Source organism: Eleutherodactylus coqui, chromosome 8 (assembly GCF_035609145.1).
Source record: "Eleutherodactylus coqui strain aEleCoq1 chromosome 8, aEleCoq1.hap1, whole genome shotgun sequence".
Classification (NCBI taxonomy): domain Eukaryota; kingdom Metazoa; phylum Chordata; class Amphibia; order Anura; family Eleutherodactylidae; genus Eleutherodactylus; species Eleutherodactylus coqui.
In genome coordinates, this window is record NC_089844.1 from 26,195,040 (window position 1) to 26,267,128 (window position 72,089).

Consider the following 72,089-nt stretch of genomic DNA (forward strand, 5'->3'; position numbering starts at 1 on the left):
TGACTGCCTGTTTACTGTGAATGGAGGTGGGTGGCCGCAGTGATCTCCGGCCCACTAATTTTTGCTGAAGTGCCTGACAGTCGTTGCATGTAAAAGGACCCTAGGGGTTCCCATACACATTAGGCTTTAGTTGTCCGAAACTGTGGGGCCGGGTGACTTTCCACTGATAGATGATGTCCAGGGAAAGAAGTAAGGATTGGGTACATTGAATTTAATGCCCGATTCCTTTGTTCCTAGGGAGATAAGCCACTGCCAGAGTCATCCACAATACAGAGAAATCAGGTATCAGAGAGACTGGCCAGGCTCAAAGACGGAATCCGACCCGCCGGTGTGAGCCCGGCCTAAGCCTAATAATAAACTCAGCCGTCATATCATTATCATCACAGGTAGGATTACAATGAAAAGTGATACCTTCACAGTAGTTTATGGTCACAGCTCACCTCCTCACCAAAACCTGCACACATCACACAGCATGCCTACAACAGTCTCCCATTGAAGTCTATAGGTTATAGTCACCATTCATCCCCTCCCCTTCCCTTCGCAGGTCACAAAGCATACCTGAAACACTTTCCTAAAGAAGTCTATAGTTTACAGTCACAGCTCATCTCCTTCACTCTCTGCACGGGTGACAGAGCATGCTCAGTACACTCTCCCATAGAATACCATAGGTGATCATCACAGCTCCCCTCCTTCCACTTCCTGCACAGGCCCCAGATCATACCCAACACTCTTTCATAGAAGTCAATGAGTCCCTTCCTGTCCATTGTGTCTATGGCCCAGGAGGCTGCTGTAAAGCATATCTATAAATGCTGTAAAAAGCAGCTCAGGCAAGATAGCTGCCCCCATAGTCATGTATAGACCATAGAATTTAAAAAAAACTACAATTAGAAAATGAAACCTTAAGAACGTGGAAAATGTTTCACTGATTGGTTCTAGTTAGTGATACATTCCCGTTAAAGGGAATCTGTCACCTACTTTTAGCCCTACAGCTAAGTGTATGGGCTGAAGCCCGGGGACCTCCTTCTAAATTTTTTAATGGGTGCCGACACTGGGGGGGGGGGGGGGGGGGGGAACTATGGGGGAGGTAAGTGTAACACATCTCTGGACATAGAGGGACACCTACTTTCAGCCCATAAGCTTCGCTTATAGGTCTAAATACCTTTTTACACTGGCCGATTAATCGTTCAATGTAAAGGCATGCCCCGACTGAATGATGAATGAGAATTCATTTGCTTTTCATTCGTTGTTCGCAGTTTCTGCATGAATAAAACAATGACAGAGGACGTCGCTTGGCTGCTGGGCTGAATGGCTGCGTAGTGTGGAGCTGCCGCGCCAGTAGGGCCCAAAAGCAGCAATACAGCATAAGAAACTGCTAATTGGGTCTCACCTATTTGCTAACAACCTCAGGATGCTTCGGAGGGGGAAGAAGTTGACCAATAATTCAGACAAACCCGTCAGTCTGTTCTTTTCCCGTTCGCCGCCACGGGACCAAGATGGCACCAGGGAAGCTGGCAGGGCAGCTCTGCCACTTCAGAGACCACATATGAAGGGACGTTGTAACCCACATCCACTTTTTCCATATAGAGCAAACCCTTTATCGGCGCCGTACCAATCCTTGTCGCTACACACAGATTTGTCTGCAGCAACTTTGGCTCCAAGTAGACAACTAGTCCCCATCGCCAAAGCGCTCAGACATCGCAACATGCTGTACAGATGGACGTCTTCTGATCACAGAGGAGAATACCAACTTTATTGTCAAATCACTGGAATTAACCTTTCAAAGCCATGGAACTTGGAGGTCTCTGTATCGGCCATGGATCCTAATTAGATTCCTCATCACCTATCAGAAAAATGGCGCACTGCGAAATCACGCAAGCAGTCCTACTGTTTTGTTTGCCCTGTTGGTGTGTTAATATGGATAAGCAAATCAGAAAGCACCTAAGAACTTGAAACCCCAAACAAGCTTTAGGCCATGCTCAATGGGACGGATACGCTGCAGAATGTCCGCTAGGAATGTCCAGCATACAATCCGCAGCGTTTGAAATTCCAGCTAAAGGAATGAGTTTTAGCGATTTTTCGTCTACATGAAGCGGATAATATCCTCTGCGTAATTGTGTGTGTGGAGCGAATTTTAATGTTGCGGAAAAGCAGCGTATAAGCGGATTTATCTGCACATTCCCGCAGCTGAAATTTAACATAGAGGTAATCCAGAGGAACACAGTAACAAAGGAACGGAGATCAAAACCCCACTAAAAGCTGCACGAAAAAAACACGAAATCCACAACAAGCAGCAACTTTATGTCCTGCGGATTTCAGGACGGTTTATCAACTGCCACAATGAGAGCCATGCCTGCAGTTACAAGCGCCGGCCACTACACAGAGGTCGGCGCAGAGACTTCTGCTGCTTGCACTCCAACCTCTGTGTATTTACAGCGCTGACAGCTTGCGCCCGCTCAGCTGATCGGTCAGGGTCCCGAGCGACAGACCTGGTCGATCAGCTATTGATGACCTACCCTGGGGATAGTCATCAGTAGTATTCTCCCTGGAAAACCCCTTTGTGGCTCTTTTACACGGGAGCTGTCCGCCCGCAGTGTTGCAGAGTGCATAGCTCGCGGCTACACTGCTCTAAAGATCACGTGAACGGGCTAATTGAATCTACTTGAAGTAGCCCGTTCCCATGATCCGAGGTGCGGGCTGCATGCTTTCCGGCTCCTATAGGAGTTGACATGCATATCCTATCTTTGCTAGATGCACGGATTTTGCGCGTCTAACAATCGTGTATGTGAACGCTTCTATAGGAACCTGTTGGTTCCTATAGAAGAGCTTTCTGTGGCACCTCTCATGCGTGCTCACAGCGCCCGTGTGAAAGCGCCCATAATGTGGAATATTTTTGCTTTCAGTTCTTCTTCCTTCCCATTATTTCCCAGGTTCACTCGTTGGACCCGATGGTGATTAAGGTTGTATCGTTAAAGGGGTTGTCCCGCGCCGAAACGGGTTTTTTTTTTTTTCAACCCCCCCCCCGTTCGGCGCGAGACAACCCCGATGCAGGGAGGTAAAGAAAGCTCACCGGAGCGCTTACCTGAATCCCCGCGCTCCGGTGACTTCTCTACTCACCGCTGAAGATGGCCTCTTCCTCCGTGGACCGCAGCTCTTCTGTGCGGTCCACTGCCGATTCCAGCCTCCTGATTGGCTGGAATCGGCACGTGACGGGGCGGAGCTACACGGAGCTACACGGAGCCCCATAGAAGACTGCAGAAGACCCGGACTGCGCAAGCGCGGCTAATTTGGCCATCGGAGGGCGAAAATTAGTCGGCACCATGGAGACGAGGACGCCAGCAACGGAACAGGTAAGTATAAAACTTTTTATAACTTCTGCATGGCTCATAATTAATGCACAATGTACATTACAAAGTGCATTATTATGGCCATGCAGAAGTGTACAGACCCACTTGCTGCCTCGGGACAACCCCTTTAAATGTTAAAAGATTGAATAACTCTCAAAAAAGGGCGTACATGCGGGAAAATGTAACATCCTTGTCTCCAGATCTGCACACAAGAGACACACATAGTCCCAAAGGATGCCTTTTGTATAAAACCCCCGCTACCCCAATATTTCAATCTCATTATAAATCCAAATTTATGGTGTACCAATTGCGATAAAACATTCTGTTGTATTCCAACTCATTAAGGAGGATATGGACCCCCGGGGCAGATATATTACACTAGTCTGCTCCCTAGATAATGTCATCTACACACCAAGCAAAAAACAAAGGAGCTCTACTCCAAACATTTGGCGCACTCTCTCCAAATTGAAAGAAGTCCTTGCGGAGATTTTAATGCAATTTCAGATGTCAGTACGGATACAACCTCTAAACTACAGACGCATCCAGTCTGTAGGAGGCATATGGTGGAATGAGGAGCTCTTTGATGCTTGGCGAGAAGGACTACTTCTTTTCCTCACGCTGACAATAGCTATCCGTGGGTTGACATGTTTATAACTTACTATCGTTATCACGGAAATCAACAATCGAGACCATCATGGGGTCTGACCATGCTGCGATATCTTGGAACAGCACAACCAAAACGCCAACATATTTGTGGCAAAGTAATGATTTTTTTTACTATCTCAACCAGGACATAAAATAAGTCTTAAAAGGGATTTCCAGGAATATTTCAATCTCAAGGCAGCACATGAGATAAACCCCCATGTCGTATATTAGGGGCTCGTTTATAATAGGGCATTACGCTGAAAAAGAAAGCAACACTTAACAAAATTAAAGTCTGTGAAACACAAAATGCATCAATACAAACAACACAAGAAGAGGAAGAACTATTTCAATGTAGAAAACTCTTCAGAACATGTTGCTTCAGAGTTACGAAAGGAAATTAAAAGGAACCAAAACCCAAGATTATTCACAAAACAATAAATCTGGGAAATTATTAGCTTCTCGCCTCTAGACCCAACATCTTAACCTTTTCCAATCCACTGTCTGATGTCTTCCTACATTCTGATTGAAGGCTGTACAGCTTTGATGTCGGAAGATGTCCGGCAGGGTATTTTTACCATATATTGCCGCTCTGTTCTCGGGGGCCTCTCCAGCATGTCACATATTGCAGTACTGGCTCTAACCAGCAGATGGCGCCATTGTATAATGGCAGAAAGAGAAAGCCCCCTAGGAAACCCTGAATCCAAAATTAGATTGCAAAGGGTTAAATCCCGGATCCTGTACATGCTAAGCCCCAATTACATAGGAAAATTAACAAATCCAGCAGACATAGCAAATAGTTTTCACAACTATTATTCAGCTTTATATAACCTTAAGGACAATCATTTCCCGTTCCCGAGTAGTACAGCCTGTCATGTTCTTACAAGAGATTAATCTACCCACCATCTTCCCAGCTGAGAACGATTGTCTTGACTCTCCCATCACAGTAGCAGAAGTACTTAATTATAAAAATTCCTTACCGGCAGGTGAATCCCCGGGCCAAGACGGACCGACTTTTTGAGCTATTTTATCTCCACATTTGGGCAAAACTTTCCAGCCAGGAGTTATAGAAGGTTCTTGCCCAAAGAAAAAGCAACAAGCTTTATTAGGGCGGTTTCACACCGGCGTTGGGGTTCTGATTTGTTCAGGGAGCAAGAAAGGGGAATCCCCATGGCTGAACAGCTCTGTCTTAGGGCAGAACCGAACGGACCCCCCATTGACTACAATGGGATCTGTTCACTTTCTGCCCAACTTTTAGCCGGAAGTAAAATCGCCTTTTTTCCGTTTTTTTGTGCCTGATCTGCGACAGAACCTTCGATTGGAGCTTTCAACGCAAATGTGAAAACGGCCCCAACCGGGAAAACCCATATGTCCCCCAGAACTTTGGAATCTCATTATTGAACGCGGACATAAAATCTATGCACATATATTAGCCTCCAGATTGGCCCTATTCCACCAACATTAATTGGGGAAGATCAAGTGGGATTTGTGAGGCCGTCGGACACCGGCTAATACGAGAATACTAAAAATGACGCACTTTATAGACTCTAGGAAGCTCCCTGCAATGAGGTCATCTTTGGATGCAAAAAAAGCATTCGGCCGCATTAATAAGCGTTTGCGGTGTCTTTAGAAATGGCGCTCTATCAACAGAATGTAACATTACAAACGGCACTAGACAAGGCGGGACACGATTGCATGTTTTATTTGCGTGTGCAAAAACGCAAGGCATGTGGATGCAAAAAATACTGTAAAATACTCAGACATGCGCAGAAATGCAATGCCCATTGCGCCAATGTGTGTGTAAATACGCTTCCATCCGTGTGAAGCCGGCCTTATGCGTCCCCAATTCCATCATACATGGAGGATGGGGTCCCCGAGAAGCTCTGATGACTGAAGTTGTCGCTGCACAGAATACTAAAGGGTTAAGTTAGTAAATCTGCTAACCTTATATATTAGATATTCTTACACGCTTTCTTCTTGTTTCACTTCCTTAGCTCTCAGCCGTTGGATGTCGCACGCGGCATGATATGTGGCCATAGGTTTTCTTGCACAAGAAGGATATAGATTTCATTTCTTGTTTTAAAAAATTCAATAAAAACCATCGAAACAAGAAACATGTTGGAGACAGTGCGGCCTCCCGGGCAACATATACCACATATTTTGGAGCTGCCCAAAATTAGCGCTGTTCTGGGAAGATGTCTTCTCACTCCTAAGGAAAATCACAAAATCATCCCCAACTAAATCCCCAAGTTTAGCAATTCTATTACTAGATAGCAATCGCCTCCCTTCCCAATCGAGAAAGATCGCATGTCATATTCTCCTCACAGCCAAACTCCTAATATCAAGAAGATGGAAGACGGAGGTGTCCCCGACTATATCAGATCATAACATATATGAAAAACTATATGCCCCGAAAAATGGAGGATTTACGGCCTATCTAAATAAGTGGAGCCCATGGATCCAGCAGTTCCCTAGCTAACCACTTCCCCCCCCCCCCATCTCCCTTCCACCCTCTATAATCATCTATGTGTTTCCTTTCTTCTTGTTTTTCCTTTTCTTTCTCTCTATATACATGCAAAAAATGTACATATGTATGTGTTTATATATATACATATATAAGGCTTCGTTACTGTATTTACTACTCGCAGAGGTTAAGTTCATCTATTTTGTTATAAGTAATGCGTCACTGTTATGATCGACTTCAAGAACTGCGACTTATCTCCCAGATATAAGTACAGAAGATATATTTCTTTAGCTCCACTTTGACAAGTATGTACAATGTTATCATATTTATGATATTTGCTGTATATTTACCAAAGATAAAACCAATAAAAAACTAATGAATAATAAAAAAAACAAAAACATTGAAACAAAAACTCAACGCCCGATCGTCCCGTGTAAACAGGCAGTTATCACTTATAAATGACGGCCTGTTCACTGTGAATGGAGGCGGAAGGGTCGGAACAATCCCGGCACGCTCCACCTCCATTCACTGGGATAACCTATCAGGCATCGGCGCCCCACCGGTCCTCCTAAAAGCAGATGGCGGGCTCTTTAAAGGGGTTGTCTCGCTAAATCAAGTGGGGTTATACACTTCCGTATGGCCATATTAATGCACTTTGTAATGTACATTGTGCATTAATTATGAGCCATACAGAAGTTATTCACTTACCTGCTCCGTTGCTAGCGTCCTCGTCTCCATGGTGCCGTCTAATTTCGCTGGCGGCTTGCTTTTTTAGACGCGCTTGCGCAGTCCGGTCTTCTCCTTCCAGCACGAGCCGCTTCAGTGTGCTCGCCGCTACAGCTCTTCTGCGCATGCGCAGACGAGCTGTCACTTCTCGGGAGCGCGCTGGAGCGGCCATTCTGTACCATCCTCTTTTAGAGGAAGGTGCAGAAACTTGAGCCGCCTAGCTGTCCCGAGAAGCCGCCCAGCTGTCCTGCCGTCCTGCCGCCCAGGTAAGTGATGGGCCGGGGGGGGGGCTGCCGCTGTGCCGCTGTTCCGGGGGAGGGCTGCCGCTGTGCCGGGGGGGGGGGGCTGCCACTGTGCCGCTGTGCCGGGGGAGGGCTGCCGCTCTGCCGGGGGGTCTGCCGCTGGGCCGGGGGGGCTGCCGCTCTGCCGGGGGGTCTGCCGCTGGGCCGGGGGGGCTGCCGCTCTGCCGGGGGGTCTGCCGCTGTGCCAGGGGGGACTGCCGCTCTGCCGGGGGGTCTGCCGCTGGGCCGGGGGGGCTGCCGCTGTGCCAGGGGGTCTGCCGCTGCGCCGGGGGGTCTGCCGCTGTGCCGGGGGGGCTGCCACTGGGCCGGGGGGGCCTTCGTCTGTTGTCAGGGGTCTAGCGCCGGTTACCTGCTGCCTGGCGGTGGGTGACTGTGTGCCGTGGTCGGCGGCTGCGGTGGGTCCGGTCGGCGGCTGCGGGGCGTCTAGTTGTCAGGGAGACACAGCTGGTAGCATCTCGGGAGCGCGCACGTCGGGCTACAGCAAGCGACGGGAAAAAAGCCGGCGGCCATCTTGGGAAAGTTTTTATAAGTTGCTGAAACGCTGGAACTGTAAGTACAAACCAGCTAGAAAAGTTATTTACAGGGGGGCTTAGTAATGTATGCTTAATTAGGGGGACTGGGCAAAAAAAAAATTCACTGCTTCCTCGAGACAACCCCTTTAAGGCTGTGGACACGTGTGCGTATATTATATATACTCGTATAGAACGTATGCACACATATAACTTAGATTTAAAGCCAGGTCACATGATCGGGGCCCATTCAGACTGCAGCAGGCGCAGCTACGCTCGGCGGCACGGAGTGTAGATGCGCCCGAATGAGGGGAATCCGTTCACCTTCATCCTCAGTTCAGACTCCGTACCAGAGCGCAGGAGTTTGAAGAAAACAGCGGGAAGATAGGAGCCGCTCGATCTTCCCGCACGTAGCTCCTCCGAATCCGCCCTCAACCGCGTTGGGACAACGTTTTTCTTCTTGATCTCAGATCAAAACTTTGTAGTTGCACGTGGCACGCAAGTGCGATGCAATTTTTGCGTCTCATATAAAGAAATTGGCGCTTTTGCAGAAAAATAAGACGCGCTGCACTTTCACCCATGTAAACTGACCCGTAGGGTAATATGCCGCGTAAGACCGGTCTTGCACTATCATTGGCCGTGTTATGCAGAAAACTCCCATAGACTTCTATGGCAGCTGAAAAAAGGGAGGGGGAGGGAGTTACCTGGTGAACAATGTAAGAAAAAGCAGAGCGCTCGCTGTAACTAGGCATTAATTGCCGTTTTGAGCATTTCTTCCGATCGCTGCTTACCATCACTTCTGCGTGGTTTTCGTACATTCGCGCTGCAGCGCCCGGTGGGAATGGCTTTAAAAAGACAATTTAGATGGGAGTCGAGCTTGTTAGAAAATCATTCGTGCGAATATACATTCCGTACTGGCGAACGTGTATTCGTATACGCTGAATCAGCCCTACTGGTGGATGCCTTAAACTCTAACGCATGTAATATGCGGTACAATAGAACATGCTGCGTTCTTTTTTATGCACTTAACATATGCAATAAACATACACAAGTGTGGGTGCAACTATGAAAACCAATGCACGTTCATTGACGCCATTTACCGCGTATTAGGTGCGCATAATACATAATGCAAATACGTTCAGCCAGACGCAGAGAGCGGTTTTAAAACAACCTCCGTTTTTCTTGTACCTGCCTCAATGCTTCTTCTGTGCCATCCAGCCATGATGAAGGAGCGCCCCCCAGTGGTTACATAGAATTCTCTGTCATTCACACCTGCACACGAGGAATTTGCATGTTGAAGTTTATATTCCGGTGATCCGGACGGAACCGCATATAAAACTGCATTGAAAAGTCCCGTGTAATCTTACTAGTCCTTGGCTGCTGTAGGAAACGGCGGCGGTGTGGAGATTTATGCAAATATTCCGTTCATCAGGATGGGGTTTGCAGGAAATCTGCTGCAGAAACAACCTCATCCGGGTGAAGAGAACGGATGCTCAGCTGCGCAAGTTTCTACAAGCTGTACAACAACTCTGCCGCATGTGAGGGTCAGCCGCACTGTCTTCTACACCGTCTGTGTCATGAATGGCGCGCAGCAGTGTGTCCCGGCCTGACCGTGGGTCTGCAGACCCGAATGTGGGGCAGAAGGCAGGGTGGCCCTAAAAGTCCCCGAGGCGCCCTGCAAGGACACAGTTGTGGCTTGTCTGATTCTGTGCATTACGAGATCTTCCCCGATAAGGCCTCATTCACACGGGCGGATGCAGCTTTTGGTCTGTGACTACGCATCGACTCCCCGCACATCTGGTCCTACTAGGATTGTTTTGGGCACTTGTGTTAACTGTCTTTTAGTCCTGTTTTGCGGTCTTGATAATCACAGACACAAAACGGGACAAAACTAAATAGATTTCAGTAGGAGTTCAGCGGGTTCATATTTACTATCGGGATTCTTGCCCATTAATTGTACAGCCGAGAACAGATAGTACCTCCCTGGTGAATACTATGTGAGGAAAGAGCGGCAGCCGCTATCTTCCCGCGGTTATTTTCAAACTCCTACGCTCTGGTATTAGATACAGTAGCTCAGCAGACAGTATCACACATGATGGGATTAGATACAGTAGCTCAGCAGACAGTATCACACATGATGGGATCAGATACACGGCTCAGCAGGCAGTATCACACATGATGGGATTAGATACAGTAGCTCAGCAGACAGTATCACACATGATGGGATCAGATACACGGCTCAGCAGGCAGTATCACACATGATGGGATTAGATACGTGAATAAGCAGGCAGTATCACACATGGTGGGATCAGATACACGGTTCAGCAGGCAGTATCACACATGATGGGATTAGATACAGCAGCTCAGCAGACAGAACCACACATGATGGAATCAGATACATGACTCAGCAGGCACTATCACACATGATGGGATTAGATACAGTAGCTCAGCAGACAGTATCACACATGATGGGATTACATACACGGCTCAGCAGACAGTATCACATATGATGAGATCAGATACATGACTCAGCAGGCAGTATCACACATGATGGGATTAGATACAGTAGCTCAGCAGACAGTATCACACATGATGGGATCAGATACATGACTCAGCAGGCAGTACCACACATGATGGGATCAGATACACGGTTCAGCAGGCAGTATCACACATGATGGGATTAGATACAGCAGCTCAGCAGACAGTATCACACGTGATGGGATCAGATACACGGTTCAGCAGGCAGTATCACACATGATGGGATTAGATACAGCAGCTCAGCAGACAGTATCACACATGATGGGATCAGATACGTGACTCAGCAGGCAGTATCACACATGATGGGATCAGATACACGGTTCAGCAGGCAGTATCACACATGATGGGATTAGATACAGCAGCTCAGCAGACAGTATCACACATGATGGGATTAGATACAGTAGCGCAGCAGGCAGTATAACACATGATGGGATTAGATACAGCAGCTCAGCAGGCAGTATAACACATGATGGGATTAGATACAGCAGCTCAGCAGGCAGTATCACACATGATGGGATTAGATACACAGCTCAGCAGACAGTATCACACATGATGGGATTAGATACAGCAGTTTAGCAGGCAGTATCACACATGATGGGATTAGATACAGCAGTTTAGCAGGCAGTATCACACAGGATAGGCTTAGATACAGCATTTTATTTATTTTTTTTAAACCAAGGCTATAGTCAGGTGGCCATATTAGCTGTACCTGGGAGAGTTGCGTGTAACTCGCATCGGGTAGCACACCGACACCCCCCCCCCCCCCCCCCATGCACCTATGTCTAATATCCATGGACCTCGAACATTGTATGTGCTGATCTCATCCGTGAAGAGTCGTCGGTCCATGTGATTCGCCTCATCAGCTATAATGGGGCCGTGTGCCGTCTGTTGGAATACACAACCAACTGAAGGGGGCGCTGCATGTGATGCCCACAAGTCTATACTGAAAGAACAATGGTGTACCTCAATAAGGCATAAAGGCACTATACGATGGTATGGAGCACCGGCCCTTGGGGTCCCGGAACATGGATTTCAGTTTTTTATTGTGTCCCCTGTAAGAGAAAAACCCAAATGCAAAGTTGAAGAGTAGCATGTGAGAAGCAGAAATCCGCTGTCCGGTCAGACCGCTGTATAACTGAAGTGAGGGAAGGGTACTGGAAGTCTCCTTCACAAGTCTCTGCCCTAGGCCCAGCGTTGTTCAACATTTTTATAAATGATCTGATGGAGGGAATTGATGGGAAACTGATCAAATTTGCTGATGACACAAAGCTGGGAGGGATAACTAACACTAGGGAAGAGAGGGAGAGTATTCAAAAAGAGCTAGAAAAGCTGGAACAGTGGGCGGCCACTAACAGAATGGTATTTAACAAGGAGAGATGCAAAGTCCCTACATATGGGCAAGTAAAATGAAGAAAGCACATACAGAATGGGAGGAATTGGGCTAAACAGCAGCACATGTGAAAAAGATTTGGGTATACTAATAGATCATAGACTGAACATGAGTCAACAGTGTGATGCAGCAGCCAAAAAGGCAAACACAATTCTGGGATGTATTAAGAGAAGCATAGAGTCTAGATCACATGAGGTCATTATCCCCCTCTACTCTTCCTTAGTCAGACCTCATCTGGAATACTGTGTCCAGTTCTGGACACCCCACTTTAAAAAAGACAGACAAACTGGAGCAAGTTCAGAGAAGAGTTACCAAGATGGTGAGCGGTCTGCAAATCATGTCCTATGACGAACAGTTAAAGGATCTGGGAATGTTTAGCAGAAGAGAAGGCTGAGAGGAGACTTAATAGCGGTCCACAAATATCTGAAGGGCTGTCACAGTATAGAGGGATCAGCTCTATTCTCATCTGCACAAGGAAAGACTGGAAGCAATGGCATGAAACTGAAAGGGAGGAGACAGATTAGATATTAGGCAGTGAGGGGGATCAATGAGTGGAACAGGCTGCCCCGGGAGGTGGTGAGTTCTCCTTCAATAGAAGTCATCAGAGGCTGGACAGGCATCCGTCTGGGATGATTTAGTGATCCTGCATTGAGCAGGGGGTCGGACCTGATGACCCTCGGGGTCCCTTCCAACTCTACCATTCTAGGATTCCTGCTGCTACAATAGGGGCAGATCCCCCAGGAAGTTGTCCACCGTTGTCTGCAGGAGATTCAGGTACCGATCCACGTTGAGAGCCCCTGTATAGAAAACAGGGCTAACGAGGTGAACGTGCCAAATTCCAATCCGTGTATTTATGCTGAACATTGCACTGTCTTCGGATTGTGTTGTGTTCTGACTAGTAATCTGCATTACATCTGCACTGAATTGGCGCTCGATAAAACGGTCCACAATGATAGCGTCAGTCCTGGACCACACTGTCCAATAACTCCATGCATGTATCGTAGGAGGAGGCGGTCACTTCCAGTAAACTTCACGTCAGTCATAGCGGCGGTCCCGCGGGACTTAGAGTATGTTTACACGTAGCAGAAATGCTGTGGCATTTCAGAAGATATGGCGCTCATCTTGCCTTCAAAGTCTTTGCGCTGTATCTTCTGATACGGATTCGCAGCACCAATCACGCAGATTTTTACTTGGTTTTGAATGTCGAAATGCTGTGGAGTTCCCCGCCAAAATTATGTAGCATTTCCGCTATGTGTAAACATACCCTTAGAGGGGCACCGAAAGCGGATTTCTGCTTCTCACATGCTACTCAACGTTGTAGTTTTACTCTCTTGCAGAGGCCACAACACAAAATTGAAATCCATGTTCCGGGCCCCCAGGGGCCCGTGCGCCATACCATCATGTAGCACATCCATGCCTTCCTATGCAAGTACGCCATTGTATAGGCACAAGTGCAGAGATATTCCGTTTTCGGAAAATGTACCGATTTTATCCAGGATCGGACGGTTCCGGCACCTCATCCCACCGGGTGCTTTTTAAGAGATTTGCAATAATTCTGCAAAGAGACACAAACAGCCAGCTTCACACGGGAACCGCACATAACACGGCAGCTGTGCCAATCAGAGGCGTGTGAAACAACGTGCCCCTCACTGTGATACATTGTAGCGCAGCGGGCATATCTGCGCTGTGAACGGAGTGACGTCTCTTACATACCTGCCTCTGTTGGACTATTTGGTGCTGCAATAAATACAAAGTATCATCAGCCGTCACAGACGGAAATATTCTCAGGGGATTCGGCTGAAACCGATGTGAAAACAAAAATGTCCACGTGCGGCAAAACCATGGCGGCCATCTGCAATGTCACAACATCGTCACGAAAGGACGGCCACTTCTTGTGTCAACATCAGGGGGAAACAGGCGAGACTCGGGCAGCTGGAATGCAGTAAGACGGACATCCGAGGGGGTGATGCGTCGCTCCCCCTTTTACGATGCGAGTCTAAATGGATTTTTTTTTTTTTAATGCTACGGTTTTTGTTTTTACGCAATTGTCAATGGGACTTTCTAATGTTAAAAACACAACACAAGTTGGTGCTTTGTGATTCTTGTGCGATGCGTCTTTAACATTCGAAAGTCCCAATGACATTTGAGTAAAAAAAAAAACGTAGCGTTAACGCAGCGTTAAAAAAACAAAAAAAACACAAGTGTGTGGGAGCCCTTATAGGCATCAACAAAGAGTTTTTGTTTATGGGCTTTTATAATCAATCAATGATGTTGCATTACTTTATTATATACAACCATTTTTTGGCATTCTTACCTTCTGGTTCACCGGGTGATTGACCGCTGCGCTGCACGGCGCTTTAAGCGCAGGGAATGGTTATTAAAGACTGGGTTTCAAAAAGATTTTATGAATAGAGGTCCAGGAGTATACAAAGGGGGCCACAAAAAAAGAGCCGAGCGCCACACTGTTATGGAAGCTGCCCCCCCAAAAATCTGTGTTGCCTGTAACAACCAATCACAGCGCAGCTTTCATTTTACCTCAGCAAACATTACAGGGGAAGTCAGTGAATTTTTGCTTTTTAATTCCGCCAGTATTCGTCGCCGGTGATGAAGAACGTTCGTGCAGAAGTACACTCAAATTGGACCAAAACCGTGGCTTCGTAGACGACGCAAACAGATTGTGCGTTTTATATACAAGATACTTCAGATTTGCACTGGCTCTCGCCTTCCGCCCGGCCCGCCTTGTTATATCCGCCATTGCCGTGTGATACTGCTGCATTTATTCAATCATTTATTTTTTTCAATTAAGATTTTTAAAGTTTTTTTTCTTTAAATCTTAACTATTTTTTGTTTGTTTGTTACTAACTGAAATTTTTGCTTTTTTTTGATTCTATGGAATTATTTTATTTCTTCCATCTGTCCTCAGTGTTCATACCAATATTGGATTCCATTTGTGTAATGGGGTGATTCTGTCTTATACGGCTATATCTCTTGTGAGGATGCATTCCCCTTAGGTACTCGTGGTGGAGGGGCAGCCTGTCCAGGGTTGACTCCCCCCTCCCCCTGCTGGATCCATAGTTATTTGTTACAGGCAGTACTTGAGTTTCTTTACCGAATATTTATTATGTATTATTGTATTGGTGTTTTCTCACTGTTCCATCCGCTTGTTTACACCATTTTCCTTCATCACTTTGACAGCCTCCCTATCTTTGGTCTCCCTTCATGTCATTTACCCACCACTCCATCCGCTTAGCTTGTTTCTGTCCCCCCGTGTGTCGCACTTTTTGTGCCCTTCCTGGCTCTTCATCATTTCTAAGCAACGTACCTCTTAGCGGACGTCATCTAACTGCGCCCGGCCCGAACTCCTATGTGATTGGGTTATTATTCTTAAGGCCAACGGCACACGGGCGAGTGCGATAGGGTTGTAAAGGAAATGCTACAAAACGATGACCGCACTTCAAAGCTGTCCACTGAATCTTGGAAACGCCGGTCTTTAAGGTCTATCGAATGTACCTGCCTTTAGCTTCTCCAGGCTTATCGCAGGAAATTTTCTACATTTTGGCCCAATGCCCACAGATGGAAATTCTGCAGTGAGATTCTGCGCTGAATCTCCGCCGCTGCGCACTGCCATAGGCCTGCATGCGTACGCGCAATCCTACACGGACGGACGAGATTTTGATCGCAGGAAATCGATGCAGTAGCAAAATTGCGGCATGTCCTATTTCTGCGCGAATCTCGCATTCTGAATCCGACCCGGCCGTGGGCATGAGGCCTTTTAGTTGAAACACATTTTGTCATCAACCCAAGTTTGCTGCCCCGGGGTGGCGGTATGTATCACATGGACTAATAGTCCGCAAATGCTGGAGGGAAGAGAAATCTAACAAAAATAGAGAATGACAGCAGGAACATCTCAAAAACTACAAGATCTCCGAGAACAAGATGGATCGGATTTTTGGAATCAGTGGCACAAAAATACCCAGAATAAGGTCTAAAAAAAAATATTTTTTGCCGCCCCAGTGTTCGCTGTGCAGCCGGCAGTGATTCATTTTTGGGATTTAAATGGTTTTAAGATGTTTGGTCCTTTTGGAATTCATCGCGCTAAGCTTTTGCCTGATGTATCTCATATTCGCCTACAACCTCTTTCCTTTTGGGTGACACTGGACCAAAACCGCAGTGCAGTGCAGCAACATCGCATTGCCGCTGCTCTCAATGGAGTCAGAGAGCGAGTCAAAGGTAACTGCAGCCATGACAGCGCAATTGTAAAAAATCCAAGCTGGCTATAATGGGTGTAGCTCTAGCCTCTGTATTATAGAAAGGGCAGACGCTGCTGAGGTTGCGCCAATTTACCAGCTCGAATTATGGGGAAATTGTGTAAGGCTGCCAGTACACACGAGTTTCTACCCTGCAGGCGGAAAAATGAGATTACATTGACAAGGCTATTGTGAGCCGGTCATAAACAGATTCGCGCTCGTGCACTTAGGCCGAGGCTGTAGTCACACGGCTGATTTTATCACAGGAGTTTTGTTTGTTGCGAGACTCTTAATACTCGCGTGAGAGAAGAACCCATTATTTTCAATGATCAATCACTGAGAACGGCCATATACTTACTGTCAGGAGAGCAAAACATGTGCACCACCTCAGCATGGAGGCAGCCATACTGCCAGATGAGGGAGCCAGTTAGACCTGTGGAGGACACCGATGAGCCAGCCACTCACACAACCTCCTATATAGAGGGGGGTGGCTGCTTGGTGTATACTCCTGCACAGAGTAGATACAAAGTGCCAGACCATCCTGATACATGTAGTGCACCATGCAGATCAGCAACCTATAAATGACGCCATAATAGTTTGGCGGGTTGCCCTGCACCTCAAAAAGTTAACTACATTGGCATTGGCACTGCCACCCTGGGCTCCCCCAGCGTTTAAAAGCACTTTGTATCCACTCTGTGAAGGACACAGCAAAATCATGAGGGGGCGATCATGTCAAACCAATCTGACCAGCCTCTACGATGAAGTAAGCTCTAGGCTGGACCTGGGAGAGTCTATTGATCTCGTATATCTGGACTTCTCTAAAGCCTTTGACACCGTGCCACATAATAGGTTGATATATAAAATGAGGCAGCTCGGATTGGGTGAAAACGTGTGTATCTGGGTAAAGAATTGGCTCAATGATAGAAAGCAGAGGGTGGTAATAAATGGTTCGTACTCTGATTGGGCCACAGTCACTAGTGGGGTGCTACAGGGTTCAGTATTAGGCCCCACTCTGTTCAATACGAGCTGCGCCGCTTGTCCTAACTGTTAACACTTTAAATAACACTTTAAATACCGCTGTCAGAGCGGTATTTAAAGTGTTAACAGTTCTGACGAGCGGCGCAGCTCGTCGGAACTGCTGCCGCTGGGTGCCCGCTGTAAGAAACAGCCTGCACCCGACATTCAGGGGGCCCGTACAGCGTCCCACGATGAGATCGCGGGACGCTGTGTGGTTGCTAGGCAGCCGGGGACCTCCTGAAAGGCCCCAGGGCTGCCTATGCAGAGTGCCTATTAAGCGCACGGACTGATAGGCGCTCTGCATAGACAGCCCTAGTGCCCTTCAGGAGGTCCCCGGCTGCCCAGCAACCGCGATGTGACCGGACAGGCTTCTATCAGGCTTGATAGAAGCCTCTCCGCTCCCTGCACAGCATGATGTAATGCCATAGCATCACATCATACTGTGCAGGACAGATAGTTCGTATCTAGCGAAATTCGTAACTCGAATGTTCGCAAGTCGGGGACTATCTGTATAAGACAATTAATACAATGGAGGACAATGTACAGCTAGAAACGGACCGAGATAAGCTGGGGGCTTGGGCAGAATGGCAAATGAAGTTCAATGTGGATAAATGTAAGACTATGCACATGGGCAGGGGAAACGGATGTCACCAATATACACTAAATGGGGTACTGCTAGGGAAAAGTGATATGGAAAAGGATCTGGGGGTATTAGTGGATAGTAGACTAAACTGGAGTAACCAATGCCCGTCAGCTGCTGCAAAAGCTAATAAAGTCTTGGGGTGCATTAAAAGAGGTATAGGGGCGAGGGACGAGAACATTATCCTCCCACTATATAAGGCACTTGTCAGGCCTCACATGGAATACTGCGTACAGTTCTGGTCACCGGTGCTCAGGAAAGATATTACAGTACTGGAGGGGGTTCAAAGAAGAGCAACTAAACTAATACATGGAATGATGGGACTGGAATACCCAGAGAGGCACCAAAACTGGGATTATTCACCCTGCAAAAAAAGACGGCTAAGGGGCGATCAAATAACTCTGTATAAATACATGAGGGGACAAAACAAGGATCTCTGCCATGATCTGTTTACACCCAGGACCACGACGGTAACAAGAGGGCATCCGCTACGTCTAGAGGAAAGCAGGTTTCATCACCAACATAGAAAAGGGTTCTTTACGGTAAGAGCAGTGAGACTGTGGAACTCTCTGCCTGAGGATGTGGTGATGGCAAAATCCACAGAGGCGTTTAAAGGGGGACTTGATGTCTTTCTGGAGAAGAAGGATATTACAGGATATAAATCTTAGGTTAATTGTTAATCCGGGTATACAGGCAGGTAGGAACTATTAGGGGTTGATCCAGGGAACAGTCTGATTGCCATTAGGGAGTCGGGAAGGAATTTTTCCCCAAAAGGGCTAATTGGCTCCTGCCTATTGAGGTTTTTTTGCTTCCTCTGGATCAACAACATAGGAGGATAAACAGGCTGAACTAGATGGGCATTGTCTTCATTCGGCCCTACAAACTATGTTACTGCGTTTGCTCATGGCGATACTGTGATTTTGGGGTAGGTCTTATTTTCCTGTTGCTGTGATTGGTTCTCGATCGCTGCAGCTCAGCCGATCCAGAGCCATCAGTTCCTGGAGGCGGGGTTTATGAGCTCCACAACCAGGAAATGCTGTGCTAAGAACTACAATAAAGTGTGCCGGAGCAAAGGTAATGTATTGCTTTTTTAATATATAATGCAGCTAGGGGTTATTTTCGGGGTAGGGCTTATATTTCTACCTCCCTGCAAAATACTGAAAAATTAGGGTAGGACTTTCTAATGTTGTTAAGTCGCATCACACGGCAGCCGCAATTTTGTGCGAGCCAATGCAACACAATCGAAAGCACCATAAGCAAGATATGGGCTACGGAAAAAAAATAAAAAATTCCCTCGCAACATCGCATTGGAGAAATCATCGCAAATGTGAAGGAAACCATTGAAAAGCATGGGCTTCACATATGTAGCGCTGTCGCATCGTGAGAAAATCACGTGATTTTGTCGCCCATGTGAAAACAGCCTAACATTGACAATAAGAGCGAGGTTAGACACTGAAGATGATGATGTAGCATTTACAGGCCAGGAAAGTTTGTGGTATACAAACTTTCCTGGCCAGCCATGTGATTGGTTCAGGTCCTGATGACATAATCACTGACAGCCAATCAGATCCTGATGGCATCTGAACAGGATCTTCGTAACGGCACGTTTCAGGCGGTTTACCCATTCCGGGAAGGCTGTAGCTAACAAATTTACATCGCTGCTGCACATAGCCCAGGCAGCAGCGATGTCAAATTTACCATTCGTGGTCACAAAGAGATTAAGCTATTGTGCTAACTAAATACAACTGTAACAAGTCTCCAGCTGTATGAAGTATATGGATGTAAACACAAATGTTATACTCACAGGCAGCAAGCAGAGATCTTGAAAACGTTGAACAATTAAAACAAAGTATATTACAAAGTTGCAGAACTCCTTCCGTGGCTCCGCTTCTTGCTATCCTCTCGTCTTCGTCTGTCTAGGCAGGTCTACACCATCCTGCCCGCTATCAGCGCGTTATATGACCAGGAGCCAGAACGCAAAATGTACCAATTTATTATTATACAGTAGAAATACAAATCAGTGCGATTAGCATGGAAGAGAAAAAAACAGAAGTGGAATATCCCCCCCCCCCCCCCCCCCAAAGACACATAGAAAATCCCAGGCCGCCATGTAATAGGATGGACACAGAAGCATTCACGTTAGGGAGGGATCGGCGCCGTGACGGCAGCCATCATTCAGGGCCCACATGAGGGGCTTCGTTGCACTCTCTGTACGACGCCCGCCTGTCACATGACCACGGCGCCGCTCAATAGAACTCATCTCTATCAAAAATACGCTGAGAAGCTCGGCTACATCATATGCTGATCAGCGCTCTAGCGATTGGCACAATGTCCGCGGCGCAGGCGGACCCAATACTCTACATAATACTAGTACAATGGCACGTGTCGCCCCTCCCGCATTACACGGAGCCCATCAGTAGGATTACCGGTACTATTAGTGTTCTGTTACAGTTCTCGGGGTGAGGGGCAAAGTTGTGGCTCTGTATTACCCCGATTGCTTATCTCTATGTGGAGTTTCAACAGCAGCAATTACAGCCCTTGACTAGTTACGGTCCCAGACAATCCAAGATGGCCACACTGCGCCTGACTACTGGATGTGTATTGATCGGCTAAGACATTGCAGTCCAATAGGCCAGTGCTGCCCCCTGGAGTAGCATGCAGTGCCTTACCCTACCAATGAACAGTACGCATCAGGTAGTCAGCGGGGCAGAGCAGCCATCTTGGATTGTCCAGGATCAGAGGGCGATGGAGGGGCGCTCCACAAGCCCCTCATCTTACTGGTCTCTTACGGCTGGGAGCTGCTGCATCACAAGGCATCCCCCAAAATTTACTGGTGTTCATTTTTAAGAGTGAGCAAAGATTTTCCAATATCACCGCTTGCTGTCAGTGTGCTAAAACCCCAACCTGACCCAATATTTCTTCCAGAGGTGGGTTTTTTACAATTGCACCCTGGACTCCAGGCAACGTATCAGCAGAGGAAGGAGATTTGTGCTGCTGCGTTCCTCTCACAGACGACTGTCCAGACTGGATACAATTGTAACGAACCTCCAGCTGTGTGAATTATCAGGTCTGTGGAATTTTTAAGGGCCCTTTTAAAGCGGCCCCAAGGTCGTCCCAGCAATGATTGCACAGCAAATAGAGGTGGAGATCGTTCTGTCCGCCTCCCTTCACAGTAAACAGGCCGTCGTCCTGATGAATGGCTTCCCGTTGACACGGACCGGTCGGAACTCAGTTTTTATGCCTGCCTTACCTGAACGCTAAGCGAATGAGCGTTGCTCAGTCACTGCAGTGTTTCCACCGAGCGATCATCAGTCCGTGTAGCAGGGCCTCCGACTAGAGATAAAAGATTCCCTTATTCAGTGACAGCAAGCAGAAGCCTGGGGCGTTTCACCCATTTCTGAAGAATAAGGCGTTTTCTTGCATTTCCCAATCTCCTCGCCCCTCTGTGTGACTCTGGGAACCTCAGTGACCTCGGATATCAATCTCTGAGCTCTCAGGGGACTCGGGCTAGGTGCGATGTCTCCCCCTTGAAAACAATGGGAGACACTCGCGATCCTCCGCCGTGGCGGCGGCTCACTACAGCCCCGAAGTGATGCAAGGCGGTTTTGATATAAAGACGCCTTGCATCCACAGGAAAATCGTATGCCGGCGAGCGCAAGATCAGGCCGTATACTCATGGTCCGATATGGCGCTCGCCCGTGTGAAGTTAGCCTTAAGCAGTGATTGTCATACTGACCTCGCACAGAAGCGGCTTGCTCTTTCTACAGATTGCGGAGCACACTACAGAGAATCTGTCACACATCGCCCTCTGCACTGACTGCGGCACTACTGGTCCCAGCAGGACCCTGCATTGTCAAGGGATGTGGCTGTGCACCGCCCTGTGCTTGTGCTGATCTCACTAGACCCGATGGCAGCCACTCATCTCCGGATCTACACTTTCAGAGACATGTCAAAACTATTGATTAGTGGGGAGCTCCTGATAATCACTAGAATGAGGGGCTGCAGTGCCCACTCAAGCTATCTTCGCTCGTTTCCGCCAGCTTTCAGCAGCTTAAGACAGCCTCTAGTTCTACAGCGCTTTCTATACACCGAGGCGGGACCCCCCTTAAAGCTGAAGGAAGACGACTACTGAGAACGCGGGAGAATGAAGACTGAAATGGGGAATTCTGCAAATAGTTTTTTTCTCCCTCCTGATTTTCTACAGTTGGATGTGACTGGAGTATAAGACACAAGTAAGAATCAGCACAAGTATTAAAGGGGCTGCCAAGGAGTAGAAAAACACGAGTCCTTGTTTTTTCAAGAAACAGTGCCACACCTGGCTGCAGGTTGTGTGCGGTATTACAGCTAAGCTTCATTGAAATGAATGGGGCTGAGCTGCAATATCAGGCACAGTCCATGGACGGGTGTGGCACAGTTTGTGGCTGAAGCCATGTTTTACTAATCCGGGACAACCCCTTTTAACGAGGTTACCCACCATTAGATTTAACTTGCAAAGTGCTTTCCCCGGAAGCATCGCCCGGGGCAACATTTCCCCAGACGTCAAAGTTTGAAAAACTTTTATTCATTGCAAAACTTTTAGTGGCTTCTGAGAAGTGCGGGGAGAATTGCACCAAGAGGAAATCTGGCAACAAATGAAGACTACAAGTAAATGACGTGTTTATGAGGGAGGGGTGCAGAGGAGCCGCCCTCGTACACCTGGGGGATAACAGGCAGTGGATGAAAGGGGTCATCGTACACATCACCTCCCGTCATCCTCATTCACGTCACCTCACTGCTCCCTACATGAAATCTCAACCCATTCTCAGACACATGAAGGAACATGGCGCTCTGTGACGCCGCACCCGCATATACTGCGGTTCTCTGTGGAAGAGGCCCGTTTTTGTTTTAGTGAAATGTTCACCTTCTGTAAGAAAGAAAAAATAATTTGTTCTTTCGGCAAAAAAAAAGAAAGTAAAACCATGAAGTTATATATGGAGGAGATGAAGCGAGGCCGCCCATGGCACGGTGGGGTCCGGCGCTGCGCTCGCTGCTTAGTCTTTATAGCACTGAATTAATTAAATACTAAAATGTGGCATTAGAAAACAAAAAACAAAAACAAAAAAAATATCAGAATGGGGTTTGGAGCAGGAAGTGTCGCTCACTGCAGCCCTTCACAGGTGGCGTCCGCGGCGGCACGGTCACAGTAGACAGCATCGTTGTTTGAAGCTCTTCTTACTTTTGCCACTTTTCTTCCCGTTCTTGTCCTTGTTCTCAGACATCTTCTTAGCTCGGATTTCTCGCATGAGGTCAAAGAATACCTGAAATAGAGAAATAGACTTCAGTAAGGGGAAAGAGTTGCAAGTTGGGCCTGTAGGAAGCCCCCCTTAGAGTCTAAGCGCAATAAAGTCCAGGGATGCGGTGGCAGCGCTCACCTTGTCTACGTTGGCTCTGGTTTTGGCGCTGGTCTCCACATACTGCACACCCCACTCCTCGGCTTTGCTCCGGGCGATCTCCACAGCGACTTGTCTCCGGTCCTCCAGGTCAGACTTGTTCCCCACGACCAGAAGAGGGATCTTGTCTTCTTCGGCCTTCACACGCAGGATCTGCTCCCTGCAGGGACAGAAAGCAGCTGCCGTTACCCAGAAATTGGGATCTACGTATCTGAGAGGAGCCGACTGCAGACCAAGTCAGCCCGTAATACCCGCCCTTTACAGAGGAGGAGCGAGTCAAGTGTCTTGTCGGCAAAGATATCCAGAAGTCATACAGTTAATGTATATGAAAAAAACAAAACGACAGCGCAAAAAAATGTATCTACCGCAAGACAATACTATAAGGACAGACTAGAGGGACCGCAGGGGAGTTTCCTATAAGGAGTGAGACAGAAGCCAGCATGCGATTGGTTACTTATAGTCATCATGAACGCTCGCCTTCCCTACGTTTTATGAGCAAAGACCCCCCAAGACCAAATCTATGGCTGCGATCAGCAGGTCATGAAGAATTCTGCAATCTTCTAAAACTAATTTATAATTCAGTTCCGTGCCAATTTCAGGTTCTCTGCTTGCTGTCAATGAGCAGTGCAGGGTGAACAAGGGGCGGATTTAAAGTTTTTACTGCGGCTAGAAATGATTTTCAGGGAAGGGCTTATATTTAAAGCCCATCCCCGAAAATCACTGCAGGGGTTGCCGGCAGCAGTGGCGGCGGCCCCAGTGAAAGCAATGCTGCAATGGGGAAGCAGGTTCGTAACCTGAGTTTTTGCTCTTAGAGCAAAAAAAAAAAATTCAGGACAGAGCCTACTCACAAGTCAAGAAGCTCACAAGCTGAGGCAGTCCTAACCCAAGGTATCACTGTATAATGGAAAATAACAGAACTTGTGCATATATACAGACACCACTAGAGGGAGCTCCCTGCATACAGATCTACATACAGCCACCACTAGAGGGAGCTCCCTGCATACAGATCTATAAACAGTCACCACTAGAGGTACAGGAGCTCCCTGCATATAGATCTATCTACAGCCACCACTAGAGGGAGCTCCCTGCATACAGATCTACATACAGCCACCATTAGAGGTACAGGAGCTCCCTGCATACAGATCTATATACAGCCACCACTAGAGGTACAGTATCTCCCTGCATTCAGATCTATATACAGACACCACTAGAGGGAGCTCCCTGCATACAGATCTACATACAGCCACTACTAGAGGGAGCTCCCTGCATACAGATCTACATACAGCCACTACTAGAGGGAGCTCCCTGCATACAGATCTATAAACAGTCACCACTAGAGGTACAGGAGCTCTCTGCATACAGATCTACATACAGCCACCACTAGAGGTACAGCAGTTCCATGCATACAGATCTATATACAGCCGCCACTAGAGGGAGCTCCCTGCATACAGATCTACATACAGCCACCACTAGAGGTACAGCAGTTCCATGCATACAGATCTATATACAGCCGCCACTAGAGGGAGCTCCCTGCATACAGATCTACATACAGCCACCACTAGAGGTACAGCAGTTCCATGAATACAGATCTATATACAGCCGCCACTAGAGGGAGCTCCCTGCATACAGATCTACATACAGCCACCCCTAGAGGTACAGCAGTTCCATGCATACAGATCTATATACAGCCACCACTAGAGGGAGCTCTCTGCATACAGAATTATAAACAGTCACCACTAGAGGGAGCTCCCTGCATACAAATCTATAAACAGTCGTCACTAGAGGTACAGTAGCTCCATGCATACAGATCTATATACAGCCACCACTAGAGGGAGCTCCCTGCATACAGATCTATATACAGCCACCACTAGTAGTGGCTGCATAACTCTGTATCCAGGGAGCTCCCACTAGTGGTTGTTGCAGGCAGATTTTCTTTTTTACAGCACAATATTTCCTACTGTATGAACCTCTCTATGTAATCCGCAGAATTAGAAAAAAAAATATATTGAACTCATGTCTCAGGGTGGCTCACTGTCCCCAAACCTATAGCTAAAACCTCTGAGGTATATACAAAATACAGAGAATACAAGACACAAGATCCCCCCACACTGATGCCGCCCCCTGCAGGTTGTGCCTTTCACCTATTTCTGCCCTTTTGCCAGCAGTCAGATCGTGTCACATTTTATTAATTGATCTTTCAGGATGCTACAGGACTCTTAATATGGGGAAAAGCCCCGACGCTGCAGGCTGCGGCACGTCAGAGGATTACGGCTCCGGATCTCGCACGCCTGTCTGTTCTTGTCTTCAAAAAAATACCACAAACACGGATTCCTGAACTGTAGGAAAATCAGCGGAGCCGAGAGAAACACCGTCAAAATACCAGGTACAAGACTCCCCGAACGTCACATCCACCGTGTGCCGCCACACCTGCTCAGACAATACAGATCACCATAAAGCCATATACTGTAGAGCCACATTGCAGACACTGCAGAAGAGCTTAGGGCATTGCTTACTCAGCAGTGACCTAATACGATATTCTGGACCTGCTCCACCCCCATTCACCAAGTCTGTACAGGAACGACCTGTAAGACATCTGCGCATAACAGGTCGTCCTATGTAAGAAGGGGCCTTATCCTGCACTGTTCCAGAGCTGCACTCACTATTCTGCTGGCGGAGTCACTGTGTACATATATTACTTATCCTGTACTGATCCTGAGTTACATCCTGTATTATACTCCAGAGCTGCACTCACTATTCTGCTGCTGGAGTCACTGTGTACATACATTACTTATCCTGTACTGATCCTGAGTTACATCCAGTATTATACTCCAGAGCTGCACTCACTATTCTGCTGGTGGAGTCACTGAGTACATATACATGTTACTTATCCTCTACAGACTGCATATGTACAGTGACCATTTATGTAGATATATATGATTATATATGATAAGGCTGCTGTGTGTGTGCTGGGATTTGTAGTTCCATGGCAGGATCGGTGGGTATGTAGAGTCTCCACACTGACCTGAATTCGCTGGTAGCTGTGAAGGACTCCTGCTCTGTGATAGAGAACACCAGCAGGAATCCCTCTCCGCTGCGGAAGTAGTTGTCACGAATGGCTGCGTAATCCTCCTGACCGGCGGTGTCCAAAATGTCTATCTGCACCTCCTCCCCGTCCAGCACCACCTTCTTCCTGTAGCTGTCGGCCTTCGTGGGCTCATAATCCTCCACAAACTGAGGAAGACACAGAAAGGAGAGAAAGTGTTACATCAACTAGGAAAACTCAGACGACTTGTATCCCATCCCACAAGCAGCAGATCGCAGCGATTACTTCTACCAGCCAGCAACGGCTCTGTACTCCTACTGCTCCACCAGCAGAGGGCAGGCGTGATGGCCAGACAAGTACACAGAGACAAGTTGGTTCAACTCACAGGAGGAGAAAGGGATTAGCAGACTATTTAATGCAAACTTTAAAATCCAAGTATATCCAAAGACGTCCGAGGAGGAGAACCAGCGGGGCCCGTCTACCGGTCACAGCGCGAAGACCAGGCGGTCATCACTGAATAATGAATCTGACCAACGTTCAGACTGTCTGTTCGAAGTGTAGATCACCTATTAATTGGCTTTGGTTACTTAAAAAAAAAAAAAAAAAAAAGTTCCAAAATTTTATCACAGTTCGTGGCTAATGGGTGCCATTTAGGCCACACCTCTTTGGGACAAGTCATAAAAAACGGTCCGAATGGGTCTAAACATACGTGAAACGAGTATGTAAGACGGGACCCAGAAAACTCGTACCTTGAATAGTAAATAAGCCCCAGCCACTCCAGCGCCTTTCTGTTGTCTTACAGCAGGCGTGCGGCGAGATCGCTGCCGATTCCTCTCAGATTTAAAGGGAAAGTATCAGAAAGTGGATTATATAAAGTCACATTTTTGTGTTAAATAGTTAATAAATTTTGGTGATTTTTTGGTCACCATATAGATTTTAAAAAAATCCTAAAATCCTGCATTCTTCGCCCAGCCGGATACTTCCTGATCCTGAAGCTTTGTAGCGTCACTAACATGACAGGCCGGATGACACTGATTTAGATAACAGGATCCACCAATCACAAGAGGCACAAGCTGCGACCATCTACCCCCCTCCCTGCCGATCACAGATGTCTGGAAGAGTCTCCCAAACAAGTCAATGAGGCCCCTCTGAACGGCCCATGAAGCTGCTGTTAAACCCAGTTCAGACAAGATGCTTTGCTGCAAATGAAAAAGTGACAACAGGAGTGCCGGAGAGGCGACAGCAAGACCCCCCAAAAGGGACTGGAGGCGATTTTTTTCTAGTTCTCCTGGTGTCCTTGTCACTCCGGGTACAGGAGGCGCTGCCTGCAGCCCCATCCAGATTGTACCGGTAGTCCTGCTCCTCCGGGATGCCCCATCCATACATGCCGGAGCAAGAAGGTTTGAGTCTCCCGGCACAAGAGCCTGAAGCGGATGCCAGGATACCAGGACCTCACATACTTGAGCAGTGGTAGCAGAGCAAGTCAGTACTGGAATAAGTTCAGTAACCACAAAGTGGTTGTTTACGGTACCAGAACCACGATGAATCCTGAAGACCACAACAAGTCATTATCAAACTGCCAACGACCACTTGTCCGTCCGTGTGATGTGTGACTTACATGTCAGTTATTGGCCCTTAGCTCCGCCCCCTGATCACATGACAGTGAGGTCACCACAGGTTTTGTATCCTACATGTGCACTGAATGAGGGATTATGGGAGGACTACATCCCCCACAACACCCTGCGGCCTCAGTTGCTATGGATACAGCAGTACTCAGTCCGCAGTTTGTATGTTGGGAGACTGCTGCACACCTGTGTGGAGACTGCAACAAATGACACCTCACAAATGTCCACATACAGGGCTGGCGGTGCATGCTGACCAACATCGAAGCATGGTCCTTCACCACTATCTTCACATCTCCTGAATGTAACATGCCATCTCAAGTGCTAATACCGCCAACACCAGTGGAGCCTTCATCTAATCGCCAACCGTTGTCCAGTGTTGGAACAAACCATCACTGTCATACAAACATGTCACCACAGAGGGTTCAATGCCGCCGTGCAGCTCACATGACACGGCGACAAGCCACGATGTCACCTTAGCCACCAGCTGACGTTCGTAAATCTCGTGCAGCAGATATGCAAAAGCAACGTAGCAGAGCGGTGCGTGTGCGCGACATGCATGTAGCAGAGCGGTGCGTGACATGCATGTAGCAGAGCTTCCCAGTTGTGACACCAGGTGATGCAGAGAGAGAAGGGGCCAGCATAGCTAAAGGGTTGGACCAGAATACAATTATCGGCTATCCATACAACAGGTAAAAATGCTTGATGTGCGTTTGTGTGTCTATGGGTGGGGTGGGGGAGTTGAGGGTCTCACTGCCAGACCATCACTGATCCCGAAAACGGGGGTCCCGTGTCCCCCTCTCTTCCTCACTGCAGGATTGCTGCACCAAAGCGAGGAGGAGAATGAACGGTGTGATGGTCTCACAGGCGCAGGGTCTTTCCATTCATTTCAAGAGGACTGCTGGAGAGGGGCGCCCATTCAGTTTTTCGTGACGTCTCCAGCTCCGCCCACTGATGTCACGCGTTGCAGTGTGACCGAGCATGCACCATCATCAGGCCGGTAAGAAGAGTCACAGGGCACGAGCCCGCTTGCTCGCTGCGGCACGAGCGTGGTGACCCTGGAACGCATGACGTCTCCAGCAGGCAGACTGTGTAAACCCCAACGTGTCAGCGCTAGCACAGTATGGCGCTCCATCACTCACCTCATCATACATGAACTGTAGGGTGAGCGCAGACTTGCCCACTCCTCCACTACCGACCATGATCACTTTGTGTAGGACCAGGGAACTCTGGGTCTTGTTCTTGTTGGCTGCCATCTTGGATGGGTCTGGCAGCTGCAGTCATGCACCAACTGGCGGCTTGTTTGTTCCCAGCAACTGCAAGACATAAAGAAACATCTCTTACAATCAGGAGGCCAAGATGGCGACCGCTGCAGCAATCCGCCAGACGAGAGACGGCTACCGCAGCGCAACACAGCAGGAATGTTTTAGGTGGAGTCACCTTTAATTTAACTCTCTGGCCACTTAATAATGTGATCAGGATGTTCCATTATTCGCAGTCCAACATAACTACACGTGCGAGAGGTAGTCACAGCCCCGCCCACTTGCAACCCAAAACAGTAATATGAAAAAACGCCTGATTAAAAGAGAATTACACCCAAAAAAAATTTGAACAGTCAGGAACGGCACGGACAAAACGAATGTACACAGTGACTCCACCAGCAGACTAGTGAGTGCAGCTCTGGAGTATAATACAGAATGTAACTGAGGATCAGTACAGGATAAGTAATGTATGTACACAGTGACTCCACCAGCAGAATAATGAGTGCAGCTCTGGAGTATAATACAGAATGTAACTGAGGATCAGTACAGGATAAGTAATGTATGTACATAGTGACTCCACCAGCAGTAAACAGGTAAACAGGCAGCTGCTCATAGATGGACGACTGCCTGTTTACACGGCCGATAGTCACTTGGTTTCAGCTCACTAAAAAACAGCAATTTTTCGCTCAGCGCCCTGTCGGTGGCCGCGTGTCCACGGGACGAGAATCGCCTGAATTTACAGTTTCCAGAGATTTTGGCAATAAAGGTACTTTTAGTAAATAACCCAATAATGAGAAAGATTAGAAAACTGCTGCACAGACTAAAGAGGCGGGGCCCTTAATAAGGAGGAGGAGCTTCAGACCCCCCAATAAACGTATGGACGAGAGTCGTCCTCTGTCACGAGGCGGAAAAAAACTATTCAGCCGTCATATTGTTTTTCTGTTTTGTTTTTCTATATAAGTTGATGACCAATGTGGCTGCCGCATGACAGGCGACCGCGCGGCAATGTGGCGAACAGTCACCCACCCTTTCCCCCACGGAAGCTTTGTGGTGACACCATCTCCTTTTATTTGTTGTGAAACTACGAAATGGGGAGAAAGTAAAACCAAAACCAGCAGGGAGGGTTAAAAGGTTCGCTTACTCCCTGTTATCAGCCACTTCCTCCTGGGTTTGCCCCAACTGTAGAACAGGAGAATATAATCTATTGTTCCCTGTTATCATCCATTTCAGAGCAGAGAGAGGCCCCACACATCATGTGTGACTGGTATCAGCATGCCCTATTATAAGGCTCCAGTACTGATATACGCAGATCCCTTGAGGATTCCTGTCCCTTTAATATCCTGGCGGAGGGGCCGCGCTTCCTGTTATTGCTCCACTTTCATGGACACACAGAGTAAACTTCCCTTCCTTGTATCCGGCCAGATGAGTACGCAGAACTCGGCACGCAGACCGCCGCCACGTGAGAGCCCCCAACCAGTCCTGGAAGAGGGACTGAGCGCTGATATACAGACCGCGCTGGGGGGGGGGGGGGGGGGCTCACTCATATTGCTCCTCACCATAGAAAGGAGTAATCCCCCCCGAAACCCCCAACAAGACTTGAGTCACAAAACAAGAAGGGACATTACAGTGAGTATCAGACTAATAAGCCAAACAGCCGACCGGCATGTGGACTACAAGTAGTAAGAAAAAGCAGAACAAGCGGGCAGGAGTCACCGGCCGACACTTCCCCAAACACGGTGACCAGAGGAAAATCTACGTGTGGCGATAGCGTGGCGGCGTTGTGTCATTATAGGACTCTTACAGAAGACTTAACCCTTTGCTACAAGTAGTTTCTGCTGGTTCTGTAATCAGTCCGTAAGTGAGAAGAGAGCAGAGACTTCAGTGTGAGCGACATGCGGACGGGCGAGCGCGGTAGTCGGCTGAGAATCTCGTCCAGATCTCGCGCTTGGCAATGCACGTTTTTCAAACAGATTATTGAAAAATCCCTCGCATCAATTCGGGAAATTTGCGATCCTCCGGTGCGTTTCAGGCGCGTCAGAGGAGGGCAAGCATCTCTCATTGCTTTCAAGGGAAAGCATCGCACTGGCAAGCACATCACACGGCGGGCAAGTGCCATGCGAGGTCTTTTAAAGTCCCGTTGAAAAGATACAAACCGCAGCATGTTCTATCCTCGCAGCATCTCTGTCGGGGGAAGAAACACTTGTGAATACATCCGTTCATCTCGCAACGCACAAAACGCGCGCCAGATTCTTGCCGGTGTGAACAAGCCCGTACCGCGCCACCCAGACCAAAAGTCAGCCAAGGAGACGAGCCGGCAACGACCAGAAGATGCCGGGGCAAGATCAAATATGCAGATTGGGAATGAAGGGCTCACTGCAGGCTCTGCCATGACAGCTGCCCAGCTGGTAAGTATAGTACACTGCCAAAATCATGGGCATCGGGCAAGACCTAGCCATGCCCCAGAGAGCAGGTGGAGCAACACAAGTGTCCTATGAAGTAATGGCAAGCCAACAGATGCAGTTGCCCCAGCAAAGCCCCCACAAGCAGCACCCCTCCAGTCCAGCAGATGCCCCAGCAGCACCCCCATATACAGCCGCTCCAGCAGCAAACCCTCCTACCCAACAGATGCAGCCGCCCCCATCCAGCAGATGCCCCAGTAGCACCCCCATATCCAGCTGCTCCAGCAGCACACCCTCCTACCCAACAGATGCAGCGGCCCCATTCATTAACACTTTACGGCATCTCAATACTACTTGCTTTTGCCCCTAATGTCCCTTTAAATCCCCTTTGAAAGAAGACTTGCCCAGAGAAGTGCTGTGCCCGTCTTACCCTCCACAAGATGCTCTCAGCACGGCGTATTTCATTGATACTGGAGCCAGGCTGGGCAGAACTTGTAAGAACAGTTACCTCCTGGCACCGCGCCACAGCAAGAAACATTAACTTCACTGGATACAAGTAGCTGGAATGATAAACTAACAGGATCCGCTGACGTCACTGCGAAGAGAGCAGGAGGGAATGTGCACCCAGCGGGTACAGCGGGGCAGGAGGGAATGTGCACCCAGCGGGTACAGGGGGGCAGGAGGGAATGTGCACCCAGCGGGTACAGGGGGCAGGAGGGAATGTGCACCCAGCGGGTACAGGGGGGCAGGAGGGAATGTGCACCCAGCGACCAATACATGCTGCATGTAACGGGTATACAAGATCATACATGAAGCTGGAGCGCGGGCTCTAGGAATAGTGTGTCATTTCCCCCTCCAGATGTAGAACATCAATCAGCAGCAGCAAGTCCGACATCGGCGCCTGCTACACCTCCACATAATCCAACACGGCTGCAAGTACAAGAACACTTCCTGCACTAATCACATCAGCAACGAACACAGAGGCCATAATATCATTCAGACCTACGAGAACTGGTGCCAGGGAGGAGATGGCACCACACCACAGCCAATGAAGACCTATGGACACTGATGCCAGGGAGGAGATGGCACCACACCACAGCCAATGAAGACCTATGGACACTGATGCCAGGGAGGAGATGGCACCACACCACAGCCAATGAAGACCTATGGACACTGATGCCAGGGAGGAGATGGCACCACACCACAGCCAATGAAGACCTATGGACACTGATGCCAGGGAGGAGATGGCACCACACCACAGCCAATGAAGACCTATGGACACTGATGCCAGGGAGGAGATGGCACCACACCACAGCCAATGAATACCTATGGACACTGATGCCAGGGAGGAGATGGCACCACACCACAGCCAATGAATACCTATGGACACTGATGCCAGGGAGGAGATGGCACCACACCACAGCCAATGAAGACCTATGGACACTGATGCCAGGGAGGAGATGGCACCACACCACAGCCAATGAATACCTATGGACACTGATGCCAGGGAGGAGATGGCACCGCACCACACCACAGCCAATGAAGACCTATGGACACTGATGCCAGGGAGGAGATGGCACCACACCACAGCCAATGAAGACCTATGGACACTGATGCCAGGGAGGAGATGGCACCACACCACAGCCAATGAAGACCTATGGACACTGATGCCAGGGAGGAGATGGCACCACACCACAGCCAATGAATACCTATGGACACTGATGCCAGGGAGGAGATGGCACCACACCACAGCCAATGAATACCTATGGACACTGATGCCAGGGAGGAGATGGCACCACACCACAGCCAATGAATACCTATGGACACTGATGCCAGGGAGGAGATGGCACCACACCACAGCCAATGAAGACCTATGGACACTGGTGCCAGGGAGGAGATGGCATCACACCACAGCCAATGAAGACCTATGGACACTGGTGCCAGGGATGGCATCACACCGCAGCCAATGAAGACTTATGGACAGTGGTGCCAGGGAAAGGATGGCATCAGACCACAGCCAATGAAGACCTATGTACACTGATGCCAGGAAGGACATTCCATCAGACCACAGCCAATGAAGACCTATGGACACTGGTGCCAGGGAGGAGATGGCACCACACCACACCACAGCCAATGAAGACCTATGGACACTGGTGCCAGGGAGGAGATGGCATCACACCACAGCCAATGAAGACCTATGGACACTGGTGCCAGGGAGGAGATGGCATCACACCACAGCCAATGAAGACCTATGGACACTGGTGCCAGGGATGGCATCACACCGCAGCCAATGAAGACTTATGGACAGTGGTGCCAGGGAAAGGATGGCATCAGACCACAGCCAATGAAGACCTATGTACACTGATGCCAGGAAGGAGATGGCACCACACCACACCACAGCCAATGAAGACCTATGGACACTGGTGCCAGGGAGGAGATGGCATCACACCGCAGCCAATGAAGACCTATGGACAGTAGTGCCAGGGAAGGGATGGCATCACACCACAGCCAATGAAGACCTATGGACACTGATGCCAGGAAGGAGATTGCATTAGACCGCAGCCAATGAAGACCTATGGACACTGGTGCCAGGGAGGAGTTGGCATCACACCACAGCCAATGAAGATCTGCTGCCATTTATACTGCACTTCTTAGTCACGGACGTCTCTGACTAATGGACGACACCTTTCAATTACTTTGCAACAGTTTCTATAAATATCGCGGGAAGACCGATCATTATACTATTCCTGACTAATTACTTTGGAGGAAAACACAACATATTGCTCCCTGTTATCAGCCATTAGAAGCCGACTGCTGTAAGGTTTGGTTGAAAGACAGAAAATATAGACCCCCCAAATCACTGCTTTATATCCTATAACTCCAGTGCGGAGACCCTTCTATATGAGATTCATATCAGCCGTTTCTTTATAACGCTCCAATACTGATATAATCACCAGATATCGGCATCATACAATATATGTGACCGATATCAGCTGCTCCTCTTACAACGCTGCATATCAGTTATATAAAACACTAGTTTCGGGGTCACTTTCATTGTCGCGTCAGTCAGTATATAAAGCAAAACTATTTTAAAGGGGTTGTCCCGCGGCAGCAAGTGGGGTTATGCACTTCCGTATGGCCATATTAATGCACTTTGTAATATACATCGTGCATTAAATATGAGCCATACAGAAGTTATTCCACTTACCTTCCCTGCACTGGCGTCCCCGTCTCCATGGCTCCGTCTAATTTCAGCGTCTAATCACCCGATTAGACGCGCTTGCGCAGAAGGGTCTTCTGCCTTGTGTTCGGTCTGGCTCCGCCCCCTTCTACGCGTCATCGCGTAGCTCCGCCCCATTACGTGTGCCGATTCCAGCCTATCAGGAGGCCGAAATTAGACGGAGCCATGGAGACAGGGACGCCAGCAACAGAGTGGGTAAGTGAATAACTTCTGTATGGCTCATATTTAATGCACGATGTATATTACAAAGTGCATTAATATGGCCATACAGAAGTGCTTAACCCCACTTGCTTTCGCGAGACAACCCCTGTAAGTATATCTCATATACTTTGCATTTCCTCTTCCTGTCAATGAGTGGAAACATTCTTACTTCCACAACGAGAACATGTGGTGTTTTTGAATGGCTGTGGCTCAGTGGTTAGCACTCTGGTCTTGATGAGGGTCCTCGGTTCAAGTCTCAACCAAGGGTGACACAAACTTTGAAAAACTCCATTAAAGCCAGAATTGAACCTACAACGCCAGCACCTCAAGGCAGCAGCGCCAACCACCGAGCCACCGTGCTTGAGGAGAAGAATAAACACAAGAACATACAACCTCCTAGATCCCGATGTTACAAGGTGCGGTGGCTCAGTCATTACTGCGGCAACCTTGCAGTGCTGGAATTGTAGGTTCAAATCTGAGCAGGGATGATGTCTCTAGAGGGTTTTTCAAAGTTGATGTTGCCCTTGCCGAGACTTAAACCTCAGAGCCGAACACAGCAAGGTAACAGTGCTAACCACCGAGCCACATTCATCAAAGAGCCACCACCGTGCAGAAGACGGACCCAAAAAAGGGAAAAATTAGTTGTTTTCCAGTTCCATCCGCCTCCCATTGACTGCAATTAAAAAAAAAAAAAAATTATCCATCTGTTTTCCGTTTCTGAAACTAGAAACAATATTGCAACAGTCGGCACTTCTGATATAATGTAACAACGTAAAAACCAGGGAGGAGACGGACTGAAACTGGAGATCTTCCACTTCAATGCATTTCTTTGGGCTGGAAAGGTTTTCTCTCGCGACGGATCGGCACGCTGGGGGTCGCCGACACAACCGGGCGTCACGCAGTCTCCCTCCTTTCCTGGCCTCCTGCACACGGGCAGAGTGGGATTCTGCAGCAAATCCAGCCCATAGCATGCTATGGAAAAATGTGATTTCCTGCCCACGAGCGAAGTAGATTGCGATTTTCCATTCGCGGGAAAGAAATCGCAGCATTCTGCGATTTGCCGCAGGATATGCATGGCGGGCTTTCATTGAAGTCATTGAAAGCCGCCCATGCCGCGGGCATTCTGCAATCATCATTGTGGAATGGCCGCAGGAGCCGCGTCATCGCTAAGGCAATGGCGCAGTGTCTTCTCAACTGTCCATGCGCCGGCCAGCACATTCGCAGCACAGGAGAAGACGCCGGACAGGTAAGCAGTCCGGGCACCAGATCGACCCGCTGGTCGTAAACTGCACTGACACATTGTAACAAATCCCCAGAACAGATGTTGCTGCTGCGTTAGAGGGGTTGTGCCAAGTTATACAGCTATGCCCTATCCTGTGGACAACGTTATGATCAGTGAGGGTCCAACCATTGGGACCCCAAGCGACCCCGAGAAAAGGGGGTCTGGTCAGTCCCTGAGTGCAGACTATTTAATATACTTCCCATTTTAAATCATCACCATCTTCTAAACCTCTGCTTGCTGTCAGTGAATGGGAATATGAATCTTCCAACCTATTCACAGCTGAGGTTTAGTTGCAACCTTCCCACTACAGACAATTCTCTAAGCGAAACACACCAGCCGCACAAATCTCTACCCTACGCTGAGGGTTTGCTACAGTGTATCAGTGCAGGTCGGACTTTATAACACACTAGACTCTATTAAGAGCTCCCAAATACAAACGCTACAGATGTGAGGTCAGATCCCCCTCCCCTGTGAGCGTTACCGCTGGAGGGTCGGAGAGGCGCCCCGTGTCGTGGCGTCCTTCCCAGAGCCGTAGTAGGGGGCTTGTCCTCGGAGTTTCACAGGACCCTGCTGTGGCTTCTGCGACAGAACCTGCGTCACCGAGGAGAGGTCTGATCTATGGCAGGAGGGGTGGGCTTTATTACGAGACCCCAGGTCAAGGCAGATGTGATTCATGTATCATCACTGCAGTGCGATGATGTGTCATGTGACCGCGGCGATCATATAAATATCCCCTAGGAGGACCACCATGTAAGGATGTAGTCACGCTGGGTGGTTAAAGGGGTTCTCCGGATGCGGAACCACCTTCATTCATTTTGTGCCATTTGCCAATATAGATAAATTAACAAGCCGCCATCTGACTACTTGAGCACTTCTGGCGGCCGGTCATGTGACTGCGCTGCCCGAGATCTGCGCCGCTCCATTTAGAGTACACGCCTTCTGGATGTGCTTTGGAACGGCACATCATCAATGAGACGAGTCGGACGTTCTAGACGGACTTTCTCGCTGACAGGTCTGTGTACAGAAGGTCCGTCCTTCTGCGCCAGGACTGCAGCGAAGTGTGGAGTGGATAACGTCCTGACGGCGAATCTAGTATTCGCCGACAGCATAGCGCTATTGTCTATGGGAACGGTAGTATAGGGCGCCAAGAGGCGACGTCAACGGAAGTGAAGCTCGAAAATAAACCCAGTGCGCCGGGTGCTTCAGTGCCGAGCAAGAAAGTAGATTAGCGTGTCCAGCGCAGCCGCCACAATCACCATCGGAAGCCGCTGCCGCGAAAGCGCTCAGCCAATGACAAGCTTCATCTGTCATATGTCTAACGGTCGTATCACAGCTGAAGCCAATGATTGGCCGGTGGTCATGTATTCAGTAAACAGCACGGGGCTGCGGCGCCAGCTTCCAGGACTTCGTGGCGGGAACGTGAGGGCCATTTAACAGGCTAGTAGTTTTTTTGTTTTTTTACTACGCCATTTCCTGCCTGTAAGATTTTTCTTTTCCAGTCCTAGAAGACCCCTTTAATTTTCAGGGTCTGAATAAGTTTAGCGTTGTGGGGTCTGGTTGTCCTAACAAATCTGGACGTGAAGAGTTCTATAGCGTTTAGGAAACATTAACAATACGACATCTTTACTGTCGAACGGATCCAAAATGATCGCTAACATAAAGAGGATTTTGCAAATGGCGACAAGATTTTTCAGGTTATCAACACTGGCAATGAGCATCGTGGCCGGTCAGGGGTAGGCAAAGAAATCCTCCCCATCTAAGCAGACACAGATCTGCTAATGACCCCCCGCGGGTACACAGCCCACATATGCTAAGGAAAGTCCAGGGGTAAAGGACGCCCGGCTGCAGCAGTGATTGGGGGGGGTGTTTGGAGAGCAAGCGCTGGCACAGCTCTAGATAATGGGAAGGGTTGGCAATCACTGGCCTTACAGGTCTGGATCAGCCGAGCGCATTACATCACACGTCCCAGCTCGGCCCTCAGTATACCGACCCAAACCCAAAGCATCAGAACTCCCTGATGATGCTCAGAATTTGGGTTATTACGGCCCCGGTCGGCCAGGACACTCGTCTATCATGAATGCATAGATTCGCCAATAATGCGCTCATGTTAAAATAGCCGTAAAGTCATTTTGACTTCTCCAACCCACTCACACAGGGGCTAATAAGAAAACAAAAACCGCCCAACAAGCGGTTGCCGTGGCTCGCCGGCCCGCACATGCAGCCATTTACTTGCTCAGTCAATACTGTATGCTCCTTGTTTAATAAGAGGCCGCTGTAAGGAAAAATCAGCAGACAATGCCGGCCGCTAAGATGAACGCTGGCCCTTTAAGAGACACAACAGCCATTTCCAGAATTAGCGTAATCAATGCTCATTTTAATACGAAGCCCCTAAATATAGTTTTCCAAAGCAGAAGGAAGACAGACAGCAATGTACAATCCAGCAGGATACTATATATACAGAGCTTATCTCCCCGCAGTGAGGGAGGAGGCAGGGAGTGCCTCCATGTTATTACACGCTATCTATGTGTGGGCGGACCGCGGCTCCGGGCTTATTACCCAGGTTGCAGTATTTACAAGACATAAGGAGGATCGTCCAGTCCTGGAAATAAGAGTTTCATCATCGCTATATGACAAGTTCAATAAACTTTCTAATCGAGTTTGCATTTCAATTCACTATTTTCAAGATCTCTGCCGGCTGTCAGTGAATGAGGCACATCGCTCGTCGCACAAAGCTCTATCCGTGCTGAGGGTTTGCATCAGTCTATCTGTGAAGGTTCGAGTCTTCTGCCTGGATACAGCCAGCGTCCGGATGTTTATCGGAGGGGGTCGGTAACCTGCGGCTCCTCTGAGCTCGCCAAACTACAACTCTTAACACGGCTCTCGACAGAGTTTTCCTGTCTGGCGCGCTCCAGATGGCGGCCAGAATAAGCTGCCATCGCGCCCGACATAGTAAAGAATCACTGTTCGGTTTTAATATTCAACATGCAGATTTTTGAGTTACTGACTGGGGGGGAAAAAAAAAAAAAAAAGTTTTTTCCGCACTGCTAAAACTCCCAGCATGCCCTGGGCCTACAACTGTCAGGGGATGCTTAGAGTTGTAGCTCTTTCAACCTGTTGATATTTCAACGGAACTTCAGCTCTCAGTGTGCCCTGATAGGTGCAGACCTCCAAGGCATGCTGGGAGTTGTAGTTTTATTTTGGGGGAGACAACAATTTATAGGCTATATACAAAAAAAATTTTTTTAGTCTTGTCGACCACAAACTTTACTGGCTGCTAAGGTTTCCGGCTCAGAACCCGATGGCTCGGTGGTCAGCCACCCTCCGGCTGCGGCATCACACCATGGAGCAGCGCAGTCACTTACGTAGCCGCTCAGCCGTGTAACTGCCCTTCATACGTCCTCAAGTACCAGGAGCACAAGATGAAGAGAGGAAACAGGAGGGAGAACAAAGTGGAACCATCGAGAAGGGTCACCTCAGAGACGCACCGGACCCCCAAATCCTGGGACCCCAGTCCAGCACCGGAGCAACAGTCGCACCGGAGGACACGGATTACTGTCAACAGGAACGGATTTGCCTTCTCCTGTTTACACAGCAACACTGCAAGAAATACTCGGAGCGCCGTTACTACCCTGACAGATGCTCACAAGTTTGGATCGATGTTGCAAAAATTCCTTCTTGATCCGATAACTAAGCTGAAATGCTGCTACAGACATTGAAAGGACAAAAGTATGTGCACCCCATTAACGGGGGTGGGGCGAGGGGGGGGGGGTGATCGGGCGCTGCAGATTTGGCAATGGATGTGGTGACAAAGGGACCGAGTACTCAGCATCCAGCCCTGCAGAACAGATTGCAAGGCAGAAAAGCTACACATAACATGGAGATCACCATACTCAATGCCAAGCAGCTGCTAGAGGAGTGTAAAGCCAACAACCCAGTGCAGAGGAAACGTTCTCTAGAGAGACGACTCAAGCTTCAACATTTGGTGGTCTGATGGAAGGATCTGGGTTTGGTAGATGCCAGAAGAACACTTTCTATTTCTGGTGCTTCGCGATGGAGAAGGTGGCAGAAGGGGGCGCTCTTCATGGTCTAGATCACGATTTTAGCCGATCGCCATTCCTTGATCACAATGAGGTCCATAGATTCTGCCCACAGAGCCTTGCGCTCACACCCAGCATCCAACCGAGCCGACCTAAAGCTCTGGCAGCTGCATGGTCGTGAATACGCTCTACAGTGGCTTGCTGGGAGTTGTAGTTCTTACAGTAGGGCCATAGGTTGTAGACCACTGCTCTAGAGACCCGATCACACTGTGATTGTACGGATTATGAGAGATCCCTGCCCCGGTGTCCAGCTAGAAGACCCCCGAGACCCCCTCACTGCTGCAGAAGCACTGGGGCTGATTTACTATTCCGCAGTTTTCGGGCACAATTACACTAACCCCGCCTTTAGTGCTTTCACCACATTCATCACGGTTTTAGACACTTTCACACAGTCTTCTGATTTGTGCAAAAAAAGGGGCGTGGCCTAAAGTCTGACATATTGTGCAATTTTTAGCGTAAACTAAGCCAACTAACAGGTCTAAACCAACAGCAGACAATCTTAAGACTGGACAGTTCTCCTTCAGTGACGGGTCCGGCACGTTGGCAGACGGTTTGGTCTAAGTCTGCACTATAACTGTTAGACGGTACCAGTAAATTACCGCTTGTGTATATTGGAACAGGAGAACCCGCCGTACACCCGCCCCTCCCCCAACAAAATGCTCATATATTTCTATATAGTCTTGCTCTAAGAGAAGCTGCGCCGCCTCCGTCATACATAAACAGAAGAGTCGCCGCAGCGTCTGAAAAACAGGCAGTGCAGAGGCAGAGAGAAGGGGGGAGGGTACAGGGCAGTACAGAGGCAGAGAGTAAGGAGGGGGGGGGGGACAGGGCAGTACAGAGGCAGAGAGAAGATGGGGACACAGGGCAGTACAGAGGCAGAGAAAGGGGGGGGTGACAGGGCAGTACAGAGGCAGAGAAAGGGGGGGGTGACAGGGCAGTACAGAGGCAGAGAAAGGGGGGGGGGGTGACAGGGCAGTACAGAGGCAGAGAGAAAAAGGGGGGAGGTGACAGGGCAGTACAGAGGCAGAGAAAGGGGGGGGGGTGACAGGGCAGTACAGAGGCAGAGAAAGGGGGGAGGGTGACAGGGCAGTACAGAGGCAGAGAGAAAAAGGGGGGAGGTGACAGGGCAGGACAGAGGCAGAGAGAAAAAGGGGGGGGTGACAGGGCAGTACAGAGGCAGAGAGAAAAAGGGGGGGGGTGACAGGGCAGTACAGAGGCAGAGAGAAAAAGGGGGGGGGGTGACAGGGCAGAACAGAGGCAGAGAGAAAAAGGGGGGGGGGGGGTGACAGGGCAGAACAGAGGCAGAGAAAGGGGGGGTGACAGGGCAGTACAGAGGCAGAGAGAAAGGGGGGACAGGGCAGTACAGAGGCAGAGAGAAAGGGGGGACAGGGCAGTACAGAGGCAGAGAGAAAGGGGGGAGGTGACAGGGCAGTACAGAGGCAGAGAGAAAAAGGGGGGGGTGACAGGGCAGTACAGAGGCAGAGAGAAAAAGGGGGGGGGGGTGACAGGGCAGTACAGAGGCAGAGAGAAAAAGGGGGGGGGGTGACAGGGCAGTACAGAGGCAGAGAAAGGGGGGGTGACAGGGCAGGACAGAGGCAGAGAAAGGGGGGGGGGGTGACAGGGCAGGACAGAGGCAGAGAAAGGGGGGGGGGGTGACAGGGCAGGACAGAGGCAGAGAAAGGGGGGGGGGGTGACAGGGCAGGACAGAGGCAGAGAAAGGGGGGGGGGTGACAGGGCAGTACAGAGGCAGAGAAAGGGGGGGGGGACAGGGCAGTACAGAGGCAGAGAAAGAGGGGGGGGACAGGGCAGTACAGAGGCAGAGAAAGAGGGGGGGGGGTGACAGGGCAGTACAGAGGCAGAGAAAGGGGGGGTGACAGGGCAGTACAGAGGCAGAGAAAGGGGGGGGTGACAGGGCAGTACAGAGGCAGAGAAAGGGGGGGTGACAGGGCAGTACAGAGGCAGAGAAAGGGGGGGGTGACAGGGCAGTACAGAGGCAGAGAAAGGGGGGGTGACAGGGCAGTACAGAGGCAGAGAAAGGGGGGGGACAGGGCAGTACAGAGGCAGAGAGAAAAAGGGGGGAGGTGACAGGGCAGTACAGAGGCAGAGAGAAAAAGGGGGGGTGACAGGGCAGTACAGAGGCAGAGAGAAAAAGGGGGGGGGGGGGTGACAGGGCAGTACAGAGGCAGAGAGAAAAAGGGGGGGGTGACAGGGCAGTACAGAGGCAGAGAGAAAAAGGGGGGGGGGGGTGACAGGGCAGTACAGAGGCAGAGAGAAAAAGGGGGGGGGGGTGACAGGGCAGTACAGAGGCAGAGAGAAAAAGGGGGGGGGGGGTGACAGGGCAGTACAGAGGCAGAGAGAAAAAGGGGGGGGGGGGTGACAGGGCAGTACAGAGGCAGAGAGAAAAAGGGGGGGTGACAGGGCAGTACAGAGGCAGAGAGAAAAAGGGGGGGGTGACAGGGCAGTACAGAGGCAGAGAGAAAAAGGGGGGGTGACAGGGCAGTACAGAGGCAGAGAGAAAAAGGGGGGGGGGTGACAGAGCAGTACAGAGGCAGAGAGAAAAAGTGGGGGTGACAGGGCAGTACAGAGGCAGAGAAAGGGGGGGGGGTGACAGGGCAGGACAGAGGCAGAGAAAAGGGGGGGGTGACAGGGCAGGACAGAGGCAGAGAAAGGGGGGGGTGACAGGGCAGGACAGAGGCAGAGAAAGGGGGGGGTGACAGGGCAGGACAGAGGCAGAGAAAGGGGGGGTGACAGGGCAGGACAGAGGCAGAGAAAGGGGGGGGTGACAGGGCAGGACAGAGGCAGAGAAAGGGGGGGGGGTGACAGGGCAGGACAGAGGCAGAGAAAGGGGGGGGGTGACAGGGCAGGACAGAGGCAGAGAAAGGGGGGGGGTGACAGGGCAGGACAGAGGCAGAGAGAAAGGGGGGGTGACAGGGCAGAACAGAGGCAGAGAAAGGGGGGGTGACAGGGCAGAACAGAGGCAGAGAAAGGGGGGGTGACAGGGCAGTACAGAGGCAGAGAAAGGGGGGGTGACAGGGCAGTACAGAGGCAGAGAGAAAGGGGGGACAGGGCAGTACAGAGGCAGAGAGAAAGGGGAGGGGGGACAGGGCAGTACAGAGGCAGAGAGAAAGGGGAGGGGGGACAGGGCAGTACAGAGGCAGAGAGAAAGGGGGGACAGGGCAGTACAGAGGCAGAGAGAAAGGGGGGACAGGGCAGTACAGAGGCAGAGAGAAAGGGGGGACAGGGCAGTACAGAGGCAGAGAGAAAGGGGAGGGGGGACAGGGCAGTACAGAGGCAGAGAGAAAGGGGAGGGGGGACAGGGCAGTACAGAGGCAGAGAGAAAGGGGAGGGGGGACAGGGCAGTACAGAGGCAGAGAGAAAGGGGAGGGGGGACAGGGCAGTACAGAGGCAGAGAGAAAGGGGGGACAGGGCAGTACAGAGGCAGAGAGAAAGGGGAGGGGGGACAGGGCAGTACAGAGGCAGAGAGAAAGGGGAGGGGGGACAGGGCAGTACAGAGGCAGAGAGAAAGGGGGGACAGGGCAGTACAGAGGCAGAGAGAAAGGGGGGACAGGGCAGTACAGAGGCAGAGAGAAAGGGGAGACAGGGCAGTACAGAGGCAGAGAGAAAGGGGAGGGGGGACAGGGCAGCACAGAGGCAGAGAAGGAAGAACAGACATGCAGTATGGAGGGCCAATATAGAAGGGACAGATATACGGGAGGACAGTATGGGGGATATACCGGTATATATGTCCCGCCTCACCTCCGCTGTCTTCTTTCCGCCGCTCCCCGGCTCCTGGCTCTCTCTCCGGGCGCGGCCCCTCTTCCTGCAGCCGCTACAGCTTCCCGGCTGGGACAAATCTTTACAAGTCGAAGCTACGGAACGGCTGATGGGACAAACCTCGGCGGCAGCTAGAGCGCGCTGCACATGCGCAGTGGCGGCGGTCGGTGAGGTCCTCCAGGAGGTAGAGTCTTATAGCGCATTCACCCTGAGACATGAGGGGAGCTGCGACCCCCACCCTGCTGTGCGACCCCCTCCCTGCTGTGCAGCCCCCCACCCTGCTGTGCGACCCCCTCCCTGCTGTGCAGCCCCTCAGGACGCAGACAGCCCACAAGAACTGATTATTTTCCATCATTTCATGAGAATTTGGGTTTTCTCGTGTGATGCAATGTATTTTTAATGGTGATATTTTGGGGTACATTTATTGTTTAACCCTTTATTTGGAAGCGATACAATAATACTTTCTACCGTTGTTTTTTGGGTTCAGTTTTTGTGGCGTTCGCCGCGCTAAACAACGTCTTGCCGTAGTTTTATAGCTCAGATCGTTACGGTAACGACGGGAATGTTTATACAATGATTTGAACATTTTATTTTCCTATTTCCTTCATTTGTTTTTCAGTCGCAGCGAGGGGCCGGACCGCGGGATCGCAGATATGATGTCCGATACTTTGGCGTATTATGTACAGCGATCCTATTAGGCTCCAGCATACAGAGGAGGGACGTCACGCCTGGAGGGTCTTATTAGACCCCCGACTACCATGGATACCCACGGGTACCGCTTGTGGGGTCACCGATGAGTTGAGGGAAGAAGCCCCCTACATCTCTCTAACCACCCAGATGCTGCAGATATTATTGACCGTGGCATCTAAGGGGTTAAGCGGCTCAGATACGGCTCGCACCGGCTGTGTAAGGTGCAGGCCCAGATTTTGGGCTGTACGTTTACAGCGCTTGAGGCTACTTATATCGTGCAGCACCGTATCTGTATGGCACGTTAAAGGGGTGTTCCTGAATAGGTGGTTAAACTAGTGGACGACCCCGCTAGAATAGGGGACCCTGATCCCCCTAACCCCAAAGGAGGAGGTTCAACAGATAACATGCACTGCTGATCCATTCAAGAAAGACGGAGCTGATAACAGCGAACCGAAAAAAACTGCGGACGAATTTAACCCATTAGTGACCACCCATTGGTGCAAATCCAACCCGGCATGGGTGCCCCGTACTAGTAAGAGGCGAGGCTCAGTCATCTGATGGCAGCCGGGATCTTGCTCTAGCGGCCAGAGGCGGAGAAACCATCCGTTCTTGACCGTTTAACCCCTTCCATGCCACGATCAATATCAATCACAGCATGTAAGCTCCTGTCACTCATCGGCACTCCGCAATGCCCTCATGAAGTGCCGATAGTTCTCATGGCAGGCCTCTGTGTTTGTCATGTCACTAAGCCTATTAGACCCTTCCTCCAGCGAAGTCTAATAGGCTACTGCCACATGTGTAGTAGAATGAATTACTACAGTAGTAATGCAGTGTACTATGCTAGAGATCAAATGATCACATCTTCGAGTCCCATTTTGGAACTGAACAATAATATTAAAAAAAAAGTTCAATAAAGTTTAGCAAAAAAAAATCCTGTTTACAATTAAAAAAAAATCCACACAAAAATACTTTAAAAAAATAAATAAATAAGAGCGCACATAGTAGGCATCGCCGCGCTGTGAAATACATGGGTATTTATCCCACATGGTGAACACCATAAAACATCATTTTAAATACCCCTCAGAACTGCTGTTTTTTATCTGTCCACCTTGCATAAAATGCAGTAAAAAGCGATCTAAAAGTCTCATGTCCCAAAATTGTACAAATGAAAAGTGCAAATCTCACTCGACGGTAACGAGAGGGCATCCGCTACGTCTAGAAGAAAGCAGGTTTCATCACCAACACAGAAGGGGATTCTTTACTGTAAGAGCAGTTAGACTGTGGAACTCTCTGCCTGAGGACGTGGGGATGGCAAAATCCATAGAGGAGTTTAAAAGGGGACTTGATGTCTTTCTGGAGAGGAAGGATATTATAGGATATAAATCTTAGGTTAATTGTTAATCCGGGTATACTGTCAGCATAAAGATCTTTCTCCTCTGCCACAGCAGTAACAGCTGTGGCAGAGAAGAATGATGTTAGCCCATTGAATTCAATGGAGCCGGCAATACAGCAGGTTCCATTGAAAGCAATGGGATGCCGGCGATCGCGGGATGAATTGTCGGGAAGGGCTTAAATATAGAAGCCCTTCCCTGCAATTCATCCAGAAATGTGTAAAAATAAAAATATATACCGTATATACCGGCGTATAAGGCGACGGGGCGTATAAGACAACCCCCCAACTGTCACCTTATACGCCGGGAATATAGCGGAGCAAAAAATAAAAATCATTACTTCCCCTGGCGTTCTACGCCGCTGCTGCAGGCTGTCGCTCCCTCCTGGTCCCCGGCAGAGCATTGCTTTCTGGACACAGGGCTTGAAATCCCCGCCTCCAGAAAACACACGTGCCTTCAGCCAATCACAGCCAATGACAATGATGTCATTGAATGGCTGTGATTGGCTGACGGCGTGTGTTAGCTAATCACAGTAGCTTTCTGGAGGCGGGGATTTCAAGCCCTGCGTCCAGAAAGCAATGCTCTGCCAGGGACCAGGAGGGAGCGACAGCCTGCAGCAGCGCCGCAGAACGCCGGGGGAGGTGAGTAATGATTTTTTTTTTGACACTTTCTTTTTTTGTATTACCGGCGTATAAGATGACCCCCGACTTCAGAGCAGATTTTTCGGGGTTCAAAAGTCGTCTTATACGCCGGTATATACTTACCTTGTCCCGGCAGACGGAGTTCAGCGCGGCCGGCCTACAGTGGGTGTGAAGGGGGTGTGAGTCAGACCTGCCCCCTGATTGGCTCAGCGCTGAGTCTGACTCACACCCCGTTCACACCCACTGCCGGCCGCCGCGGCTGAACTCCGTCTGCCGGGACAAGGTAAGTATATATATATATATATATATATATATATATATATTTTTTTTTTTTTATTTTAACACATTTCTGGATGAATTGCAGGGAAGGGCTTATATATTTAAGCCCTTCCCGACAATTCATCCCGCGATCGCCGGCAGCCCATTGCTTTCAGTGGAACCTGCTGTATTGCCGGCTCCATTGAATTCAATAGGCAAACATCGTTCTTCTCTTCCACAGCTGTTACAGCTGTGGCAGAGAAGAATGATTTGTCTTCTATATGTTCTCAATGGGGTCGGCGCTGCTGCCGCCGGCCCCATTGAGCGCATATAGAGAAGAGAACAGGAATCGCAGATCGCAGATAGGTGCGATCTGCTATTTCTATGGCCTAAGAAGGACCGTTGGGGTTCTTGAAGCCTAAAATCACTCCTAACGCTCTCCCTATAGCAGCTCCGGCACCAATAGCACTGTCCCTCAGCTATCTCACAACGCATCTGAGGCGAGCCACGCGAGGGGCCGATTTTTATACTCGGGTGACACCTGATCTCCCCAGCCACTCACAGCAGGGGGGTGGTATAGGGCTGGAACATCACAGGGGGAAGTTGTAATGCCTTCCCTGTCTTTCTATTGGCCAGAAAAGCGCGCTAACGTCTCAGAGATGAAAGTGAAAGTAACCGGAACATCGCGTGGTACTCGTTACGAGTAACGAGCATCTTGAACACGCTAATACTCGAACGAGTATCAAGCTCGGACGAGTACGTTCGCTCATCTCTAAATGCGATCAAAAAGTTATCTGTTGTCCAAAACAGTACCGATGAAACCTCCAAGTTGTCCCTATACATAAGCACATTCTTATACAGCTCTGCTGATTGCAGGAAATAAAATGTTCTTGTAATGCGATGACAGAAAAACTATTTTGACTTATTTTGTGTTTTTAGTGTGCAACAGCAGTAACACATAAAAAACCTCTGTAAACTCAGTATCACTCTAGTCGTGCCGATCCAAAGATTAATGTCATGATTAGAGAAGAGCGAGTATACTGGCTAAGGCACATTAGTCGAGCGAGTAGTGCCTTAGCCGAGTATCTCCCCGCTCGTCTCTAAAGATTTGGGGGGCGGGGAGCGGCGGGGGAGAAACGGAGGCGAGATCTCTCTCTCCCACAGCCCCCCCCCCCCCCGCGCGCGCTCCCTGCCGTAACTCACCTGTCCCCCCCGCCGGCCCCCGAATCTTTAGAGACGAGCGGGGAGATACTCAACTAAGGCCCTACTCGCTCGAGTAATGGGCCTTAGTGAGTATACTTGCTCATCTCTAGACATGATCATTTTTTATCACACATTGAACGCCAGAAAAATCAATGATGGAATTCCTCTATTTTTTTTACTGCACTCACCCCCAAAATAATTAAACATTTTAGAATACATTATACTTACCCAAATAAGTCACATTTAAAAATACAACTTGTCTTGCAAAAAACAAGCCATCATATGACTGTTGGCGAAAGAATAAAAAGTTATGGCTTCTTCAATATGATGATGAAAAAAATGAGGAAAACGGCTTGGCGCAAAATAGGCCAGTCAGGCTTTAAAGCCTCATATACGGGCAGCGACCTCTCTAATGACCATTGTGATGTTTGCAGGGATCTGATGGATATTTCAATCAAGACAAGACTAGTAAAAATCATGTCTGCAGCCCAGTCCTGCCCTGATGGCGAGCTTGTTACGATGTATCAGTGTAGATGTAATGTAGCAGGATGTTTAGATCACATTGGATACATTGTAACAAACCCTCAGCTGTGAGAAGTATTGGAGCTCATTCTCATGGTTATATTTTTGTCCGTGTACAGTACCGGCCTTTTTTGCGTTCACGTTTCTCAGGCGCCCTTTACATACGGCCGTCCAAGTATTGGCTCAGGTGACCCCACGGCTCATGGCAGAAGTAACGCGTTCTGCTACAATGTATTGTCTCGGTGGTTGATGCTTTATTCTTTGCTTATTCTGCTCTTATTAATGTTCTTTCCTAATGACTTGGCATTCACGGATTTCCAATCTGGTTAGCATTGATGAGGACGGTCGTGTCCGGCGCAGCAAGATAACAATCGCTCTGGATTACATTCAGGAAAGGCTCCATTTCCTGCCGCTGAGAAATCGTACACGGGGAAACCGTCACAGGAAGAAGTGAAAGCCTCCAGGGGAAAGAAGTAGCAGGAAAGGAGCGGGGTTCACTAAGGTTATAAGCAAACAGCACCCCCAAACACTGTGACCCAATCGTATGCACATAGTGGAGTCCGCTCATTTTATACATGACCACAGCCCCCCAAACTATGAACCCTATTACATGCCCATAGTGGGGTTCACTCAGGTTACAAACAACTACAACAGACACAGCACTCCCCAAAGTATGCACTCCATTATATTCCTGTGTACTCATGCGCAGTACACCTGTACACGTATAATCGCCACCCATATGCAATGTAATTGTGTACGGCGCATGTATAAACACAACAAAAGGGAACAATGGGCTCTATTTCTTGTATATATACGCAGAAAACAGAAAAATGATAGAGCGAGACCCATAGCCTTGATGGTGTACTGGCTATATACCCTAGTCTACCATCAAGGCTATAGGTCTCGCTCCATCATTTTTTTGTTTTCTGCATTTAGAGGAATATAGGAAGGGCAATTGAGCTTTTTGGTAACTGGGGAGTTTATGGAACCACTGAGTCATCGCGCTCCCTGCTGGCCATGAGGATGGAGTACTTCTATCCAGCTCGGTTTACATGGCTACGGGATATTACTATAGGCTACGATCTATATAGGGGCTTTAAATGAACTAGTGAAAAGATCCCAGTAAGCTTGCACTCCTTACCGTTTTTCTAAATTAAGGAGATTTATCTATGCAACCTTCCATGATGGCCGAATGCAGACAGCCGGGTCGGATTCTGGCAGTGGGATGCGACCCGTGCCCCTGCTGTAACCTCCGGCTTACCTGTCTTGACTCTGCACTGTGGATGTGCGGCAGGCGCACAGCAACACATGCGCAGTGCTGAGCCGGGACGTCAGCGATCGCACAGCCGTGCAAGACTCGCCCTGAAATAGGACATGGCGCAGTTTCCTCCCCACAAACAGAATATCGCAGTTGATTTCCGCTCGTGGGCTATGGGCTGTATTTGCTGCGGGATCAGAAGTGTGCAATAGGCCTTACTTTGATAATACAGGCTAAGATGAGAACCAGCCTTCATATTCATACTTTGCTGGCCTTCCAGTAGTAACTCCTCCATTGGACATGTTTCATTTACTCCCTATGCTGATACAAATCGTTGATCCCAGCTGTAGCATTCTAGCAGACTGGCTCTCTGACAAAAGAATCCACTAAGAACCATATCCAGTAGATGCCGCGTTGACTGTTGCCATCACAGTCATAGTTTTCCACTTTAGGCGCTTGTTGGTAAGGTACGGATTACCGCCATCACAGCTATAGGTTCTCACTAGAAGCTCGTGAGTTCCTGATGAACCGCCAGATATGCAGGGAAACGCGTTGAACTTTGAACCTAAGCCTTTGTAAATCATGAACCCCAATTTTGGCTCTGCATTAACCCCTTAATGACATGGCCTATTTTGGGCTTAAGGATGCAACAATTTTTGGCGGATTTTCTTCTCCATTTTTCAAAAGTCATAACTTTTTTATTTTTCCGTCGACGCGGCCGTATAAGAGCTTGTTTTTTGCGTGGTGAACTGTAGTTTTTATCGGTGCCACTTTTGGGTACATTTGACTATATTGTAAAACTTTTATTATTTTTTTTATGATAGCAGGGAGAGAAAACGCATCCATTCTGCCATAGATTTTTTTTTTTTTTTTTACAGCGTTAATCATGCAGCATAAATGAGACATTCCATTTTTTCTGCAGGTTGGTACGATTACAACGATACCAAAATGCTTACATTTTTTTAGGTTTTTCCACTTTTCTGCAATAAAAACCCTTTTTTGGAAATCTTTTTTTTTTCTAAATCGCTACATTCAAAGTCCTGTAACTTTTTTTTTTTTTATGTACGGAGCTCTATGGGGGCTTATTTTTTGCGAGACGAGCTGTAATTTTTACTGGTACCATTTTGGGGTGCATACAGTTTTTTTGATCACTTGCATTGCATTTTTAGGGAGGCAAAATGCTAAAAATTAGCATTTTGCCTCAGTTTTTAGCGTTTTTTAAACGCTTTTTTCTGTGCACTGTCAAAAGCATGTGCAACTTATTGTACGTGTCGTTTTGGACGCGACAATACCAAATATGTGGGGTTTTGATTTTTTTTTACCTTTGTTTATGCTAATATGAGAACAAGCATAAAAAAGCTTTTTTTTACTACTACTACATGGCTACTGCCCTGCCATGCCTTATTGCTTATACAGCGATCACAGGCTATGGCAATACAGGACCCCAGTGTCTGGCGTCCTGTTGCTATGGCAACAGGCCAGGCTCTCTGCAATTATATCGCGAGAGCCCGGCAACTTTACAGAGGGAGCGCGCTCCCTCTGTGAACCCCTCCCATGCCGCGATCTACATAGATCGCGACAGGGAAGGGGTTAATAGTGTGGGGCGCATCTCCGATGCACCCCTGCTGTTGCATCAGGAGGCCGGCTGTGACTGACAGCCGGCTCTCGCTGCAGGATAACGCGAGATCATAAGTGATCTTGCGCTATCCCCAGGACGTAAGTTTACACCCTGTTGCGTGAAGTACCCCGCTGCCAGGACGTAAACTTACGCCCTGGAGCGTTAAGGGGTTAAGAACCCTAATCTTCTATCCCTCTGATTGTATACCAAAAGTTGTAACCACATCAACTTTATGTATGGTGGAAATTTAGTATCACATGTAGCATCATTCAGATATACAACATTTACAGGAATTAACCTATATAGTTCTAACCCTCCATGTGGTCACTGTATGCGCTGTTGCCAATTTACTGTGTGTCATGATACACACAAAGGCGCCCACTGAAACTCTGGGCCTGCATAAATCTGAAGCCAGGCCTGTGTACAGCGGTGCTTAAAGTTTGTGAAACCTTCAGAATTTTCCATATTTCTGCTTATACTTGACCTAAAGCTACATCAGATTTTCGCACAAGTCCTAAAAGTAGATAAAGAGAAACAAATGAGTCACAAATATTAGACTTGGCCATTTATTTATTGAGTAAAATGTTCCAATATCCCATGTCTGTGAGTGGCAAAAGTATGTGAACCTTTAGGCCTCATGTCCACGGGGAAAATCAGATCCGCTGCGGATTTGTAACGTGGATTTGGGCTGCGGATGCTCTGTAATTGTCTTTTATTTTTCATGCGGCAGATCAATTGAGCTATGTGCTCTATGAGCTCCGCACGCGTGATCCGCACTAAAATGGAGCATGTCCATTTTTTTTCATGCTCCAGAAATTTTTTAAATCACTTTTAAATACCATCCACAGGTATTTATCTACCCACGGGTGGTCAATGCATTTCTATGGGGCGCGAATCCGTGTGCGGGAAAAACGCTGCGGATTTTAATTCTTATTTTCCCCGTGGACATGAGGCCTTAGGATTAGCAAATAATTTGAAGGTGATATTAGCGTCGGGTGTTTTCAGTCAATGGGATGATAATCGGATGTGAAAGTCTTCAGAGTCTGGACAGACATCTGTCTGGGATGATTTAGTGATCCTGCACTGAGCAGGGGGTCGGACCCGATGACCCTGGAGGTTCCTTCCAACTCTACAAATCTAGGAGTCTATGAATGGGTGATCTGTGTTATTTAAAGAAGAAGGATCTTCACAACACATGTTTGTGGAAGTGCATTATGGCATGAAAAAAGCAGATTTCTGAGGACCTCAGGAGAGTTGTTGATGCTCATCAAGCTGGAAAAGTTTACAAAACCATCTCTAAAGAGTTTGGACTCCACTAATCTACAGTCAGACTGAGTACAAATGGAGGAAATTCAAGACCATTATTACCCTCCCCAGCTTGGGATACCTGATTTCAGAGTAGAACTTAATCAGAAATTGATTGGTGTAGTCATTTGTTTCAATACCTGGGGAGGCATATATCTATATTACACTCAAGTTCGGCACTAACAACCACTCAGGTTGAATCAGGGAACCTAAACAACCAATCAGGTTGAATCAGACAAGCCAAACAACCAATGAGGTTGCTGGAATTGCTCCATAGTGCCGAACGTGAGTGTAGTATAGATATATGCGTCCAGGAGTGGTTGACCAACAAAGATAATGCCAAAAGCAAGGCGTATGATAGTCTGCAAGGTCACAAAGGAATCTAAGGTACCCTCTAAGTAACTAAAGGCCTTTCTCACAGTAGCTATTAATGTTCATGAATCTACCATCAGGAGGACACTGAACAACAATGGTGTGCATGGCAGGATTACAAGAACAAAGTTGGTGGTCTCCAAAAACAGCATTGTTTACCCTTTGTGGTTTGCTAAACTTCACCTGGATGAGCCAGAGATCTACTGAAACAATGTTTTGTCGACAGATGAGACCAAATAGAGCTTTTTAGCTTAAATGAGAAGGGTTATGTTAGGAGAAAAAAACCCTGCATTACAGCATAAAAACTTTATACCATCTGTGAAATGCAGTGGTGATATCATAGTTTAGGGCCTTTTAGGCTGCATCTGGGCCAGAGAGGTTCACCATCATTGGCGGAACAATGAATTCGGAATTATTCCAGCAGATTCTAAAGGAAAATGTCAGGACATCTGTCCGTGAGCTGAAACTCAAGAGAACGCGGGTCATGCAGCAAGACAACAACCCAAAGCACACAAGTCGTTCCACAAAAGAATTGTTAAAGAAGAATAAAGTTAAAGTTTTGAATGGCCAAGTCAAAGTCCTGACCTTAATCCTATAGAAATGCTGTGGAAGGACCTGAAGAGAGCCGTTCATGGGGGAAAACCACCAACATAGCAGAGCTGAAGCTGTTTTATATGAAGGTGTGGGCTACAAGTCTTCCAAACCGATGTTCAGGACTAATTGGCAACTCCCGTAAATGTTTAGATGTAGTTATTGCTCCACAACGGGGTCACACGGGATACTGAAGCAAAGGTTCACATACTTTTTCCACTCACAGGCATGATATTGGATAATTTTCCTCAATACTAAATGACCCAGTTTAATATTTTGACTCATTTGTTTGATTTGGTTCTCTTTATCTACTATTAGGACTCATGTGAAAATATGATGTCGTTTTAGGTCAAATAAAAGCAGAAATATGGAAAATTCTGAAGAGTTCACAAACTTTCATCAAGCACTGTAGTTGTCAGCTCGGGGTGTACAAGTAGAGTCTTGGGGGCGGTTTGGGTTCAACATAACCGTGATGGACAGCTGCGTGTTCTTCACAGCCTGGCCTATTCCTAGACCTTATATTATCCTGGACTCACAGACTCTACAAAGATGGCAATCCAAGAGCCGACCCTCGGAATCACAAATCCCCTTAGAAAGAGTTAGTCGTTTAATAGCAGCTGCATGGCCCAATTATAAAGCCTTTGTTAGGGAAATCTCGCCCAGGTCCCTTCACCTTATGAATTTGCAGAGCCCCTTTAAATCAAGGGGAAAAAAAAAATTAAAAAATACATATACATTTTTTCATTTAAAAAAAAATTCCAAATTTTAGCGTTTTCACATTTTGTCTTTTTTCTTAATTTATATTAATCCAAGGCTCCAAAAAATTTTTTGAAGAAATTTAGGATTACAAGCCATTACTGAGTGGCAATATTGAGTATGAATCTGGCTCTGCAGATACCGTGGTCAAGAGTCCGATACTTAAATCTCCTCTTTAGAGACTCTAGGGTTTGCCGGTGACAAAGGCTTTGTTTCGCCGCTCGGGGAATTAGCATTTTAATAAAAGGATTTTAATGGAATTCCAGGGAAAAAGCTTAAATATAACAAAAAACTGCGGAGACTTAAGTGGAGCCTTCGGCTTAACAGAGATTTATTTTGTCTCTTGTCAAGGAGGGGTGTGACCCCTGCGCTTCAGAAGAAAGATGGAGGCAGCGGCCTCACGAGATCCCCGTGTTCCCCCTGACGTAGGATGAAGAGCGCTGCCTGCTTGCTTTTAGAATTTTTTTCTAGGTGCTCTGATGAGGGCAGATGTCCAGTGCCAGGGGGCACCGTGAGGCGCTGTGCGGGGTACGCCATCTTTCCCTTCATGTTCTACTTCATCTTTTCGACTTTAAATGGTGCCATCTAGATTTTGCTTGCCACTACTTTGGCAAATCTAAATTATTTAGGACAAACTAAGTGGTTTTGGATTTAAAATATAGACAGGTGACATAATAACGATGTATCGAGTTTAAGGCCTCGTTCAGACGTGCGTGTATTTGTGCGCACACGACCACGCGTCTATTAGAACTATTGGTTTCCAATGGTGAGTTCACATGTCCGTCTTTTACAAGGATGCAAATTCGCGCACCTGCAAAAGATAGGACATCCGCGTTCCGTGAAGATCCGTGCTGCACATAAATATTCCCTGCGGGGAGTCCCCTCATCACTGAACACTGTGACAGCATTGTCACAGTGTTCAGTAATGATGGCACTCGCCACGGGGAGTAAAGAATTCCCTGCCACAGCTGTGGCAGAGGATCGTGATGCACTCCCATTGCTTTCAATGAGGCTGCCACTGCTGCTGGTGGCCCCATTGAAAGCAGCGGGATCCAGGCAACCACTGCAGTGATTTTTAGGAAGGGCTTTAAATATAAACCCTTCCCTGAAAATCATCCCTAGCTGGTGTAAAAAAATAAAGAATATATATACTCACCTCTCCGGTGCTGTCAGGGCTCGGCACATCTAGCCGCTTGTCTGCCCGGCACTGTACTGAAGCTCTTTCAGCAGGCGGGGATTTAAAATCCCTGCCTCCTGAAAGGGCTGTGTCTGATTGGCTGAGTGCTCAGCCAATCACAGACAGTGCTTAGCCATTCATTGAATGACAGCTAAGAGCTGCCTGTGATTGGTCACAACGCTCAGCCAATCACAGGCACCCATAATTAATACTTGTCTAATCATTGAAAAGGGTGATTCAAAAGTCACACACAGAATATCTTATGAACGAAAAGAGGTAAAAATTAAAAAAACTTTTAGATGTTGGGAGGAAACTTTTTGGCACTATAGTGGTGCCTGTCGGCCATCTTGATGGTAGCCATACTGAATTCAGTCCAAGAAACGTCAATGGAAAGAGGGGCCTTGGGATACCTGATTTCAGGGTAGAACTTCATCAGAAATTGATTGGTGCAGTCATTTTTTCCAATACCTGCAATCATTTTCTAGTTAAGGATGATGTCATGTTAAGTTTTAAAGTGATTAGATCAGAATATCAAGCTATTCCCTATCCTCAAAAACTGCGTCAAAGTCTGTGGCTTTTTGGTGCTGATCACATGGAATTTACCGTCAGTGGGCAAAATCCACATGCAGGATTCTGATGCCGAAAATTGCGTTTTCACATGTTTCTGCCTCAAGAAGTGACAGTTCGATCTGGAAACGCGTCGGAGTTCCACGCACAGTTTTTGCCCATTAACAGGGTATTTTCCATCTGCGCATCCGGATTTTGATCCAGTTTTTGAGTCAGAATACACAGTGGAAATTTCCGTGGCTAATTCTACCATGTCGGCAAACCCTTAGACAGTTTTTCTTTCAGACCCTTTAAGTTTCAGTTCCTCTGCATTGTGAAGATCTCTGCTTGCTGGCAGTATCTGGGAATATTCTTCTTGACATCCAAAGCCTGAAAACATATACAGACCTAATACTTCTCACAGTTGGCTGTAATTAAAAAAGGCTGGCCCATAGCAAACTTTTGAATGCCTACCCTGCTCCCCAAGCATTAACCACCTTCACGTGAAAGATAAGGCGAGGACGCACTTTCCTGCCAAGCGGCGTTAATAAAGAAAAGAAAATACAAGTAGCTGCCAAGTGTGTGCTTACACGTACAGGTTTAAGGGACTTTACCAGGAGGGAAAAAAATTCTATGGGCAGGAAAAGGTTACAAATAAAAAAATAAAGCACACTTAGTTCTCTTGCGTCCCCCTGTCCGGTGCGGGTGCCCTGCTTTTTGCTGCTGCGCTCCCAGAAGAATATGACATTCATTGTGCGCATGACCACTCAGCCAATCACAGGCTTCAGCTGTGATTCTGCTGTGAACGGCCTGTGACCACTGAAGCTGCATTCTGAGGAAGGACGTTTTATCCCGAAAATGTATAGCGTTCTCTAGGGAGCGCGACAAGACAGATTTATTTGGTGATGCGCAGGCGCACCTCCAGCACCAGTGTGCGCCGTGCAGTGAGGCGAAGCGGAAGGGGGTGAACATGCCTACACAAATGGGCAGACATGTGAGGGCAGATGTCGCTGCCTGACATATGCGATTATTAAAGGGGTTGTCCTGCGCCAAAACGGGTTTTGTTTTTTTTCAATAGGCCCCCCATTCGGCGCGAGACAAACCCAATGCATGTGTTAAAAAAAAACAACGTTTAGTACTTACCCGAATCCCCGCCCTGCGGCGACTTCTTCCTTAACTTAGCAAGATGGCCGCCGGGATCTTCACCCACGATGCACCGCGGGTCTTCTCCCATGGTGCACCGTGGGCTCTGTGCGGTCCATTGCCGATTCCTGCCTCCTGATTGGCTGGAATCGGCACACGTGACGGGGCGGAGCTACGAGGACCAGCTCTCCGGCACGAGCGGCCCCATTCACCAGGGAGAAGACCGGACTGCGCAAGCGCATCTAATCGGGCGATTAGACGCTGAAATTAGACGGCACCATGGAGACGAGGACGCCAGCAACAGAACAGGTAAGTGAATAACTTTTGTATGGCTCATATTTAATGCACGATGTATATTACAAAGTGCATTAATAAGGCCATACAGAAGTGTATAACTCCACTTGCTTTCGCGGGACAACCCCTTTAAGACCAGGGGCGTACCTAAAGGCTCAGGGGCCCAGGTGCAAAAGTTCAGCTGGACCTCCTCCCTTCCATCTGTACCCGCACCTATACCTAAACCGTGCTGATTTACATACATGATCTAGCCCCATTAAGTTTCTAAACATGACTTATTTCACGGACTACGTGAATATCTGTTGGTAGCCACCTTTAGGTCCATTTACACACACTAATATCTTTCAAAAGATTGAAAGATCAGCAATCTTTTTGCAAAAAAGTACTAATAAGCACAAATTGCTATTCGTACTTATCAGCATCATTTATATGCAAATGAGCTTCTGGGAGTTGTTACAGAACTCAGCAGGAGATCTGAGCTCTGTAATTAGCTGTATTGTTCAGCCACAGGCTCCCCTTAGAAAATTCAGCACCATGGACAGCAGACACAGGGTGCGGTCCTGTTAATCAGCTGTTCTGCTGAAGGAGGGTTTTCAAGCAGAACTGAAAACCGTCATCCTTTGGCAGAAAACTGAAAGATGAGCACATTCAGACGCAAAGATTATCGCTCAGAAGACAGCTTTTGAGCGAATTTTGAGCGATAATCATTGTGTGCAAATGGGGCTTTAGGCTGCTGTCACACAGCCCCGAAAATCGTGCACAAATATAAACCCCATTCTTTTGAATGGGATCATACACATGAGCAATTTTTTTTTTGTTTCCCCGCATCGCACGAAAATATTGTCATATGCCCTATCTTTGGGTGTTCTCTAGGAACACTTCTCATCGCCCATTGTTTATAATGGGGCCGGCACAGAATTGCACGACATACGAGGTGCACGTAAGTGTGATGCTACTTCCCCGATGTGATACAAGCTGGTTTTAACACAAAAAAACCCCTCACATCCGTGGCGGCATCGCATGTTGGCAAGCGTGATATGGGGCTGAGTTTCATGGCCCGATATCAGACTCACCCAAAGGTCCGCTGCATTTGGCCAGATTTGCATTGCAGAATACGGAGCTGGCATCCGCCTCCAGATTCCGCAGCAAATATCGCCCATAGCATGCAGTGGAAAGGGTTTTTTCCTGCACACGAGCGGAAATAAATTGCGGCATATTCTATTTTAGTTTGGATTCTGCACAGACGGCCTCCATTGAACTCAATGCAAGCCGTCCGACCCACGGTCCTGCAAAGACATTGCGGAAAGGTTGTGGGCGCCTGCGTCATCGCCTAGCAACAGCACGGGAAAAGCAGGGGTTAAAAAAAAAAACCTGTACTGCGCAGGTCTGACGGCTCGCCATGTGGACCATCCGCAGTACAGAAAGAAGAAAGAAATCACAGGTATGCACAGATGCCAGCCGGGCAAAGGGTTGGATTCCGCTGCGGGCTCACGCATACAGAATCTGACCCGCCCGTGTGCAGCTGGCTTAAGGCTGTGTTCACGGTTTTTGTTGCATATTTGAACCACAATTAAAATCACTGCATGCGCTATTAAAAACCACATGTGGATTCAAACAATACATGCGTTTTTTGTTTTTTTTAGGCCTCATGTCCACGGGGAAAATCAGATCCGCTGCAGATTCTCCATGGAGAATCTGCAGCGGGTCCCTCCTGCCCCGCGGACATGAGGGCTGAAAATAGCAATAAATGAGAATAAACTCACCTCCCATCCGCTCCGTTTCTTCTCTTCGCTGCGGCGTCATCTTCTCTGCGTTGCGGCCGGATCTTTTTTCTTCGGCTCGGCGGATGCGCATGATGACGTCGGTGACGTGCCCCGCGCATGCGCCGTCCCGAAGAAAAAAGATCCAGCCGCGACGGAGAGAAGATGGCGCCGCGCGAAGAGAAGAAACGGAGCGTGTGAGTAAATCCCGATTTTTGTCTCCCGCGGATCCGGACGGCTTCCATAGGCTGCAATAGAAGCCCGCGGGAGCCGTCCCCGCGGGAGACCCGCATGAAAATGGAGCATGGTCCAGATTTTTTCATGCTCCATTTTTTTTAAAATCCCTTTTATTGACCATCCGCGGGTATTTATCTACCCCGCGGGTGGTCAATGCATCCCTATGGGGTGCGGATCCGCGGGCAGGAGAAGAGTTAAAATCCGCTGCGGATTTTAATTCTTATTTTGCCCGTGGACATGAGCCCTTAAATGTATGCAGGTTTCTGATGCGTTTTTAAGTTGTGTGTAAAGCATGCAATCATATTTAGAATATACCCAGGTTATACCAGCTGTACATATATAATTATATACAGTATATACCCAGGTTATACCAGCTGTACATATATAATTATATACAGGAGATCTCCAGGTTATACCAGCATGCTCCATATACATCTCCTGTATACAGTAATATCGGCCATGCTGGTATAAGTACTGATTTATATCTGCATCGAACCTCTCGCCAGAGATTCTGTCACAGATCCGGCACCAAATGCCGTAAAAAAAGAAAAGGCGCTGCATGCCACGCTTTTCTTCCATCCAAAAGCTGGGCGGAAACCGGACGGATCTTGTTATAGTCAATGGAGTCCCTACAGCATTTTTGGGTTCCATCCGGAGACGGATTTCGTTCAGCCACGGGGATTCCCTTTTCCTGCTCTTCAAACGGAACAGGAAAGCAGAATCCCCAGTGCAGATGTAAAACCATCCATTTTCTGTATGAAATTATATATGTACAGCTGGTATAAGCTATACATTCTGTATATAGTAATATCAACCATGCTGCTAGAAACTGGACCAGGTTACACCAGCATGGTCTATATCACTATATACAGAGATAGATAGATAGATAGACATGAGAGAGATAGATAGATAGATAGATAGATAGATAGATAGATAGATAGATAGATAGATAGATAGATAGATAGATAGGAGATAGATAGATAGATAGATAGATAGATAGATAGATAGATAGATAGATAGATAGATAGATAGATAGATAGATAGATAGATAGATAGGAGATAGATATGAGATAGATAGATATGAGATAGATAGATAGATAGATAGATAGATAGATAGATGATAGGAGATAGATAGATAGATAGATAGATAGATAGATAGATATGAGATAGATAGATAGATATGAGATAGATAGATAGATAGATAGATAGATAGATAGATATGAGATAGATAGATAGACAGATAGATAGGAGATAGATAGATATGAGATAGATAGATAGATAGATAGATATGAGATAGATAGATATGAGAGAGATTCATAGATAGATATAAGATAGATAGATATGAGATAGATAGATATGAGATAGGTAGGTAGATAGATAGATAGATAGATGATAGGAGATAGATAGATAGATATATAGATAGGGGATAGATAGATAGATAGATATGAGATAGATAGATAGATAGATAGGAGATAGATAGATAGATAGGAGATAGATAGATAGATAGATATGAGATAGATAGATAGACAGATAGATAGGAGATAGATAGATATGAGATAGATAGATATGAGATAGATAGATAGATAGATATGAGAGAGATTCATAGATAGATATAAGATAGATAGATAGATATGAGATAGATAGATATGAGATAGGTAGGTAGGTAGATAGATAGATAGATAGATAGATAGAGGATAGATAGATAGAGGATAGATAAATTGCTATTTTATGCCAGGGGGTGACAGGGGGAATGGGCTAATGTAAAATTTTGATGTTTGCCGCGAGACAACCCCTTTAAACGAGTGTGCTCGCTCATCTCTAATAGTGAGATAGATAGATAGATATGAGATAAATAGATATGAGATAGATAGATAGATAGATAGATATGAGATGGATAGATAGATATGAGATAGATAGATAGATAGATATGAGATAGATAGATAGATATGAGATAGATAGATAGATATGCAGATAGATAGATAGATATGAGATAGATAGATAGATATGAGATAGATAGATATAAGATAGATAGATATGATAATGACACGCTGACACTTTGGAGACACAGTTATGAATCTTCGGTGCTTTTCCCCCTTCTTATGACTAATGTCTCTGTGATGAGACGTCTCGGGACATTTCCTGGTTCTTCTCATCACTGACTCATCTGCTGGGACTATCAGTGATGGGATGAGCTGAGGACATGGGCGCTGGGCACAGACATATAGAGATATATAGAGAAGGAGCTGACATCATTTCCCATTTCATTAAATGACTCATGAATGTACTTTCTTACGGCTGCTCATAATCTCCTCTAGGCTGGGGGCTTTCAGCCCTCTTTATCTTATAGGCGACCCTCTGAACAACTTTTATTCAGGTCATTTCTGGGTGACAGAGAGATTGTGCCATCATAATATGACCTCTTGTAAAAATCACGTCAGTAAACACTTTTTTAAAATAAGAAATTCTGATAGTTTCTGATTATCGATGTCACCATCTATATATTTTTTTTTTTTTTTTTTTTTTAATAATTGAATTTTTATTGACATTTTTTCAAAATAAACAACATTTTACAGTTTTAAAGAGGCACCTTAATAGGTGAGAAATAATCATAGCAGAATTGAGATTCAAACATGAACATAAACAAAAACATATGTTATAAGGACATAGCAAAAACAAAAAACAAAACAACACAACAACGGAGGTTCATTTCCATGTTTAAGGGGGTGATTGTTTCAGGGTTCTATTTACCAGTCATTACGTTCTGGTGAGTTCGGGGTTTGAGAGCTGTGTTTAGGATAGGTCCTCCTTTTCATTTATTGCTTGATTCCCATCCTCTCTATGAGGGGTTCTTGATTGTGTAGTCTATCCAAGTTGCCCAAAAGGATGTACGGGGGTGTTGGGAGACAAATCTACGCGAGTAGGCTTCCTCTAGTCACCATCTATATTTTAAGACCACTGGCCTAATAATAGTCTAACACCGCCTGTTCAGTAGAGAAACCCTCCCAGCCGCCATCTCATTATCATCACAGCCAGGATTATAATGAAACTTATATATAGATAACACAAGATCCACCATTCATAAGAGGTGATGGCACAGCTCACCTGCATCCCCTCCCTGCACAGGTTACAGAACATGCCTACAACACTCTCCCATAGAAGTCAATGTGTCTCTCCTGTCCATTGTGTCTGCTGCCCATGAGGCTGCCGTAAAGCATCTCTCTAAATGTTGCTAACTGCACCTCAGGCAAGATGGCCGCTCCTATAGTCATGTTCAGACGATGGAATAAGAAAAATCCGCAAACAGAAAATAAAAACAGATTAGAAGAATAGAAAATATTTCACTAAAAAAAAGCAACATTCCGCCATCTTTCAGTGCGTCTTGTTTCTACGGCGCACAAACTGCAACAAAAGTGACATGATAACTTTATTCTCTGGGTCGGTACGATTACTACGATACCAAACTCGTATAGGTTGTTTTACTGTACTACTCTTTTTTTTTTTCAAAGACATTTAATTTTTTAAATTATTTTCTGCGCGCAATAGCTTTTTATTTTTCTGTCGACGTAGTTCAGCGAGTGTCGAGGGTTAATCTGTTCAAACAGACTGGTCAGTTATGTTGTCCGGTTCCAAATTGACCTAAGCAGGAGCGCTCCTTGAGAGTCAAAGTACTGACCATACACGGTATATGGTGAAGTAATGAACTCTGAGTTTATTATTGGCATAGTCTCAGTCTTTATAGAAGATCGCCCACGCAGGGACGCGACCTCTGGTAATACAGGGAATAACCTCGTGATTTCCATACATCTTAAAAACGTATGACTTAATCATTCAATAAACTTTGACATTTAAGAAATAGCTGAAAACTCTTTGCGGTTAGGCCCTGTCTTGCTAAATCCCGAGACATCTGCTCTTGTGACTTCCTGATTCCACTTCGGTCAGACGTAGACCTTCAGTGTAGACAGAAAGCCACAGGCTTCTTCCTTAAAACAGTCATGACTTCTGTTACACATACAATATATTGCAATATATTCATTTTGCTAAAATAGATTGATATATATACTCATTTTTGATAAGCAACATATATTAATTCCTTTACAGCCCCTCTTGGCCCTTATCAGCGAGGGCTCATTTTTTTCGGGATGTCCTGTAGTTTCCGTTAGTACTAATTCAGAATACAAGACTTTTTGATCGCTTTTTATTGCGTTTTTTTCTGGGAGACGGTGAATGAAAAAGTGCATTTCTGGCGTTCTTTACTTCTTTGTTCGGACGACATTCACCGTGCGGTGTAAATAATGTGCTACTTTGATAGATCGGACTTTTACGGACGTGGCGATACCAAATATGTATTTTTATTTTATAATTTAGACTTTTTAATTACAGATATGGCAAAAGGGGGGCGATTTAAACTTTTACTTTTTTTTTTTTACAAGTAAAAAAACTTTATTGCTCTTTTTTTTACTTACTTTTGAGTCCCCCTGGGGGACTACAATATGTGATACTTTGATCGCTCCTGCAGTATGACGTAATGCTATAGCATTACGTCAAACTGCATTCTGACAGGCAGTCTATCAAGCCACCCCACAGGGATGGCTTGATAGGCAGTCTCTCAAGACAGCCCTGGGGCCTTTCAGAAGGCCCCCAGCAGCCATGACACCTGCACGGCTTCTCCGATCTCACCGCGGGGGGGGGGGGCGTACAGGACCCCCGAACATCATTAGGGGCATTTAAAGGGTTAATAGCCACAAACGGCCAATCGCTCTAATGCCCGCGGGTGTCAGCTGTAGTAAACAGCTGATGCCCGTGCTGTATGCAGAGAGGTCGCCCTGCGACCTCCATCCATACCCCGACGCTCCAGGATGTAAATGTACATCCTGGAGCGTGAAGGGGTTAAAGGTGCTTTTAGACGTAACAATTTTCATTCCAACAAGTGAAAGTGAACAATAATAGTTCAGTCTAAGGCCAGACGGGCGCGGCGGATCCGGCGGCGGGAATTCTCGCCGCGGGACCCGACCCGAGTGCCTGCAGGACCCAGCGCATACTCACCCGCGCCCGCGGCCCCGGCTGTTTTATGTGCCGGCGCATGCGCAGCCTGGAGCAGGTGGCAGGTGAGTGATGTTTCTGCACAGAAATAGAACACTCCATGGTTTGTTTGCTGCGTGAGATTTCGCGCGGCCAAACCGCGGCCGTCTGCATAGGATTGCGTTTGTTAACGCAATCCTATGCAGGCTTCCAGCAATGGAAATCCCGCCGTGGAATTTCTGCTCGTGTGCCGGCGCCCTTAGGGCGACTTCACATGACCGTATTTACGCAGGTATTTAGCCATGTTTAAAAAAAAAAGAAAACGCCCAAAACGCGACCATCCGGATCATTGGATTTCAATGTGTTCATTCAGATGAATGTTTTTTGACCGTGTAAAAAAATTGTGCCAGGAAAAATAGCGCCTATGTGACTGTTTTCGGTCGGCGATTTTATACGCCGCATGAAAAGATATGTCTTGCCCTATGTTTTGCGAGATACACAGAAAGCTCTCATAGACTTCAATGGAAGCTGGAGAAAAGGGAGGGGGAGGGAGTACAACGCTCGGAAAAGAAGACCGCTGGCTCTACTTAAGCACTATTGGTCATTCCGAGGGTTTCTGCCGATCGCTGGTTTCCATCGCTTCAGCGCATTTTGCCTATGTGCAGCAACGGGCGTGTGAATAGCATGAAATACGCAACTAAAGATTGGCATTCGATCGCGGCAAATCTTCATTCATGCAATTATACGGGCGAATGTAAAATGCATACAGTCATGTGAAGGAGGCCTCAACGCGAGCCAACGGCCAGGTGAGAACCGTTCGCTGTTCATTTTACGCAGGCATATGGAACATTGTTGGCTCGTTCCATCCCTCTCATCGGCTTATACAGGGACTGAACGATTCTGAACGACCCTCGTATGAACGAGCCAACGATGCATCTGTCTGCCTAAACAGACTGCAATAGTGCGAACGCGCTACGGTGACGCCACTCACTCGGTCTAATGAGAATCGGCTCGTCTAAAAGGACACTTAGTCTTTGTCCTTCTATCATTGTGTCTTACGAGGCTTTTTCTTTGGTTTCACACTTATTGGTTTGTGTTGGGTATTTAACCCCTTAGTGACCGGGCTTTTTTGCTTTTTTCCATTTTTGTTTTTTCCTACTCCCTTTTGAAAAATCGTAGCTCCTTTATTTATCCATCGTCGCTGTATGTGGGCTTGTTTTTTGCGGGACGAGTTGTATTTTTCAATGGCACTATTTATTGTACCATATAATGTACTGAAAAACTTTTTTAGAATTCTTAGCGGAGAGAAATGGGAAAAAAAACGACATTCCACCATCTTTCGGTGCGTCCTGTTTCTACGGCGCACAAACTGCAACAAAAACGACCTGACATTTTTATTCTATGGGTCAGTACGATTACTGCGATACCAAACTTATATAGTTTTTGCTGTAGTACTTGTATTTTTTTTTAAGATATTTAATTTTTTTCAATTATTTTCTGCGGTCATTTTGTGCGCGCAATAACTTTTTTATTTTTCTGTCGACGTAGTTGTGCAAGGGCTGATTTTTTCCGGGATGTCCTGTAGTTTCCGATAGTATCAATTTGGAATACATACAACTTTTTGATCGCTTTTTATTGCATTTTTTCTGGAAGACAGGGTAACTAAAAAAGTGCATTTCTGGCGTTCTTCATTTTTTTTTTCGGACGACGTTCACCGTGCAGGAAAAATAATGCACTGCTTCGATAGATCGGACTTTTACGGACGCGGCGATACCAAATACATATTTTTATTTTATGATTTAGATTTTTCAATAATTGATATGGCAAAAGGGGGGTGATTTAAACTTTTATAACTTTTTTTTTTTTACAATTTAAAAAACTTTATTGATCTTTTTTTTAACTTTACTTTGAAGTCCCCCTGGGGGACTTTAACATGCGATGTCATACTGCGTTTTTACAGGCAGTCTTTCAAGCCACCCTGTGTGGATGGCTTGATAGGCAGTCTGCTAAGGCCCTGGGGCCATTCATTAGGCCCCCGGCTGCCATGACACCTGCACGGATCCCCTGATCTCACCGCGAGGGGGGGGGGGGGCGTGCGGGACCCCCAAACAGCGTTCGGGGGATTTAAATGCCGCTGTTGGAATTGACAGCGGCATTTAAAGGGTTAATTGCCCTTTAAATGCAATTGCCCGCGGGTGTCAGCTGTAATAAACAGCTGACGCCCGCGCTGTATGGAGGGAGATAGCGGCACTACCTCCCTCCATACACGTCCTGCAGCTGCAGGACGTAAAAACACTATAGGGTGGTCACTAAGGGGTTAATGAAGCATTGATGCGCTGTGTAAGGGACCGAAACGTCGCGTTTATTAAGGACACAATAAAGAGACGTCTTATGATGTAGAAGATTTGATTTAAGGAAGATTCCTGTGTGCCGCTTGTGAACTACTGCTCTCTCTATGGTGTCTTACGAGGCTTGGTGGATAAGGAGTAGAAAACGCTCAGACACAGATCACCCTCAATAAAAAAGAGATAGGCATCAGCTTTAGACGGACACATGTGCAGCGTCCGAGGAGCGGGCCCACAGCCAAGGAGATAGCGGGGTAGATTGGGGCCTTGTCACAGGCCTCTACCATCTCCTCCCCTGCTGTTAGTACGGGACCCGTCCAAGTCACTGCTGGGGGAGTTTCACGGAGGTAACCCAAGTAGTGGTTTAGCGCAATGTCCTTTTGTCACTCGTGACGCCACCGTTCCTTCCTCTGTGGTGAATTCCAGAAGGTTGAAATAAGTAGTCGACACACACAGGGAAACTTTTCAAAAGCAAAGCCAGGAACAGTCGGCAGTGCTCATTTACTTGAAGACAACTATTTACAGTCTGACAGTAGTATACACACACCAGCAGGAAAATGGTGCAGAACACAAAGTGGTGCGACAGGGAAGATTCACAGGATGACACACAAATCCACAGTCCAAGTTATCCGAGGGGATCTGCTAACAAACACTATCCTTCACTCTTTCCAGCTCTCTACCAGTCAACACTCCATGCTGTATGGCGGTTCCTCTCACACTCTCAGTCCTCCAGATTAACAGAAAGAAGGCCTGGGTGAATTAGGCCCAGGGTAGGCTGGTATGAATCTCTCAGCCTCTTCCATTCTGGACCACACAGAGCAGACAGTGTCTGTGCGGCTCGCTTGCAAAACTCCAAACTCCCGTGTTCTGTCTTGCAAGACTCAGAAGCAGACTCCCTCAGACTAACTTGCATACACCTTGCAACCACATATATATTGCACGATCACGTGACACACAACAAGATACATTTTTCAGACATAACCGAGACGTTAACGCATTCAGTGCTGCAGAGGTGCAATACACATCAAATGAATGCAACATATAAGACACTGACAACACATAGGCACAAGAAAAAATGCATCTATACTTATGGAGTGGCCTGTTAACTACGGGCCACCACACATGCGCAAATATGCTCACCACTACAGGGCGTATTAGTTCATGAACCAGTCAATTTTTTTTTTCATTCACATTTTGCGCTATCGCATGCGGGTAAACAAAAAAAAGAGTGAAGATATATTCTGGTTTTCTACATGCGAGAAAGATAGAGCGAGTCCTATCTTTTGACATGCAAGAATCCCACTAGTGAAGACGAAACCATTGAAACCAATGTTTGCATTTTGTGCCCGTGCTTTTCCTGATTGCCTGACTGCTGCGTATTTGTGGAATGAACTATGCCTTTTTGCGCATGCATTAGCATATTTTACTGTACTTTTTGCACCCGCAAGGCATGTATATTTTGTGCGGCAAACAAGATGCACCAATTGAAATAGCTAATTAGTTCCATATGTGTATTGCGCTCCGATCTGTGCACCCCCCATTGTCTTATATGGGAACTTTTGGTGTGCAAATACGCAGAAAAATAGAGCATGTACTATTTCTTATTGCGCGACTGAAATGCACCCACAAAACATAGAAGTGTGAATGAAACAATTGGGTTCTATCCTCTGCTTATTGTATCCACAGATATGCTCTGTGAAGCCAGGCTCAGTTACATGAACAAAAACGCAGCATGTCCCATCTTGGTGTGTATTAGGCACCGCAATAGCCCATTGAAATCCATGAACGTGCGTAAAAACGTGCGGAAAACTGCGTATTCGCTGCATATTTACGCAGAAAATCAACGGGATTTAATGTGTTTTTATTTATGCGGGTAAATGAGCTGCATATGTATGGAGGCAGAATAATACTAGTCAGCGTATTCAGCCCATAAATATGCTTCATATTCATGGACCGTAATTCGCCCGTGTGAATGCACCCTTACAGTATGAGATGTGCGCGGCTGGGTCCTGGGGGGGCTCAGGTATCTGCTTCTTCTCACTTCACTGCCTTATAAGGAGGAGAAGATCGCAGAACATTCCAAACATTTTACTGGAAGAAACGCGGCAGCCCCTAAAATTCCATCAACCTATTTTATTGTGTACAAAGAGAAGGTTAGAGCTCCATTCACTGCAGCCGCAGACAACTCCACGAGATCACCCCGCGCCGCGCAACAGGAGCAACAACTCACAAGTTTGCTCTTCAGTGCTCCACTCACATACACTGTGTGGATGGATAGATATGAGATAGATAGATAGATAGATAGATAGATAGATAGATAGATAGATAGATAGATAGATAGATAGATAGATAGATATGAGATAGACAGATATGAGATAGACAGATAGATATGAGATAGATAGATATGAGATAGATGGATAGATAGATATGAGAGAGATAGAGAGATAGATAGATGGATAGATATGAGATAGATAGAGAGATAGATATGAGATAGATAGAGAGATAGAGAGATAGATAGATAGATATGAGATAGATAGATATGAGATAGATGGATAGATATGAGATAGATAAATAGATAGATAGATAGATATGAGATAGATAGAGAGATAGATAGATAGATATGAGATAGATAGATAAATAGATAGATAGATATGAGATAGATAGATAAATAGATAGATATGAGATAGATAGATAAATAGATAGATATGAGATAGATAGACAGATAGATATAAGATAGATAGATATGAGATAGATGGATAGATATGAGATAGATAAATAAATAGATAGATATGAGATGGATAGATAGATATGAGATAGATAGATATGAGATAGATAGATAGATATGGGATAGATAGATATGAGATAGATAGATAGATAGATAGATAGGAGATAGATAGGAGATAGATAGATAGATAGATAGATAGATAGATAGATAGATAGATAGATAGATAGATAGGAGATAGGAGATAGATAGATAGATAGATAGATAGATAGATAGGAGATAGATAGACAGATAGATATGAGATGGATAGATAGATAGATAGATATGGGATAGATATGAGATAGATAGATAGATAGATAGATAGATAGATAGATAGATAGATAGATATGAGATAGATAGATAGATAGATATGAGATAGATAGATATGAGATAGATAGATATGAGATAAATAGATAGATATGAGATAAATAGATAGATATGAGATAGATAGATATGAGATAGATAGATAGACATGAGATAGATAGATATGAGATAGATAGATATGAGATAGATAGATAGATAGATCGATAGATAGATAGATATGAGATAGATAAAGCTCAGCTGGGGAATAGTGTTAAACTACATTGCACTACATATACGCTGCAGATACCACCTCATATATAGCCCCATTACATATATCATATCCACTTAATGAATAACAACAGCGGTAGAGAGGACCCTGCACACCAGGGCGGAGGGTTCTTTCATACGAGAGTATGAGCTTTTTTGTTTGCTTGTATGCAACGTTCATTCTAATGCATGGACAATTTTCCGTGATCAAGTCCCGAGCTTAATTAGTGGTTTCTCATCCATTCACATGGTTGAGTGCGACATTTTAGCGAAAGAATACGCCGCAGCCTGGAAATCCCTCGCTCGGCATAAATCCTCAGAATGACTTCAAATACCCATATAGAGGCACCTGTAAGCTTTTCCCTGTGACGGACTCTGCTAAACTGCCTCTCCTCCATTTTTTTATATAGATCCAGGACTATCTTCTCCGGCCGTGCATAAAAGCGCTCGCCGACTTCAGTGTCATATTTTCTCCTTTTGCGGTGCAACGTTTTTATACGCTGCAGATTCATCCTTGTGAACAAATGCATTGGAATCCAATGCCTCAGATAGTCGCGATTCTCGGCCAGGACCGAAAACGTGGCTACATAGCCACGTAGAAACGCTTGTGTTAATAAAGCCCTATGGTGGGAGTAGAAAGTGTTCATTTTGTGGTGGTAGCAGAGTTACTATAGATTGTAGGCTTGTCTGAAGAGGAGGGTCTTCAGGTCTTTTTGAGGGCTCCTTCACATGGGCGTAGTTTTGCAGAGAGAACAATGCTTTTTTGCGTGCGTATCGGCGTATTTTACTGTACTCTTTCGCCCGCAGGGCAGGTTCATTTACGCTCAGCGCTGCTTGTAATAGCTAATTAGTTCCAGATGTGTTCTTCTTCCAGTGCAATTACACAGCGCATTATGTATCTCCATTGACTTCCATAAGGACCTACAAATGCGCAGAAAAGTAGAACATGCGGCTTGGTTTGTTTTGGGGTGTTTTTGCTGCCAAAATGCACATGCGAAATCTGGAAATGTGAATGGACCCATTGAAATCAATGAGTGCACAAATACACCTGTGTGAAGGAGCCCTGAAGCCTCCCCAGATGGCAAGGAGTCAGACTGGTTTGAAGTACCGAGCTGCAGAGTGTACAGGACGGGTCACGGGTTTTAGGTCACCCCAATTTTTCCAGTTATTTTTGACATTAAGGGCTTATTGACACGTCCGTATATCGGCCTGGTTTTCACGCCCGGCCGATATACTGTGTCCCTTTCTGCATGGGGAGGAGGTGGGCTGAGCCGTGAGCAGTGCACTGAGCTCCCGCCCCCTCTCTGCCCCCGGCAACTATTAGCAAAAGAGGGGGCGGGGCAGGGCAGAACTTAACTCTGCCCCATCCCGCCCCTCCCATTGCTCCTAACTGTGATTGGTTCTTTGACCGCTGCTCAGCCAATCAATGCAGCGCTTGATGAACCAATCACCGCCTTCGTATC

At 47.3% G+C, this 72,089-nt stretch overlaps 1 protein-coding gene across 3 annotated transcripts; it reads right to left on the minus strand.

Moving 5' to 3' along the window:
• Positions 1-19,796: 19,796 nt before the first annotated feature.
• RALB (RAS like proto-oncogene B) lies at positions 19,797-44,296 on the minus strand. 3 transcript variants are annotated; one of them, XM_066575348.1, is made up of 5 exons: positions 44,152-44,296; positions 29,056-29,229; positions 26,271-26,479; positions 23,231-23,408; positions 19,797-23,116 (listed from the first exon to the last, which is right to left on the minus strand). In XM_066575348.1, the coding sequence occupies exons 2-5, from the start codon at positions 29,167-29,169 to the stop codon at positions 22,997-22,999; spliced, it is 621 nt and encodes a 206-aa protein (XP_066431445.1). In that variant the 5' UTR covers positions 29,170-29,229; positions 44,152-44,296; the 3' UTR covers positions 19,797-22,996. The 3 variants fall into 3 exon arrangements, with proteins under 3 accessions (XP_066431445.1, XP_066431446.1, XP_066431447.1); XM_066575349.1 differs by having other exon boundaries at positions 44,130-44,273; XM_066575350.1 differs by lacking the exon at positions 44,152-44,296 and adding an exon at positions 32,005-32,079.
• Positions 44,297-72,089: the final 27,793 nt, after the last annotated feature.

Bases quoted from the DNA above. Each gene is read 5' to 3' on its own strand.
- RALB (XM_066575348.1), bottom strand. From the start codon at position 29,169: ATGGCAGCCAACAAGAACAAGACCCAGAGTTCCCTGGTCCTACACAAA. The intron at 26,480-29,055 runs GTGAGTGATGGA...TGTCTTCCTCAG, and splicing joins TACAGTTCATGTATGATGAG to TTTGTGGAGGATTATGAGCC. The intron at 23,117-23,230 runs GTGAGCGCTGCC...TCTCTATTTCAG, and splicing joins CCAGAGCCAACGTAGACAAG to GTATTCTTTGACCTCATGCG.